Raw genomic sequence first — 72,089 nt, 5'->3', positions numbered from 1 at the left:
GAATCTTTGTCTACTGCTGCAGCAAGTCAACAACAAAAGTGAGAAGCACACTTCAAGTACGCATTGTAATTTTTAATTTGTATTTATTCATTATTATGCACTTACATGTGTTTACAGGAAGAGGTAAGTTGAAGGGTATTTGGTTTTGTTTTGGGGTTGGTTTCACCAGGCAATCTTTTCATGCAGGTAGAGGAAGATTCAAGTACAACTTCAGCCAACAATTCAAGAGAAGAAGTATCAAATCAAAGGAAGCATTGTAGCGAGACATCCTTTGAAGAGATGACAGCGATTTGTATATTGTGAAGAAGTGTCCAGGCCAAGAGTCATCACTGTAAAGTTGCAAAAGAGTCATTTGTAAAAGTGTCATCATTGGAAGAGTCATTATTGTAAAAGAGTCAATCTACCTAGAGTTGAAAAGATATTATTGGGAGGTATAGGAGTCTCTGTTGGGATGATGTCATGGTCGGTTTGTAGGTCATAGTGTGATTGGGTGTTTGGTAAAAAGCATTGTAAATCATATTGTATCGTGGATCATTGTCCCTGGTATGGGAATCCACAGTCTTCTCTCATTTCAGTCATTATAGGGTGGTAGGGAGGTGTTAGGCTAGTGCATGAAGTCGCCTACAGGCTGGAGCCTGTGAATACTTCAGGGTGGTAGGTTTGTCTAGGAGTTGGGGCATCCATTTAGTTGACTAGTGAAGAAACCAGGACATTGGGGTGTCCTTCAAGTGAGAGCTAGAGAAGAATGCTTTTCTATAATTCTAGGAAGTCGTTCCTTTCATCTCAATTGGAGCTGAAGATTAAACACTTTATTAGAAAAGCATTCGGTGGTTTTTGACCCAAAGGGGGTTTTCCACCTAAACTTTTTGTGTCTATTATGTTCTTTTATTTACAATTGTTACTGCATAAACATTAATAATAATTGAATATTAACTAATTCTCTGAAAAGATTTAAAAATTCTATTTGCTAAGGAATACTGATTCACCCCACCTCTCAGTATTTCCAACAGACACTTGTGTGTGAATTACTCCAAGGTGCCAAAATTCTTTACACCAGCCTGAACCCATCATTGTTTGGCCACTAGTGGAGCAAGAAAATTTCAATGTGAGGTTATTTGCTAGAAGAGAGTGAATCCCCTTATGATTTTGAGACTACCACCTATTGTGCCCGACAGATGGAAGGATATAGAAGATCCTGGGTGATAGACAAACCAGTCGGTTGAGGTTTCCCTATGTAACAACCCTGGGTCAAAGATTCATGTAATAATGTTAATAAAGGAAAAATGTGACCAGGTTCAAGGGGCACGTATTCTAAGTTGAATGTTGGGTGAAGTATCCTAGTGGGCATCACTTATTGTGTATTATGGCTAAGGGGAAATTGGAAAAGGCATTGGAAAAGACTTTGAAAAGACAACAAGTCATTATTGGTATTTTATTTATGAAAATAAAGGAAAATAGGAGAAAAGGGAGGTGAAAGGTCATATGTTCCATGTGAGGAGGAAAATTGAAGGAAAATGAAGAAATTAGAGGCATCAATAATAAAAAGGCATCAGAGCATCAGTTTAGGGCCTTTAGTCAGTTTTTTTTTTTTTTTGGAATTAGTCTCAGAGAGGAGAAGAGAACCAAGAGGAGAAGGAAAGGAGGAAAGCGAAGGATGTATAAGTAAAACAAAGGAAAACAAGGATCAAGCAGTGAAAGGTTGGATCAAGCATCTTCTACGGGAATGCCTGCAGGTAACAGGTTGCGTGTTTGATTTCCTAGCTGGTTTTGGTCTAGTTAATGAATGCATGACCTAATTGGCATTATGAAAAATATTGTGAGAAGGCATTAGTCCTTCTTGTTAAGCCTCAGATAAGTTTCAGATCCCTATGTTCATTTATGCATTCATGACCTGTAGGTTGCTTGTTTATCATGTGTTTGACGAAATTCCTATCTTGGATGGGAGGGGTCAGATCAAGTCCTTGTTCAAGTTTTTTGTTCAAATGATTTGTTTCTATGTTTATTATCATTTCTAAATGTTTCATTAAGTTCTAAGCAAAGGCCTGAGTCATAGCCCTGAGAAAGTGGCCCAAAATTCAGGGTCAATGGCACATAACTGATTCTAAAAGTCCATGGTCATTGGGAAGTAGGCTTATGGGAGAGATTGTAGGCTTACATTCACATGGAGGCCTTTTCAAGGGAGCGACTGAGGCTCTAGGTTAGTGAAAAAGATAGTTATCTCAGAGGTTAGAGACCTAGAGGGGTTGGGCAGCTCCTAGAGGTCTTACAACACCTAAGGGAAATCAGTAAGGTCTTAAGTTGTCGACTCCATTTCCTTAAGGTCATATAGGAGGCTTAATATTATCATAATGACCCTCAACTCATGTTTACCCTGAGAAAACTGGTGAAAGTGGGTAAATGTGGGAGGAGGTGGCTGCAAGGTTGTATTAGAGTGGGTTGTGCTCTCTTCGGGTAAAATCTAATGTTACCAAGGTTATGGTTTTCATGTATGGGATCATGGTATACAGTTGGTATGGTCATGAATGATGTTGTTATATTGATAGGATTATGATTATATATGTATCATGCTAATGTGCACTGATTTTACAGATCAGATAAGCCTCCCTTGAATGTCATGAGGTATGGTTTTGATTTTGGTATCTATTTGTTTTATCTGGCATGGCCTACTTGTAGGAAGAAGAGAATCAAAGATGATGAGAAAAATGGTAGACTAAATTTCCCGTGAATCTCCCTACAAATCGGTTGGGCAACAAGGATATGAGTATTCTCCTAGTATAACAAACACAATGAGGAGTTTGAGGGCAGAGATCAAAAGTTTCAATGTAGAAAACTACAGATTGGTTAAGGCTCGAGAAATACTTGGAAGGGCTCAGGAAAATCAAGTAGAATTCAATGCAGTGATTCTTCAAAACTTTTCAGATTTGCAGAGACAAGCACAATTGAGTATGAGTCAAGAGCTAGAAGTGAAAACAAATGGAGCCTATGGTAGCAGGTATCATTCTGGATGCAAGTTGGATAGAGGGGATATAGTCAAAGGCTTAGATCATTAGATTGGTATGTATGGGAATCATTCTAGTTCCTCATCCAAGAGACATTATCACCATAATCACCGTCATCATCCTTATAGGAGGAGTGAGTACTTTCCTAAGGATTTCAGGAAAGTCGTGCCTCATACATTTGATGGAGAGATGAAGAAATTAGAAGATGTAGAGGCATGGTTTCTTGGGATGAAGAAATTATTCAAATCACATAACTATTCAAAGAACATGAAAGCCAAAATATCCACCTTTAGTCTTAAAGGGAAATCACACATTTTGTGGGAAGATGTAAATAATGTCAAGGGAATTCAAGAAGAAGAGTTGACTTGGGATGAGTTCGAGATTGTCTTCAAGAATAAGTACCTATCAGAGAGATACTATGATGACATAGCTAATGAATTATATGAGTTGCAGATGGGTTATATGATAGATGATGAGTATATTAGCGGGTTCCTGGAGTTCTTGAGGTATGTGCCTTAACTCAATGATGAGAAGGCTAAGATTCAGAGATACATCAGTGGGTTTCCAGTGGCATATAGAGTCTGGATTGAGTTTGATCAGCCTAGATCATTGGAGGAGGCCATCTAGAAGTTGAAGCATTGTTATGAGTAGTCAAAGAGAAAATCTGATCCTAAGAGTGATTTCAAGGGGAATGATAAAGTTAAAGGTAAGTGGCCACCGAAGTGGGGAAGACGTAAGCATGTAGGTGAGCAAGAAAATGTTTCTCCTTACAAGAATTTCAATGCAGTTGAGAAGGAATATGGGTCACAACCTGGAGAGCAGTAGAATAGAGGTGATGGTATGGGACCATTACAGTGTTGGATATGTGGCAAAGATCATTTCAAGAAGGATTGTCCATTGTACCATGGTGATAGGTGTCATATCTATGGCGATCAGGAGGTGCATACAATGGGGGATGTTGGTCATAGCATTCCTCAGATTTATGCAGTTGTGGACAACAAGAAGGCAGATCATTAGGAATCTACTATTGAGATGAAAGGTAATCTTTGTAGTCGAGTTGTATGTATTTTGATTGATCATGGATCTAATTATAGTTATGTTAATCCTAACCTGGTGGATAAGTGTGGCTTGAGAAAGGAAGTGCATGCAGATTCTTGATTGGTGCAATTGTCTACAATTACTAAGAAGAGATTTCACCGCTAGTTTAGAGCTTGTGCATTTGAACTGAATGGTATGCCTACAACAACACATCTAAATGTACTTCCATTTGGATCATATAACATGCTTTTGGGTATGTATTTGTTGTACCTTCACAGGACCAAAGTAGATTGTTATGACAAGGCCATTGAGTGTCTAGATGATAATGGGGAAAATAAAATCTTGCAGGGAAAGAAGAAGCCTACACCAATTAGAATGATTATAGCTATGCAGACTAAGTGTAGTTGCAAGGAAGGGTGGATGATGTTTACAGTTCATATTTCGAGTGACAACGGTAAGGATGTTGAGGATGCAGAAATATCAAGAGGTACCCTATATTACAACAGTTTCAAGATGTTTTTCTAGCAAATATTCGAGAGTTTCCTCCCCATAGGGAAGTGGAATTCTCTATTGAGTTGATACCAGGAGCAGTGTCAACATCAAAGGCACCTTACAAGTTGAGCACTACATAGTTGGTGGAATTGAAGTTTCAACTGAAGGAGATGCTTGAGGAGGGATACATTAGGCCAAGTGTGTCTCCTTGGGGTGCGCAAGTGTTATTCATGAAGAAGAAGGATGGTACTCTTAGATTGTGGATTTATTGCAGGAAGTTGAACAAGGTGACAATCAAGAACATGTAAAAAATTTCAAGGATTGACGACTTGTTTGGGGGGAGTAGCAGTATTCTTAAAGATCGATCTGAGACCAGGATACCATTAGGTATGCATCAAAGAAGAATACATCTACAAGAATGCTTTTAGAATTAGGTATGCGCATTATGAGTTTGTTGTGGCTCCTTTTGGTTTGACTAATGCCCCAACTAATTTTATTTGCTTGATGAATAATGTATTGTTTCCTTATCTTGACAATTTTGTTATTATATTCATTAATGATATATTGGTATATTGTAAGAATGAGGAAGAGCATGCTGAACATTTAGCAATAGTACTGAGATTGCTAAGCGAGCATCAATTTTATGTCAATATTAGAAAGTGTAGCTTCTTTTAGACAAAGGTACATTACTTGGGACATGTTATTTCCAAGGAAGGCATAACAGTGGATCCAGAAAAGATAAGAGCTACCATGGAGTGGGCATCTCCTAAGAATGTGGTTGAGGTCAAATCATTCATGGGGTTAGTAGCTTAATATATGAGGTTCATCAAGAACTTCCCCAACATTGAATATCCTATTACATCATTGCAAAGAAAAGGTAAGAAAATTGAATGGACATAGGAATGCACATCCAGTTTTGAGCAGTTGAAGTAGTTGTTGACAAATGCTCCAGTTCTTAAGATTACAGATTCAGATAGAGAGTTCTTGGTGTGTATAGATGCTTGAAAAATAGGACTTGGTGGAGTCTTGATGCAGCAGGGACAAGTGGTTTGCTACGAACCCAAGAAACTGAATGAGCATGAGGAGAACTATGTGACTCATGACCTTGAGTTGAAAAATAATATTCATGCCTTGAATACGTGGAGGAATTATCTTCTTGGCATGATGTTTTTATTGATAAGAAATCACAGTGGGTTGATATATTTGTTTGACTAACGGAATTTGAATGTCAGGTAGGCTAGGTGGCTCACCACACTCATTGAGTTTTACTTCGAGATCAGATACATTAAGGATAAGGAGAACATGGTTGCATATGCTCTCAATAGGCAAGTGTAGATGAACAACGTTGCAGTGGTGAGATCGTATGGGAAAAATTTACAAGATTATATCTTACAAGAAGGACACTGGGATTACAGTTACAATGAGCTTAGGCACAAGTTACAGTAGGGTACAGGTGATCAGGATGTGGACTATCATCTCACAAAAGATGGTTTCATGAGATTTTGGGATAGGATTTATGTGCTAGATGGTAATGGGATCAAGAATTTTATCTTGAGGGAGTTTTATGCCAAGCCATATTCATGTCACCCATGATATCAAAAGAAATTGATAGAAGTGAAGAAGTTCTATTATTGGCCTAATTTGAAGAAGGAAGTGGCAGATTTTGTGGCTAGATGTTTGGAATGTCAGTAGGTGAAAGAATAGTGTAATCATCCAGGTGGGTTGCTTGACCCTATTTAGATTACTAAATAGAAATGGGAGGTCATTTCCATGGATTTCATTATAGGTATTTCGAGGAAATCAAGGTAGCATGATTTTATCATGGTTGTGGTTGATAAGTTCAGCAAGGTAGCTCACTTCATTCCAATGAAGACTACATATTTAGCTAGTGAGGTGGCATAGGTCTTCTTTGAGGAGATAGTGAGGTTTCATGGTGTTTTGAAGAAGATTGTGTCGAACATGGATGCTAAGTTCACTTCCAAGTTTTGGAAGGAGACATTTGTAGGTTTTGGGATAGAGTTGGACTTTAGTATAGCCTATTATCTACAAACAAATGGAGAAACAGAAAGGGTCATCAAGATTCTGGAGGATATGTTGAGGATGTATGTCATGTACCAACAAAGGATATCGGAGGAGTACCTTCCATTGGTTTAGATTACTTACAACAATGGTTATTAGGAGTGATTGTGGATGAGTCTGTTTGAGGCACTTTATGGCAAAGGTGTAATACTCCCATCAGTTGGAGTGATCCAGTGAACAAGGTACTTATCAAACCACATATGTTGGTAGAAATGGAACAGGAAATGTAGGTTATAAAGAAGAATCTAAGGGCATCACAGGATTGACAAAATAGTTATGCAAACCAGTACAAGGAATTTAAGGAGTTTTAGTTTGCGGAGCATATTTATTTGTGAATCAAGCCTAAGAAGAGCTGCGTGAGAATTGGATCATGTGTAAAGTTGGCACCACAGTAGTGTGGGCCTTTTTGAGAACCTTGAGAGGATTGGACAATTGACCAGCAAACTTGCACCACCTCCGACAGTGAAAGTCCACAATGTTTTCCATGTTTCATTTCTTAAGATATATGTAAAGGATGTTGATCATGTTATTGATTGGTATGTGTTACAGGTGGAAACAGAAGGATAATTCCAAATGGAACCTCAGTGCATATTGCAGCAGAAACAACTCGTTCTCCAGAATAGAGAAATCGAGCAGGTTAAAGTGCACTCAAACCACTTTGGGCCCGATGAAGTTACATGGGAGATGGCTGATCAAATGAAAGCTATGTATCCTTCATTATTTTCTAATGGAGGAAAATGAGTTTTTTCTATTTGTACATATTTATGCAAGGTTTCTATTATAAATATCATAATGAGTTATGTTATAAATATCCAATAAGCAGTATGGTTGTCAGGTTGTCATGTTTGTCACGATGGTTTTTATTTTCAGCAGGTTGTTCATCGTAAATATTGTAACAAGCTAGGTTATAAATCTCGATGGGCATTATGTTTTGGTTTCCAGATTTTTGTTGCTTGTAGGTGTCATAGAACACTAAGGATGGTGTTCACCTAAAGAGGAGAGGTTTGTAATAGCACCAATTTAAAATTTCATGTAATAAATCTAATAAAGGAAAAATAAGACTAAGGTCATGGGACACGTATTCCAAGTTGAATCTTGGGTGGAGTACCCTAGTGGGCATCACTTATTGTGTATTATGGCAAAGGGGAAATTTGCAAAGGCACTAACAAAGGCTTTGAAAAGGAAAAAAAGCATTATTGGTATTTTATTTATGAAAAGAAAGGGAAATAAGAGAAAAGGGAGGTTAAAGGTCATAGATTGAAAGTGAGGAGGAAATTGAAGGAAAATTAAGCAAAATGAAGAAATTAGAAGCATCAATAATAATAAGACATCAGAGCATTGGTTTGGGGCCTTTATTCAGTTTTTTTTGGAATTAGTCTCAGAGAGGAGAAGAGCACCAAGAGGAGAAGGAAATAAATAAACCAAAGGAAGGACAAGGAAAGAAAAGGAAAGAAAATAAGAGAAAAGGAAAGCAAGATCAAGAAGTGAAAGGTTGGATCAAGAAGCTTTAGCGAGAATACTTGCAAGTAATAGGTTGCATTTATGATTTTCTAGCTGGCTTTGGCATTCATGGTATATGCATGTGTGTATTTGGTTTCTTTGTTGTCACTCTCATAGGTTTTGTTGGGTTTCAACAATGGTTTGAGACTTTCCTTTCCATTTCCAGATAGCCATGGTGTGATGGGATTCTTTCTTTGTTGAGTTTTGGATTGTTAGAAGGTTTTGGATCAGGGTGACGTGGTCTCAAGAAAATCCCAAGGGTTGTGGGTGGAGATTGTTTTCTCCGGGAAGCCCTCAATAGGTGGGTGGAGTCAGGAAAATTCCTCAAGGGATGGTGAAGGAATTATGAGGCATCCAAGCTCGGTTTGGTTTTGTGATCTCGGGACCGAATTAGGTGAGATCACAGTATGGTGAGGGTGGAGGTGGTTTAACATATGGATTCCCTTGGTTTTTTATGGATTGTTTTATCCCATGAGATCCCACATTCATGCTTGGAATATGCCATAGGGGTGATTCGCTGAAAGAAAGATTTGGTTTAGCCAATATATGGTCGGGTGCTACGTGGAAGTCCCTGATTTGGTTGAATTTGCATATGGTTAATAAGAGCTAAGTTTCCATTGCCTTTGATGAGTAATTATACTTGTTATTATGTGGATTTAATGGTTTTTCTATCATTGTTATCTATATGATTATATGTTGGTTATAAGCATTATTATATGATAGATCTAAGTATGGCTCTTACCACATTTTAATTAATGATGTTTGGTTAATGAATGCATGACCTAATTCTTGTTATGAAAACTATTGTGACAAGGCATTGGTACTTCTTGTTAAACCTTAGATTATTTTTAGATCCCTATGTTTAGATATGCATTCATGACCTGTAGATTGCATGTTTACCATGTGTTTGAAAAAATTCTCATCCTGGTTGGGAGGGATCAGGTCAAGTCCTTGTTCAATTTTTTTGGTTTAGTGGATTTGTTTCTATGTTTATTATAATTTATGGAAGTTTCATTGAATTCTAGGAAGAGGCCTGAGTCCTATCCCTAAAAAGGTGGCCCATAATTTGGGACCGTTGGCACATAACTGACTGTAAAAGTCCACAGTCGCTGGGGAGTAGGCTTATAGGAGTGGCTGAAGGCTTACATTTACTTGGAGGCCTGATCAAGGGAGAAAAGGAGGATCTAGGTTAGTGGGAAAGAGAGTTAGGTCAGGGGTTGGAGACTTGGAGGGGTTGGGTAGCTCTTGAAGGTATTGCAACACCTAAGGGAAGTCAATAAGATCTTAAGTTTTCGAATCTATTTCCTTAAAGTCATATAGGAGGTTGAGTCTTATCATTGTGACCATCATCTTATGTTACCCTAGGCAAACCAGTGAAAGTGGGTAAATGTGGGAGGAGGTGATTACAACTGCCAATCCTCATCCCCAAAATGCCCATGTAGATGTAAAAGTATGCTAGAGGAAAAATAAGAGGTGTTGTGAGATGCATACACACCAACCTCAAGAAACCCATATAATGACCAAGGAGGGGCTAACGGATGTAAACATAGCTACAATAAAAATTGACTAGATGATAATTAAGGGTCGACATATCCTGCAAAGGAGAGGGATAAACAATACTAATTTGGTGTAACCATTGTTGATCTAAATATGGAAGTTGTCCTGCTCTATGGTAGCCTCTTTCTCTCAACTCAAGGGTCCAATCCATGCGATTATAGTTGGCCATCACTTCCTTGTGATCAAGAGCTGAGTGAGTGTACCTAACCACTGAATCTGTTAATGCCCATAACATGTAAGGATCTATCATATTGTACTTGTGCATTGAGGTGTACATGCGACCGGATAGGTAGGTAAAATCACCATTCAAGTTTATCATTTCCATGACATTTTACATGTACTCGCACTAGCTATGGGGGTGAAATTTTATGAAAATTGTTGATTCATAGATTGTGAAGTATTTTGTAAATTAAAAGGTCCCAGTTTGAAATCCCCTAGAGTAATCTAGTCTATGTAGAGGAGGACTACTGAAATTAATTTTGTGTCATACAAGTATTAGAGTGATCTTAATTACCAATTTATATAGTTTTCTTGTATATATATGCATGGCATATATGCATATACATATGCATTAAATAGTATTAAGAGATTTGTAAATTAAACTAAGTTTAAATTTATAAATTAATTTTAAATCTCTTTTTTCTTCACTTCAAATATATGGCATTCTATTTGAAATAGCCTAGGTTGATGCAAGTGGGAGTTAAATTTATATATAAATTTATAAATTCGAATAATCACACAGATTTAAACCTAATTGTAAAATTGACTTAGCTAAAGAGAAAATGGCTATACATCATTGTGAAAGTGAACATATAAAAACATGTAAGAGTTAAAAACAAAAAAGGTAAACCATTTTATAATATCTCTCTTTTTTTTTCTTTTTTACTTTTTTTAATTAATAATGATACTAAGAATCTGCCTTTCATAATTTAATTTTTAATTTCATAAATAATCCAAATAACTTCCTAAAACAATTACATGTTATTAATCATCATACCTACTACTCAAATGAAAAATGAATGGTAGATTATATCACATATATTTGGATGATACTTGAAACTTCACAAACTATTAAGATTTCCTATGTAGTTAAAGATTTGCTCTGGACCAAGATTTTCATTTCAAATACTTCTAATAAACATTTCTTGGGTATATACGATGCTATAGTGTCACTGGAAAATGGTTAGCCTTTCTTAAATAGATTGCATGATTAAGATTGGAGGCATCGATGGTTACTAGAATGAGGATCATGACATAAAATTTTAAATGCCATTATCCCTAGTAGTCTACCACCTCAAAGCTATGTATCATGATTATTCACATTTGTCTAGCAGCTAGAAAGGTATTTATTAAAAAAACTTTAGAGGGAAAAAAACTATCTGGTATATTATTATTCAAACCAAACTAGTTACATATTATAGGTAACATATGCTTTAAAAACCCATAATCCATTGTATAGGGATCAACCAAATATTTAAAACTTAAATACTGTATGTAGAGTAGACTTTCAAAATAGTGAGAATGTTCCTAGAAGAATGCTACAAAGTTTAAAACATTGAGAATATCTAGATAAAAAGTATGATGGAGAATAGTATAAACCAAAAAATGCTACTATAGAATGGCAATCTTGTCATCTTATGAGATGTTTCCTGTAGCAAAAAAAGAGAAGTACATGAATCCATCTGGATTCTTAATGCCCAACTTGGAGAGAGAATCCATAACATAGTTGGACTCCCTATAGATGTGGGTGATCGTGAAGCTCTGAAAATGATGCAGCAGGTTCCTTATCTTCTCTCGCCACCTCCGAAGGACTGGTGGATCAAATGCCGATGAGCCCAGGAAGCTACAAATGATGGTCTTAGAATCCACATATATGTTTATGTTCAAGATATTATTTGATAGTGCGAACCAAATTAGTCCCCAAAAGGAAATTATCTCAGATCTAGTATTTGATCCCATCCCACCCTTCCAGTGCAACTTGTAATATGAGAGTGCATCAATATAGAGCCAAGCCCCGCATCCACACAAACCCCACTAGGAAGAAGCATCAAAATATTCAGTCGGTAAAGCGATGTGTGGCAAAATGAATATTATAGACATGTCCTAGATGTCCACACACCGTAGAGGCATATAGTCCAACCATGAGAGGACCTTTGAAACAATGGAGTGAGTGTTGATTAGCACTCAAAAAATGTAGTGGTTGCAGGATTTCCAAATTTGCCAGAAAGTGAAGAATGTGATGTAGGCATGAAGACCCACCTGGTATGCTCCCCATCTTAGACAGTGTTCGATAGATAGAAATGTGGTGGAGGGTAACCTGCAAAAACACAATATAATAGACCAAATATGTAAAGTAGTTTTACAGTGAATGAGAAGATGGATTACTAATTCCACCCCGTCATGACACATAATGCAGAAACCCAGTCCATAGAATCCCCATTTACATAATTTGTCCCAAGGAAGGATACGATTTCTCCAAACCAACCAACTGAAAAGTATAATTTTGAGAGGAGCATGGGATTTCTAGATAGGGAGAACCCAGGACCAAGGAGAGTAAGAACTATTAATGTGTGAGAAAAAAATAATAACATTCATATACTACCACTGAGTGTTTTTTGACCTTTGCCCCCAAAATGAGGGAGTCACCAACAAGATAGTGACAAAGACCAACATTTCTCAAACATTAGACAAAGTGAGACCATTATTGGTCCAAATTCCCCATCAATCGAATCTTTGAAGAATCTCGCCAAACTGGAAATGGTCCTTGTCATTCTGATATAATCTATGCCAATAAAAGAAAATGCATTGATGAATTGTCTTGAGTAAATATCCCTTGGGACAAGAATCTGCATCCACACCGAATATATCATCCCTTCCAATCATGATCCTGTTTCCACCCCCAAAGGTCCACTTAATACGTTGAAGGAACAAATTTTTGGATTTCTAGAAATTGCGCCATATATATGATCCACCTCTAATACCTATTTTACCCCTACAGATCTAGTCAGAGATAGGTTTTCAATTTAAGTATTGGAAATGGAAGATTGATATAATATGCCAGTGTCGAAGAGGGATTTCCATGCAGAATTTATAATAAGATATTTTCGAAAAATATTTGTGTTGAGAGTGCCCCACCCATCAAGGTCACAGGGCTTGGCTATGTCACCCCATTTAACCAGGTGAAACTTACCATCTACCACAGAACTAGACCATAAGAAGTGAGCCATTATCGACTGAATTTCATTAATAGCACAGGTAGGAAAAATAAATAAGTGCATCCAATAGATGGCCAATTGTTAGAGTATAGATTGGACCAAGGTGAAGCGACCACCCAGAGATAGAGCCCGATGAGTCTAGTTTGCCAGCTTGTTATGAAATTTCTGAAGCAGCCAAGACCAGTCCTGGAAACGGTAGTTATTAGGCCCCAGTATGTAGTCCAAGTATGTAAAACCATCCTGAAGGGGTTTGGAGTTGACCTCAAATGTAGCAGCAATAATACATATCTCATTTGTGTCTGCAAATGAATATAACAACACAAATATTTTTCCATATGCATTCAAACCATATGCAAGACCATAATGTTGAAATAAGTGAAAAATAGTTTCCCATTATGACAATGGTAACATGCCAAAATTCAAAATATCATCAACAAAAAATAACCGAGTGACGCAAACCTCATGACATATTTTAATGCCCCTGAAATTTCCACTTGATTTAGCCAACTGGATCTTCTGACTAATCCCATCCATGATAAGAATGAACAACCTTGACACAATCCCTGACCCTCCCTAAAGAACGCGGTAGGAAAACCATTAATGAGCACTACCAACCAACTATTTGATACACATTCCATTATCCACTCGATAATCTAGATTGGTAGCCCAATCTTTTGTAATAAAAGACGAAGAAATGTCTAATCGATGCAGTCATAAGACCGTTGTAAATTAATCTTCATCACCCAAGCTTCAAGCTTTTTTGTCTAAATTGAGTGTATGCTTATGAGAGATAGTAATCGCATCATGGATGGACTGTTTAGGCAGAAAACCAAATTTATCTGCAGATATATGACAAGATAAATATACCTTGATCGACTCTGCTATCACCTTAGATTTAATTTTGTAAGTCATGTTGTAGAGGAATATTGGATGGAATTTTAAAAATGTGGATGGAGAAGTTACCTTTGGGATAAGAATAGTAAGCATGGACTTGATAGAGCCCAGTATGTGTCGCTGAGTGCAAGATTCCTCCACCATTGGCAGAATCTCAATTTTCATAAGATCGAAGAAATGTGTGAGGATCTCGATTGTCTAGTTGTTATGTCCCGGAAATATATCATTGGAGAAGGAAATTAACATAGCATGTATTTATTCTAGAGTGATGGGGTGGTATATTGACTCGTTTGCACAAGTATCGAACATCGTGGGGTAATTCTCGACACCCCATAGGAGGTCTTCCATCTGGGTCTCCTCATTGGCTTTGAAAATATCCTAGAAATAAAGCACAACCTCCCGACGTATATCCTCGTCCTTGAATACAATTGAGCCATCAGATCCCTTAATGTTCCATATGGAATTTTAGTTTCATTGTTGGTTAGTGAAATTGTGAAAAAAAATTGTGTTGTGATCCCCCTTCTAGATCGATTTCGCCCGACTCTTAAGTCACCCCATGGATTCTTGTATATAAAAAATAATTTTTTTCCCACCCTCCAAGTGTTTTAGCTAGCCCATGATGTGAGATGGTGGTGATCTAGTTGCAAGGTGTTCCCCAAGAAAACGAATTTCGGCTTGGATATATCAGAGCTTCGTTAGTAAAGACGCCTTTGTTTCACTCTCCCACACCCTAACCTAACTTTTTAGAAGGGATAGTTTATGAGAGAAGTTTCCAATGGCTAACCCACAACTTGGATGATCAACTGAGTGCCAAAAATTTGAGACCGTGTTGTTGAAAGATGAATCCTATAGCCATGTCCGATTGAATTTCAATGGAATCCCTTTTTTGGCTGGCTTCATCCTCCATTGTATAAAAATGGGGCATTGATCTGAGAGTAGTGTTTGTTCTACCTGAGATCGAAGATTTTCCATAATTTTGAAAAGGTTGTGGTGTACTATAAATCTATCAAGAAGCTTCCTAATGTAGTTATCACCGCTTCTACCATTTCACCATGTCGGCATCACATGATCGATAGAGATATCATATAGGTTTTTCTCTTCAAAAATAAGATGGAGTTAGGAAGAGATAGGATATGTACAACTACTTGCACCCCACACCTTTGAGCGGTTTAAAGTGGCATTGAAATCACCTCCGATAATTGTTGAGTTGAACTTCAAAATATTAGAAGCCTGCATCTGGTCCCAAAACAACTGTAAATTCTCGTATGGCGCATAAATATTACATATGTGGATCCTCTCTTCCATGCCACTAAAATGTCCCAAAAGTAATATCCGAGCAAATAATTTGTGTGCTTTAAAGTCAGCCCAGAAAGGATCTATTAGGTCCCTATAATACTAGTGATTACCCCATTACTATTGTAGTTGTATCCCTTATTAATATTTTTGTGCCCCTATTGTCCCCATATTGTTAGTATTGTGCCCCATAAAATCCCTCTATTGTTATTTTTGTGCCTTTATATTATTATTGTTAGGTCGGCTTCGTTATATTGTGATCCCTTAGACTCCTATATATATAAAGGAGGTTTTGTCATTTGTATCATCAAAGAATTGTTCATTTATGTAATGTAAAGGAGGTTTCCCCCTCAAAGAGGCTAAATTCTAAGGTGTTCATCTATCTTTTCTATCTTTTTGTGAGTTGGTTTCATAACATTTGGTATCAGAGCTTTGGATTCTAGGGTTTCGCTGCTCCAAACAGGTCATCGTGGCATTTTCGCTATAACTTTTTTCTGCAATGTTTCAGATGATAAAAAATAAACCCATTTGGGTTGAAATCATTTTGAACATCAGGTCCGAATTTCAGATCTTTTCGTACTATATTTTTGGATATATGATCTGCGGAAGTTGGCCTTTTTCAAGACTCGTGAATTACATTCCAAACAAGTGACCTGGGGAAAATAGTCATAACTTTTGTTTTCAGCATCAAATTGAAATTTCGTAAGAAGTTACAGAAAGAGGACAGACTTTAGTTTCCTGTGTATATTTTTCAGATGCTAAGGTCAAAACAGTGACATGTGGAACTTTATACAAGTTCGCTCTTCTTAAAAGGTATATAATCAGGTCATCTTGGGAGATTGTCCATAACTCTTTCTTGGAGAATCTAAATTCGATCACACTGGTGGCATTGGAAAGAGGACACAGAGGAATACTGCAGGTCACAATTTTAGAACTGGAAGATTCGAAATTACAAAGATACATTAGATGCAATATTGAGCTCCTACAAAGTGAAAAAAGGTGTGTAGATTTTTTAACTTTTTACATAAGCTTAGTTTGAAAAATTAGTTTGAAGAAATTAAAAGGGCATAGTGAAGCATTATTATCGATAACTGATGCCTCGAGGAAAGAAAATGCAAGAAGAGGAAGAAATGCAACATGATATATCAAAATTACAATACCAAGTGCAACGAATTTCACTTGCACAAAAAGTAACAGAAGCTAAGATGGATGGTTTAAAGAAAGACGTAGAAGCTAAGACGAATGACGTGGAAGCTAAGATGGATGGCATGGAAGCTAAGATGAATGGCATGGGCTAAAATGAATGGCACGGACATTAAGATGGATGAATTGAAGATAAATTTGAATAAGTTGCTATAAGAAATGGTCACTAATGGTGAAAGGGTAGCAAAGGAAACTCATGATGAGAACAAAAGAAATGTTAATCATGATTTCATAGACTCTAATGTTGGATTGAAGGCCCACCATATTCCAAAAAATGATATGAGGAAGTTTGATGGCAAGGATCCCGCAACATGGATATTACAGATGGAGCAATTTTTCGATCTCCATAATGTGCAAAACACACAAAAGGTACGTATTACAACTTTATATTTGGAACCAAATCAGTTTGTATGGTATCAATGGCTTTGCTCTCATAAACAAATTGTCACTTGGGCGATTTTTATGGAAGAAATGACAGCACGCTATGAAGATACAAAAAGCAACACCTTTTTTAGCCAATTGATAAGTCTCAAACAAAAGGGTTCAATGATGGAGCACATTGACGAATTCCAAAAATTGAACATAAAAGTAAAAAATATTTCGGAGGAGCATAGGATTGATGTGTTCATAGGGACTTTAAAGGATAATATCCAACATGAGGTTCACCTTTGGGAACCTGATTCATTGGAGAAGGCATTCAGGTTAGCAATAAAAATGGAAAGCAAAATTATGGCAACTAGGAAACCTACCACTCACAACTACAAAGATGGAAGTGTTGTTGCCCCTAGCCTTCCATAACCTATGAGGTTGACACCACAAAAATTGGAAGAAAAAAGAGCAAAAGGGCTTTGTTACAGTTGTGATAGCAAATACACTAAAGGTCATAAGTGTGCTGAGAAGAAATTATTCTACATAGATTGTGAAGAGGAGGAAGAAAAGGAATAAGAAATGTCAAAAGAAGAGGATATACTCCAGGAACAAACCCTAGATAAAGAAGAAATGAATCTGACCATATCTTGTAATGCATTGGCTGGAATTACCACTCCTCAAACTATCAAGATAGAAGGACATGTCAAGAAGAATAGGGTAATAGTGTTGATTGATTCAAGAAGTACCCACAATTTTATTCATTGTAAGATAGAAAAATAATAAAATTGCTTCTTATATCCAGCACGAGAGTGTCAAGTGATGGTTGCAAGTGGAGGAACCATAAATTTCTCTGGAAAGTGCCATAATATCAAGCTATCCATGGGAGAATATGTATTAAATATCCCAATGCTTTCCATTCCAATGGGAGGTGATGATATTGTACTTGGAGTCTAATGGTTACAATCCTTGGGTACAACAATGTTTAATTTTCAATAACTTTTCATGAAATGTTTTGCGGAAGGAAAGGAAGTTGAATTAAGGGGTATTGTAGGGAACCCAGGAAAGATAATCATCTCTAATGGTATGACAAAGCTTCTAAAAAAGGAACAACGAGGTGTAATTACATAATTATGTTCGCTAGATGTTTCCACATCAAAATCATATATTTCTCCAGATCTCCAAAAAGTCTTGGACAATCATTTTAAGGTATTTGAGACTCCCAAAGGTCTCCCACCTATTCGTGATCATGATCATGCTATTCATTTGATTCCAGGAAGTGTTCCTCCAAACATCAGGCCGTATAGATATCCCTATTCCCAAAAGAGTGAAAACAATGTAAACTTTGAAACGGGAACTGATACTGTTACCCGTTTTGTAGAGGTGGCAAAAAAATGACCCGATTTTCAAAAGTGTTGATGCAGAATACACATGTTTTTTTAAGAACATGCTTTTTGGAACTTTAATTTTTTTCATGTGCATTAAGTGGGTGAGGCTCGGTGAATGGTAGTGATTTTCATCCTGATTTTAAAAAGTGTGTATTCTGCATCACACCCTTTTTTTAAAAGACCTATTTTTTGACTTTAAATTTTCTAGTGTGTGAAATGTAAAAAATTATTTTCTAAATTTGATAGTTTTTGAAGTCGTCATTGTATTCATATTTTCTTGTTCTCTATCTTAATTTTTTTTTTTTTTAGTGGGCTTTTTATTGTTTTGCGTTTTTAAATTATAAAGTCGATAGTTTGAATTTTAGATAATCTACATATTTAGACATCTTTTCAACCCCCTTAATTAATTTTTCAATCGACATGAAATAATTGTTTCTAAAAAACAACATTTTTTAACAATGGACATAAAAAATAACCATTTTTAACATAAATATAACAAAAAAACTAAACGTTTTGATAATTTTTTGCTAGAATTAACATGTCAAAATCACAATTTTTATACAAAAATATTAACTAAAAATGGTCAAATAATAGTTTTTTTTATGAATTTCATGTCAAAAGGATAATAATAACTACTTTTTTTTCAAAAAAAAATGATTAACTTAAAAATCAATGCAAAAATCACATATTACCAATATTGAACGTATAACAACCCTAATTGAGTGTTTATTCTTCTCATAAAATGTCAAAGTCAAAACATTGCAAAGCTTGAGTTACAAGCATAACTTAAATTTAATCAAGAATGTCACATAATCCAAACTCTTCGTCCTCTAGAGTTTCATCATTGTCCTCTTCCACAATATTTTCTGTTTCATTTTGCTCATTTTCCTCTTCTAATGGGTCTTTCATGTCTGCAAATCCCCCAATATGTGTCTTTCCATACATTCCATGTAATGGTGGTTGGGGTTCCTTTGCCTTTTTTGCCACACGTGATTCACTAAAGTCCCCTTTCTTCAACCCAATTTCTTGCATTGCATCTGGAAGAAATTGAAGAGCATTAATTCTTTGCTGAATGAAATTTCATTGTAATGGATCTTTCTCAATTGCAATGCAATTTCTTCCTTTTTGAAGGCAGCATGCTAGTGTTGTACCTAATTATCAAGCACAAAAAAATAATGAAGTAAATTAGTACAATGACATATTAATTAAAAAAAAGAACATATTGAAATTCAATTCCATGTGGCAAAACGTACCTGAGCCAGAAAATAAATCCAGAACCCAATCTCCTTCATTTGAACATATGTCTATAAGATAGTTAATCAATAATTGTGGTTTCTGATAAATGTTAATTATCTCTCCTTTCATTTCTTTGTCTTCATATGTTAGTTTTCTCACAACAACATCATAAGTCAGTATTTGGCTATGACTCTTTTTGTCCACCCGATTAAAAATCATAGACATATGGCTATCATCTTTTGCCCAACTATCAATATGAATGAACTCACAGTCATTTATAAATTGTTGATCTTCATTGTCAAGAAGATTTGACTTTTGCCTGTAACATAAAATAGTAAAATTTCAATTAACTTGTACATAAATTAATTTTTCAACATTAATCAAATATACCTTTAAACATCTTACCATGTAAGCTGCATCCTTGAATTTGTTTTCCCCTTGAAGCTTGACAATAACATTGCCAACTGTGTGTCTGAATGAAATGTCACAAATCTCCATAATGGTGATGACGTCACTTCCTTAAATCCCGCCACCACTTTATTAAAAGCTTGATAAGTATAAGGGTCATTATCATAGCAAATGTTTGGAATATTGAAACCATGGGGAATATCTGCAATAACGAGGGCATAATCCCTTTTTGGTATGAGTTTCGCAATGTCTTCACAGTCGCCTTGTATTACTTGATATTGAATAGTGTCTAGCCCATTCCAAATGAAATGATTAAGAGTTGGATCAAGTTCAACATTCTTAATACGTTGCTTTCTCAGTCTTTCAATCTTTATTTTTTCAATAAAAGTCTTGAAACTGTCTGGTGCTCCATTATCTTCTTTCTTCATCTTTTACCAAACAAACAAATGTATGTGTAAGTTTTAATTTAAATTAAAAATAGTACACAGATGATTAAAACTGAATGTATAAATCAAGTTACCTTTTTAAATGCAAGATAAAAAGCTTTCAATGTTGATGTAGAACTTGAATCTGGATAGTTGCGTACAACATCATCCCAACTATCTTCATTCAACAATTTAACCATTTGTTCCTGAATTTTCATGTAAACTTTGTGACTGCATAGATAAAGTAAGAAAAAGTTAATATACTGATATGTATAACAAATACTACCAATAACAACATGTTTTAGTTAAAAGATAACTATAATCCTGGAAATAAGTAAAAATAATTCAGCGAACTTACTTTTGAAATTCTTCAGACATTTCTTCCAATGATAATTCCCCCGACTTCACACGAGATAATATTGTTTTGACAATTTTTTCATCTTTCACTCCTTGCATCGCCCTCCAAGGCGTGATGGTCATATCGTCTGGAAGTTGCTTCAGTTCAGGCGCTGATTTATTGTTGCTACATATCAATGGCTTAGACTTTCTGACCTTCTGGTTTTTAATGCCAATGTCTTCCCACATGCTAAAAATGTCATCAATCAAATTCCAAATATCTCCAGTTCTAAATGCCAATTGGAAAATGTTATCAACACCTCTGAATAAATCGCTAGATCTGTTGTCTTTTCCATTTTTTGAATTGCCTTTATCTTCAATTTGATAGCCTATTTCCATACAACATTCCTTTCGGAAATCTGTAGTAATATTGATCTTATCCCCACCACATTTTTCTAGGAATTCACTATGAATAAATCTAACCTTTTGGACCAAAGTCATAGACATCCTATATTCATTATCTGAATTATGATCCCATGCCACTAGCTTTGCTTCTGTTTCATTTAAACCAGCATAAATGATACATTTCATCGTTTCAAAACATGGGTTATTAGGATATTCCTCCATCAATTGTCTTTGAGCTTCAACAGAATGGTTCCCCCCAAGCACATAATAATTGTATTCAAAACATTTTGACTTATCAAATGCTTCTTTGTTGGGAACTTGAAGTGGATCAACAAGAAGCACATAACTAACCACATGAGCATATGGATTGTACCTCATCAATGTCTTCAAGTTGTGAACATGCAGATGGTGCGGCTTTCTGACTTGATATTGGCATTGTCCTTCACTTGCCTTATAGGTTTGTGTCACATTTAACTGAAATGTACGACCACCATCAACTAGGTTTCTCTTTGTCAAATTCTGTCGAATGGCATTTTGTTTTGTTTTGATAATGCCATCACCTAAATCAGCTCCTGGTGTAATGATTTCTCTGCTTTCTTTTGAAGTTTCACTAGGTTCTTGACTGCTGGTAATGACTACTTCAAGATCTTCAACTCTACTTTTTTTCGTCTTAACATTCTGAAGAGATCTATTCTTGGCCATTGTTACTTTTGGTCTTTTACGACCTTCCACAATTTCAATGTCATCTTCAGTAATGGCAACATATGCTTCATTGTCAACTTCATCGTCATCAAAAGTAACTTGTTTACCCTTGCTAGATTTATCCACCAGAGGCCTTTTTTTCTGATTCTTTGGATGTAGTTTTGTAGCATCATCAATTACTACATTTTCCATGTTTTGCATATCTTCCTCTGACACTGAGTAAAAATGGCTGACAACGTTCATGATATCATTCTCTATGTAATGAATGCCTCCCACCATAATTGAACAGCTTTCAACAAAATTCTGCCAAACAAAATATCATATGTTAATATAATCAAAGTTAAAAAATATAGCGAGACATTTTCAAAACGCAAAATAAAAATACAAATAACAATACTTACCGTGTTTTGTGTCATATCATTTACGATTTGTTTACACAACTTTGTAGATACCTCTCTCCTATCATATAATGAATATGATAGTCGGTATTTAATCCTTTCATGTGACTTGGCAGTTTTTGTAAGTACGTAAACAACTTCAGTGTTTGGTACCGAACACATATCTATGACTTTTCCCATCACCTCCAAATTTTCAGTATTATTGCGTGTATCAATGTATAGATATATATTCACAGTTGTGCTCTCTCTTTCTTTCACATACCAGGCTCTTGATGGAAATTTCACCTCTTTTGAACTTTTCCAATCTGAGATTAGCTTCTTATCACTTAAAACAGTTGACATATTTGTAGGTATGAGCTCAGGTGGAGTTCGTTCACCAACGTTTTTTGTAGGTATGAGCTCAGGTGGAGTTCGTTCACCAACGCTTTTTGAAGATACACCTTTAAGACTCCTTGCTCCAGAAAGATTCACAGAAATTTTTCTTGATGCCATTTTCCTAAAAAAAAAACACATAAATTAGTAAATAAAAAAATTGTTGGGCGGGGCTGGGCGGGGTGGGCTGGGCGGGGCGGGGCGGGGTGGGCGGGCGGGCCGGGTGGGGTGGGCGGGGCGGGCGTGCCTGGGCGGGGCGGGCCGGGCGGGCGAGGTGGCTGGGCGGGTTGGCTGGGCGGGGTGGGCTGGGAGGGGCGGGCGGGCGGGGTGGGCCGGGTGGGCTGGGCGGGGCGGGCCGGCCGGGTGGGGTGGGCGGGGCGGGCCGGGTGGGCGGGCCGGGTGGGCTGGGCGGGGCGGGCGGGCGGGGTGGGCCGGGTGGGCTGGGCGGGGCGGGCGGGCCGGGTGGGCTGGGCGGGCCGGGCCGGGTGGGGCTGGCGGGGTGGGATGGGCGAACCGGGCGGGGCGGGCGGGCGGGTGGGATGGGCGGGGTGGGATGGGCGGGGCGGGCGGGCGGGTGGGGTGGGATGGGCGGGTGGGATGGGCGGGGCGGGCGGGCGGGGTGGGCGGGGCGGGCAAGTGGGATGGGCGGGGCGAGCGGGCGGGTGGGCGGGGTGGGCGGGCCGGGTGGGATGGGCGGGGCGGGCGGGGCGGGTGGGCCGGTGGGATGGGCGGGGCGGGTGGGGCGGGTGGGATGGGATGGCGGTCGGGGTGGGCGGGGTGGGATGGGCGGGGCGGGCGGGGTGGGATGGGCGGGTGGGATGGGCGGGGCGGGTGGGCGGGGTGGGCGGGCAGGATGGGCGGGGCGGGCGGGGTGGGGTGGGCGGGTGGGATGGGAGGGGCGGGGCGGCGGGCTGGGCGGGTGGGATGGGCGGGGCGGGCGGGCGGGGCGGGCGGGCGGGGTGGGCGGGCTGGGCGGGGTGGGCGGGTGGGATGGGCGGGGCGGGCGGGTGGGTGGGCTGGGCGGGGTGGGCGGGTGGGATGGGCGGGGCGGGCGGGGTGGTCTGGACCACCCCGCCCGCCCCGCCCATCCCACCCACCCGCCCCGCCCATCCCGCCCGCCCATCCCACCCGCCCACCCCGCCCGCCCGCCCCGCCCATCCCACCCGCCCACCCCACCCCGCCCGCCCCGCCCATCCCACCCGCCCGCCCCGCCCATCCCGCCCGCCCATCCCGCCCCGCCCACCCCGCCCATCCCACCCGCCCGCCCCCACCCCGCCCGCCCCGCCCATCCCACCCGCCCGCCCCGCCCATCCCGCCCGCCCATCCCGCCCCGCCCACCCCGCCCATCCCACCCGCCCGCCCCCACCCCCCCGCCCCGCCCATCCCACCCAGCCCACCCGCCCGCCCGCCCCGCCCATCCCACCCGCCCATCCCACCCGCCCGCCCGCCCCGCCCACCCGCCCGCCCGCCCACCCCGCCCCGCCCATCCCACCCGCCCCGCCCATCCCACCCCACCCGGCCCGCCCGCCCCGCCTGGCCCACCCCGCCCCGCCCAGCCCACCCCGCCCGCCCTCGGGCGGGGCGGGGCGGCCCGGGGGTAGCGCTGCGCCGGCGGCGCTGCCCGCGCAGCGCCACCCCGGGCCGCCCGCGCCGCCGCGCAGCGCCACCCCCGGGCCGCCCCGCTCCGCCCTCGGGCGGGGCAGGGCGGCCCGGGGGTGGCCCTGTGCGGGCGGGTGGGCGGGTGGGCTGGGCGGGCGGGTGGGGCGGGCGGGCGGGCGGGATGGGCGGGTGGGCGGGCGGGTGGGATGGCGGGGGCGGGTGGGCGGGCGGGTGGGATGGGCGGGGTGGGCGGGCGGGATGGGCGGGTGGGCGGGCGGGCGGGATGGGGGGGTGGGCAGGCGGGTGGGATGGGCGGGGTGGGCGGGGTGGGCGGGCCGGGTGGGATGGGCGGGTGGGCGGGCGGGTGGGATGGGCTGGGTGGGCGGGCGGGCGGGATGGGCGGGGTGGGCGGGGGGTGGGATGGGCGGGGGTGGGCGGGCGGGGCGGGGGGGTGGGCGGGCGGGGTGGGCGGGCGGGGCGGGCGGGCCGGGTGGGATGGGCGGGGTGGGCGGCCGGGCGGGATGGGGTGGGATGGGCGGGGTGGGAGGGCGGGTGGGATGGGCGGGGTGGGCGGGCGGGGCGGGGGCGGGCCGGGTGGGGTGGGCTGGGTGGGCGGGCGGGTGGGATGGGCGGGGTGGGCGGGCGGGGCGGGCGAGCGAGATGGGCGGGGTGGGCGGGCGGGTGGGATGGGTGGGGTGGGCGGGCGGGTGGGATGGGCGGGGTGGGCGGGCCAGGTGGGCGGGGGGCGGGTGGGATGGGCGGGGTGGGCGGGTGGGCTGGGCGGGGTGGGCGGGGTGGTCCAGACCACCCCGCCCGCCCCGCCCATCCCACCCGCCCGCCCCGCCCAGCCCACCCGCCCACCCCGCCCATTCCACCCGCCCGCCCCGCCCCGCTCACCCGCCCACCCCGGGGTGGGCTGGGCGGGGCGGGCGGGTGGGCTGGGCGGGGCGGGCGGGGTGGCCCGCCCGCCCCGCCCAGCCCACCTGCCCGCCCCGCCCCCCCGCCCAGCCCCGCCCATCCCACCCGGCCCGCCCGCCCGCCCCCGCCCAGCCCACCCGCCCCGCCCACCCGCCCCGCCCAGCCCACCTGGCCCGCCCGCCCAGCCCAGCCCACCCGGCCCGCCCGCCCGACCCGCCCAGCCCACCCGGCCCGCCCGCCCGCTCCGCCCAGCCCACCCGGCCCGCCCGCCCGCCTCGCCCAGCCCACCCGACCCGCCTGCCCGGCCCGCCCAGCCCACCCGACCCGCCCAGCCCAGCCCACCCGGCCCGCCCGCCCGCCCCGCCCAGCCCACCCGGCCCGCCCGCCCGCCCCGCCCAGCCCACCCGGCCCGCCCGCCCCGCCCAGCCCGATTCACAGTTACCGATTCACCATGTGGTATAAAAAAAAAAATTGGCTGGAAAATTTATATATTTTTCATTAACGTAATTTAATATGAAAATTTTGAAAAAATAATTGTACTTGCCTTTCAATTGCGACAATTCTTCGTTGTATATATTGTTGATAGCAATATCGCTGCTCCACAAATTCACGAGTCTTTCAAGGAATTTCAGAAAACCTAGATGTGAGGCGAGTAATAGTGATAGCGAAATTTATTATATAAGTGAAATTACGAAGATGTTTTTCCATACGATTAATGTGGGATAATTTGTTTTATATTAGTATAGAGAGAATATTGTAGAGTTGTTTTACAATGGATTGAATGTGGGATTAATATGTTTGAGAATATATTATAAAAAATAGAAAAAAAAGAAATTGTTAAGTAAATATGATATACTTTAACTATTAGAATAATTAATGTACAAATTGTGATTTACAATTTGAATTTTAGTGATTTATTTCATAAAAATAAATTAGTTTATGTTTTTCAATCAATTGTAGAATAAAATAATAAAGGTAAATAAATCTAACAAACTTTTGGAGGGAAATATTTTCGCGAAAATTTTTGGAGGGAAATATTTTCGTGAAAATTTTTGGAGGGAATAACTTTGGAGGGAATATTTCATTCTTTAAGCTATATAATACTCTCAGGAGACTCCATTTGTGTCATTCAACATTTTCTATTTGAAAGTGATGGATTGCTCTGATGGTGAAGTTTCGGTTTATACACCATCAACATCTTCATCGCGTAACAACTCTATTCATATTGATGAATATAGTGGGAATCCTTCCACTATGAATAGAAAGTCAATTCTTCCACTTAGTCCCGATTCTAAGGACTACGAGAGCAACACTGATGAAAGAGGGGATGGAGAATTTAAAGAGTCACAGATTCCACTTAGTCCAAATTCTAAGGACTATGAAAGCAGCGGTGATGAGGAGCATGATGGTGAAGTTCAAAAGAATGGGGTGTCACAATGTCCACTTAGTCCTAATTCTGAGGACTATGAGAGTAGCAGTTTTGAAGAATGTGATGGTGAAGTTCAAAAGAATGGAGGGTCACGATGTCCACTTAGTCCTAATTCTGAAGACTATGAGAGCAGTAGTTTTGAGGTGCATGATGGAAAATTTCAAAATAATGGAGTGTCAAAGTGTCCACTTAGTCCTAATTCTAAGGACTATGAGAGCAGCAGTGATGATGAGCATGATGATGAATTTCAAAAGTATGGATTGTCACAGTGTCCAGTTAGTCCTGATTCTAAGGACTATGAGAGCAGCGGTGATGAAGCGCGGGATGATAATTTTCAAAAGATTGGAGTATCACAATGTCCTCTTAGTCCTAATTCTATGGACTATGAGAGCAGCGGTGATGAAGCGCGGGATGATGATTTTCAAAAGATTGGAGTATCACAATGTCCTCTTACTCCTAATTCTAAGGACTATGAGAGCAGCGGTGATGAAGCGCGGGATGATAATTTTCAAAAGATTGGAGTATCACAATGTCCTCTTAGTCCTAATTCTATGGACTATGAGAGCAGCGGTGATGAAGCGCGGGATGATGATTTTCAAAAGATTGGAGTATCACAATGTCCTCTTACTCCTAATTCTAAGGACTATGAGAGCAGCGGTGATGAAGCGCGGGATGATGATTTTCAAAAGATTGGAGTATCACAATGTCCTCTTATTCCTAATTCTAAGGACTATGAGAGCAGCGGTGATGAAGCACGGGATGATGATTTTCAAAAGATTGGAGTATCACAATGTCCTCTTAGTCCTGATTCTAAGGACTATGAGAGCAGCGGTGATGAAGCGCAGGATGATGATTCTCAAAACATTGGAGTATCACAATGTCCTCTTAGTCCTGATTCTAAGGACTATGAGAGCAACAGTGATGAAGAACAGGATGATGCAGTTTGTCCTAATTCTAATCAGTATAAAGGTAGCAGTGACAAAGGACAGGATGTAGCATCTTCAATAAGTAAACAGCCACATTTTCAACATAGTCCTAATTCTATGGACTATGAGAGCAGCACTGACAATGTACATGAGGAAGAATATCCATTAAACATCGAGTCAGATTTTCCATTTAGTCTGAATTCTAAGGACTATGATAGTAGCACTGAAGAAGGGGAAGATGAAGGGTATCTTCTCAGTCAAAATTTGAAAATCAGAGCAGATCATAGTGTGGATAACGTTCCTCTTAATGATGAAAGTCCTTATAAAAATGAAGATCCAATGATGGAGATGTTGCCAAGAAATATTGTATCAAGGAGTAGGAGTAGACCTTTTCGTATCAATGCAAGCTATTCTAGTTATACAAGGGGTAGAGCAGAATATCTGACGAGAAGAAGTTCTATCAGCGCTCTCATTTCAAGTGAATGTTGCCAAAAAAATTGCTTGAAACGTATGGATTTCACATTTGCATTAGAAAGCAGGAAGAGATATTTGTCAATGAATAAAAGCATGCAAAACTCATATTTAGTTGGCTGCATGCAATCTACATTGTCAGGTTATGATTATCATATTAGGAATTTTTTATTGTGTAGAAAAGCTTTCAAAATGTTTCATTCACTTGGGAATTTTCGTCTCTCGAGAATTCAAGAAAATTTGGAAAAGGATCCCACATTTTATTCAGAAGTACGTTATAAAAGACAGTTTGGGCCATTATCAAATACTGCAATGTCATGGATGAAAGATTTCTTTTCAAAGCATGGAGAGTGTATGCCAAATAGAGAGACAATACATATTCCAGATAATTTTTCAAGACGAGAAATCTACAACTTATACAAAGAATATGCAGAAAGTGCTGAGGGACAGGGCCACTTTATTACATATCAATATTTTGTGAAGCTATGGAAGAAAGAATTCAATAATGTTCGTATTCCTAAGAAGACAAGGATGGGGATTTGCAGTACATGTGCTTCTCTTAAATCAAAAAGGGACAAATGTGAAGGCTCAGAAAGAGGTAAGTGTTCATAACTTTTACTTTTAAAATTGTATAGTCATCAACTATGAAAACATATTTCTTAATGAATTTCTTTTATGTTGTGTAGATTTAATTGTCAAAGAACTTCAGGAGCATCGCGAACAACAAACAAATGAAAGGAAGAAGTTGTACAAGCATCGAAAGAAGTGTTATGATAATCCAAATAAATATTTGGGTTTGATAATTGATGGTATGGACCAGAAGAAAACACTTTTACCACATTTTGTTCGCACACCCAAAAATCTACAAGAGGAAAATTTTATTCAGTTTCACTTGGTCGGTTGTATGGTCTTCAATGGGAAAATGTTGCCAAGGGTGTACTTCATAGCTCCAAATATTCATAATGATGCAAATCTGACCATAACCATAATTCATGATGTCATTTCTCATTGGTCTGGTAATCTTCCTGAAGTTTTGTATCTACAATTGGACAACACTTGCCGTGAAAACAAAAATCAGATTGTTTTTGGGTATCTGAACATGCTTGTTGAATTGAGAATTTTTCAAAAGGTAAAGGTTGGTTTCCTTCTTGTTGGGCACACTCATGACCATATTGATCAGATGTTCAGTCGTTTTTCAGTCACATTGAGGAGGAAGGAAGTTGGGAGCTTGCCATCACTAATTGAATGTATTAAGAAATCATACATGCCAGAGCCTGCTTTTAAAGTGTTGGAAGAAACTATTGACATGCGAAGGTTTATTCTGGGATCATATGGTGAGGGGAAATGCATTGAACAACTTAATGACATTAGCTACCAACATCAATTTCGTATCAAAAAAATTGATGGGAAAACACTAATATGGGGCAAGAAGTATTCAACTACTACAGAGTGGGCACCGTCATCAGGATTGCAATTTTTGAAGTTCATTCCAGATCATCCAATATTTGCATCAAAAATATTGTCATTACAATCAGTTGGTGAAGTTCAGAATGCACGTAGACAGAACAGGGCTATAAATTATTCTGATTGCCTGGAAGAAATTAAAAAATGTATTAGATATACATATGAGTACTTTGACATTGCTGATTCAGTTTGGTGGGAGTCGTTTTTCAATAATCAAAGTGATCTCATTTCGACAACAATAAATGAAGATATACCTTTGAAAAATCCATTTATTTGGCCACAAAATGTGTCGAATGAACATGAGGAAGTAAACATTGTTGAACAACAACAATCTCAGGGTATTATTAATTCTTCACAGGCAGAGGAAAGAGAGATGTATATAGGTTCCAGAAGATCTCGTGCACAACGTGAAGCCATGGAAGACCTTTATAGGGGTTCAGTACAGGATATTAAGGAGGGTTGCATGATTGCAGTGCTAGCAGATGGAGATCCTAATGGCTATCCATTTTGGGTTGCTAAAGTTTTAAAGGTCTTTACAGAAAATGAGGATGTTACAGGTGTTGAAGTACATTGGTATGCCACAAATACACACCCATTTAATGGTGTGTATAAGCCAGAGATGGTAGTTGACAAAAAAAATGGTGGAAAAAGAAAAAGAAAGGGTACAAATATAAATCGCCGCCGCACAGACATATTACAATTGAAGGATGTTGACATACTTGTTTATGACTTCAATTTAACAAAGAGAGGAACTCTTCGCTTCAAGACGACAGAGATTCTGAAAAGGTTGTTACCAGAAGGAACAGTGTTGACATGGGACTCTGCTGAAACCAGTCGTAGATCTAGAAGACTTTTGAAACCTGGAATCTTGGGCATGCATGTGGACTCAGATGGGGCACTAGTTGATGACAGAGAAGAATATGGAACATCTTCGTCAGCATCCAGTCACTCATCTGAAGATGTGAATTCTGATGGTGTGCAAGAAAATATGAGTGATTTTGAATAATTGTTTAAGACAGTTTATATAACTGATGTATGCATCGTATCTTCAAATAAAATGGATGTTTTCCATATTTTGTTAAATGAGAAGTTATGAAGCATTTTTATGTTGTTGGATTATGTCTTAAGTATGATAAATCTTATTGTTTAAATATCTACAATGCAATATCAAATTAGAGATATAATGTCTCTTTTATTCAGTGTACAAATAAAGACTTTTGAATTCATTCAGTGAAATAATTTGTTCATAATGTCATGTTTTTTTAGTTTTGTGGTTGAAAACATGTTAAATTTATACTTAAGAAAGAAAAATGATATTCTACCAGAAACATTAATGTGTTTTTCCTTAAAAGTTAACTTTGTTTGAGACATAAAAAATTGGTTTTATTAGCATTGTTTAAAAAGTATGAAAATTGACCCCTAAAAAAAAAATCATTATTCCAGTATCAACACTTTTTTTCTGAAGCTATATTTTGCAGGAAAATTTCGTAGAAAATTTCGTAGTCGCTGCCATTTTTAAAACAACCGCAAAATTGACACCTAAAAAAAAAAAACATCGTTCCAGTATACACACTTTTCATTTTGAGCACTGTTTTTGTGGTTTTTTTGGGGTTTTTGGGCCAGAGTTCTCGTTTTGAGTTTATAGTTCCCGTTTCAAAGTTTACATTGTTTGAAATTGAGCATATGGTTGCAGAAATGCTTAAGGCCGGTATAATTCAACCTAGTCAAAGCTTTTTCTCTGCTCTAGTATTATTGGTGCACAAGAAGGATGGATCATGGCGCATGTGTCCGGATTATAGGGAGCTCAACAAGCTCACTATTAAAGGTAAGTTTTCCATTCCTGTCATTGATGAATTATTGGATCAATTACATGGATCAATTTACTTCACCAAGTTGGATATTTGTTCAAGATATCATCAAATCATAATGAAGACAGAAGACATTCTGAAAATAGCATTTAGAACTCATGAGGGTCATTATGAATTTTTGGTCATGCCTTTTGGCTTTACCAATGCACCTTCTACATTTCAAGGTTTGATGAATTCCATTTTCAAACCCTTCTTTAGAAAAATTGTGTTAGCATTTTTTGAAGATATACTAATCTACAGCGAGTCTTGGAAAGATCATGTTGAACATGTTGACAAGGTGCTACAACTATTGGAGGAAAAACAATTATATGCAAAATGATCCAAATGTTTATTTGGAGTATAAGAGGTGAAATATATGGGTCATATTGTATCTCATGAAGGAGTTAAGGTAGACCCTAGAAAAATTAAAGCCATTAAGGAATGGAAAATCCCCACATCCATAAAGCATCTGCAAGGATTTCTCGGGTTGACAGGGTATTATCGCAAGTTTGTTAAGAATTATGGGAGAATAGCAGCACCTCTAACAACATTATTGAAGAAAGATGCATTTTCATGGACTCTAGAAGCAACAAAGGCCTTCAAACATCTTAAAGAGGCAATGTGCCAAGCACCAGTCTTAGTTACTCCGGACTTCACAAAAACCTTTATTGTGGAATGTGATGCTTAAAGAAATGGAATTGGAGTTGTTTTAATGTAAGATGAAACACCCATTGCTTTCGAAAGTCGTCCAATCAAGAGAAAGTTTTTACATAAAGCTATCTATGAGAAGGAAATGTTGGCAATACTACATGCACTTAAGAAATGACGACCCTATCTAATGGGAAGGCACTTCAAGGTAAAAATAGATCATGATAGCCTTAAATACTTTTTAGAACAAAGATTAACCTTTAAATAGCAACAAAAATGGGTTACAAAAATGTTGGGTTATGACTTTGAAATTATCTACAAAAAAGGGAAGCAAAATGTTGTGGTAGATGCAATCTCAAGAAAGGATGAGGATGTGGAAGCATTGTTGTGCGCCATTTCTATTATCCAACCATATTGGATAAACGAAGAAAGAGAGGAATGGAAGAATGACGAAGAAGTGTGGGCACTTATTCGAAAGTTACAACAAGATTCTAGTACATATGATACATTTAGCTAGAAAAATGATTTGTTATGGTACAGAGATTGCTTATACCTCTATAAGTATCCCCAACTCAAAAAAAAGATTCTAATGGAATTGCATACTTCTCCCTTAAGAGGGCACTTAGGATTTTTAAAAACATACCACATGGTTAAGAAGGACTTTTTTTGGGATGGCCTTAAAGTAGATATTCAAAAGTTTATGGTGGAAAGTTTGGTTTGCCAACAAAATAAAGTTGAAACAATTAAGACCCCAGGTCTATTATAACCTTTATCCATTCCAAGCCAATGTTGAGAGGAGGTTTCAATGGATTTTATCACAGGTTTACCCAAGTTTGAGGGAAAGAGTTTCATCATTGTGGTAGTTGACAGACTTACCATGTATGCACACTTTTATGCATTATCACATCCATTTAAAGCCAATACAGTTTCTACTGCATTTATGGAAATAATTAAAAAGCTACATGGAAACCCAAAGATTATTGTAGGTGACAAATATCCCATTTTCACAGCAAATTTTTGGACAAAATTGTTTTCTTGTCTTGGTACTCAGTTAGCTCATAGCTCATCTTATCATCCTCCATCTGATGGGCAAACTGAGATAGTAAATAAATGTTTGGAAGGATATCTTTGTTGCTTCGTATCTAATAAACAGACACAATGGGTCAAATGGTTGCCTCTGGCTAAATGGTGGTATAACACTTCCTACCATACTGCAACAAAAATGTCCTCATTTATGGCACTTTATGGATATCAGCCACCATCCGTTCCATCATATTTAAGAGAAAATTCTAATGTTCAAGCAGTGGAACATCACATTGAGCATCAACAACAAGTTCTCCAACTCTTAAAGGATAACCTCGTGCTGGCGCAAAATAGAATGAAGCAACAAGCAAATCAACATCGCAGCGAAAGAAGTTTTGATGTAGGTGACTGGGTATTTCTATAGCTACAACCATATATTAAATGTCCCTCAAGCAAACTAAGAAGAATAATAAATTATCACCAAAGTATTATGGTTCGTACAAGGTGTTGCAAAAGATTGGTACTATGGCATACAAATTGGAACTTCCTGCAGCTTCTCGAGTGCACCCAGTTTTCCATGTTTCATGTTTAAAGAAGGTTATAGGTGACAAACTCCCAGTTAAAACAATATTTCCAGAACTCGACAACTACGAAATCGATCAATTTCGGAGTATCTCATCAAATGGAAGAACTTATCCGCTGAAGATTCCACATGGGAGGATAAGAATTTTATACAGAAGCATCCAGAACTATTCAAGCATTGAGGACAACACTTTTTTGAAGGAGGTGCATGTTAGGTCCCTATAATACTAGTGATTATCCCATTACTATTGTAGTTGTATCCCTTATTAATATTTTTGTGCCCCTATTGTCCCCATATTGTTATTATTGTGCCCCATAGAATCCCTCTATTGTTATTTTTGTGCCTTTATATTATTATTGTTAGGTTGGCTTGGTTATATTGTGATCCCTCAGACTCCTATATATAGAAAGGAGGTTTTGTCATTTGTATCATCAAAGAATTGTTCATTTATGTAATTAAAGGAGGTTGCCCCCTCGAAGAGGCCGAATTCTAAGGCGTTCATCTATCTTTTCCATCTTTTTGTGAGCTGGTTTCATAACAAGATCCCATAGAGCAGTAATTCCCCCAGATAAACCACATGAATTCACTACCACTATAGACCAAGTAGGAACATTAGCATGAAAATAAGGGATGGCATGAGGAAAATCAGACATACTCTCCTGAATAAGAATCCTAATCAAGCGGTAAGTAGAAATTAGATGTCTAAGGGATAATTTTTGTGGCATCCCCTAACCCACACAATCTAAAAGAGATAATATTCATTTTTTAACCATGCCGAGGGTGCATTTTCTCTAAAGGCCCGAGATGCAGAAGAGTCGATAATTAGAACATCATGTAGCGTAGAGAAATTGCTAAGCAATATCTTTCTCGAGGTGTTTCCCCTATGGTGAAGGCCACGCTTACCACCCCCCCCTACGAGCCTTGATATTGCGGGCTGAATTTTGGTTGATAACAAGTGAGGAAACTAGGTCCTTCCCCTTATGTACTGTGGGGGATGAGAGATTCATGGTGGGGTTTAGTAGAAGGAATTCAACATTGCTATCAATAGAGTTGTGAGGGGAAGAAATAGATTGGGGATCCCCTTAGGGGGAGGAGGGTTGAGTTCAGATGTAGTGGGAGGAGGGTCATGGGACAAAGGCACCGCTCAAAAAGGGTCATAAGGTAGAGGGACCGCAGGGTCGAAAAGAAGGGATGGAATCGCTGAAATGGATTCAAAGTTCTCAGTGGTTAATGGTGGATGGGAACACTGAGAGGGAATAAGATGTGAGGATGTCGAAGGAGCACCGGGGAGAGTGGAACTTGAGGTAAAAGGATTTAGAGGATCCATGATATATTATGACAATGGATGTTGAGGGGACGATGGGGAGGATGAGAGATGTTTAGTGGATAAAGTATGATTTTGTAAATATGAGTTGTCATAGTAAATAGAGTTACCTATTGCCCACTCCGATTGCAGACCGGTGGAAGGCTTATGATTTGTACCCTTAAACGAGTGCCAATGGTGGAAACGGGGCAGGCATTGGTCCAACAAATGCCCCATGTGGTGGCAAAGTAAACACCGAAAGGGTATACCCAATAGTCAATCTGTGACAGATGCACCGAGAGTCCCATTTAAGTATGATATTTTCAAGGAGACCACCGAAGAAATTTACTTCAACCAAAATCCATGTGACACAGTTATCATGTGTCGCCCAAATGCGGGGGTCCATATAAGAGAAACACCCCACCGAATCCCCAATAGCCATCGGATCTTGTCGCGTCCAATATTTCAGGGGGATACGACCATTTAACCCAAACCAACTTATTCTTGGGTGTGTCCAACAAAGGGTTAAATCTAACGTATCATTTTTAGAGTTCAATAAAGCCCCATCCGCAAACTGACGGGTGCACCAAAATACGCTCAACATCTTCCCGCTGTAAGAAGTGAAAAGAGAAACAATGGTTAAGAAGTCCACTGACCTTGGGAGTATAACCCAGAAGGGGAGTCCATTGAGTAGCAACCCATCCCCCATGTCCATATCTCTAGTCCGTGAACAGTGTCATGGCCCCACAAGAGCTTTGTTTTGTAAACTAATGACCCTGTCCCATAAGACGTCGTGCCCGAAGCTTAAGAGTATTGGCTCTTCCATGCAACGAATTGGTTTATGCGGACGACTGTGGGTGTAAGGTCCTCGAGTTTGTATAACCCAGAAGGGGAGTCCATTGAGTAGCAACCCATCCCCCATGTCCATATCTCTGGTCCCTGAACAGTGTCATCGCCCCACAAGAGCTTTGTTTTGTAAACTAATGACCCTGTCCCATAAGACGTCGTGCCCGAAGCTTTGTTTATGCGGACGACTGTGGGAGTCCGATGAAGCCTTTGGAAATCCCAAGTGTAAATTTTAGCTTGCATGTGTGTCCTGTGTCCGGACAGGCTGGTCCATGTGGGGAGAATCGACAAGAGAGTCTGCCCCCTGTGCATCGGTTTGATAGGGGTATGACCATTTCTCCGAAATCGTGGCGCGAACAAATGCCTCTTGGAGGGAAACATTTACATCTAGTGAGTCGCCCAAGGCCGCTCCCACCTTGCCAGACCCCTCGATGGGCGACATAATCAAGCACCTGTGAATATAATAATAGGGAAAACCACCTTTCAAAGCGCTAGAAATGGAAAAAAGAACTGGACGTCAAATCCCACAAATGGAAAAAAGAACTGGACGTCAAATCATTTTTGCTAATCTCCTTGAGTCAATTCCTTATATTAGTACACTGTTCGAAACCTTAAACGGTTACTTTGCCCTTCTGTCTTTTTATCATTCACCATTGTTACGGAGACGCTATAAGTTATGAATATAATCCACAAAAATTATAAGTTCTCACTGTCAAAAATAATCACGCTGCGTGACGTTGCATCCAACATAGGATAAAAGTACAGAAAGATAATTGAGTGTGGTTTAGGGAGAGATGCAGATATTGGTGACCGCTAACTGCTATGTTTTTGTGGCAATAGTATTTCAGGCATTTCTCTTTTCTTTGTCTTAATGATGAGTTTAATTCTTAGGGTATGGAGGATAATTAAATCAGTGACGTTATGTTCACAAAAGAATATAGAAGAGAATTGGACCAAAGATTTTTAATTTGGGAGATGCTGTAAAAACTAGAGCTCAGGGAAATAAGATAAAATCAGAATAGATGACAACCAAGATGAAAATGATCGCAAACTTATAGATAAATATTCATTTTTATGAGTGAAATGTAGAGGACAATGAAAATAAAGATGACTTCAGATTTACAAATAGATACTCTGGTCCTGAAGCTTGAGTAACAAACAAAAACTTACATTTGTGCTGAAAAAAACAAACAAAAACTTACATATAGATATTCATGTCCTAAGTCTAAAATAAATCTAAATTTATATTTATTGTAAATTTAAAAGTATTTCCAAAATATTACTACTTCATGAGCCGAAGAGCCCACTTACTGCTCCACTGATGATTGACTGAACCAAAGTTCAAACCAGCATTTTTACCACCAGATGTGGTGGGTCCATAACAATAAACCAATAGTAACATTCTAATAATTACTCAAAAAGTACATGGGCTTAAATTCAATCTCAAATAAGGATGCACAGTGTAACGAGTGTAAAAAAACAGACAAAAAACACCGTTACGTTCAACTAGTGGAGTACTGTGTAATCTTAGAGGTGAAATTCAAATACATGTTTATAATTTTTTACAAATACCTAAACAATTGTATTCATTAAAGTGGCCATAGCTTGTGATTAAGAAAAAATCAATTCATTTTTGACCTACAAAAAGCACTCAACGCGGCTACTAACTGATGCATTTAGAGCCCAAAACCAAAATCTTGTAGCAACATACATCCCACATGGAATTAAAAATTAAATTATTGATCCAACATTAAAACCCTCGGCATTTAGCTGATAGAAATCAAGATGAAAAAAAGATTTTCAACATAGCCATCAATTGCTACTGCTACTCTTAACAATTAAGAAGTAAAATTGATCAGTACAATCTATACGTGTCGAAACAATATCTTGATAAACATTTTTCATTGGCCCTCTTCAATACTACTCTTAACCCAACTAAAGAAATAATGTTTCAGAGAGCCCATCAAAAATTACATCCAATAAAATCCTCCCAACATAGAAACATGCCTCCACAGATGACTAATGAGCATATGTTCAATTCCAAATGGCCTAAGTCCCTGTGGTTTGTTATCATTAGCCCTCGAATCCCTTATCTGCAACAAAAATTAAAAATACACACCCGATTTTGATGGAGTTGTCTATAATGTGATTTTTTGGAGATTCTGGTGATGGAATCCGGCGGAAGAAATTGAGGTTAAATCTTGATTTGTTCCAGTTAAAATGGTTTTTTCACTGCATATTTGGATTCAGCACCCTGAAAAACCCTTGGGACTCTTTGATTGTGCAGAAAATAGCTATCAAACTTGCGATTCCAATAAATTACTACCGGATTTTGAACCAAAAAACCCATCCACCGGAAAAACTTCCAAAAAATCTCATTATAGACAACTGCGATTTTGATCACGTCCTCTGAGCGTCCACCCAAAGTTCTCTCACATTGAAAACGTGGTCATATGGGTCCTTAAATATTGACGTGGCATGACTCCTCTAAACTCCTCGGTTTACATAGACCCCAGCCGGAATCATCCTCGTCGTGGCCACACTGGCACGGTTTCAGCTGAGGCTCGATCGGCCCAGCGAGCCCCTGCCATTAGCCAGCACAACGGACAATCCTGAGACCCCATGTTCCCGCAATTCCCACAATGTCCACAATTCCCTCCAATGATGCAGACTACCCACCTCTAGAATGTCCTTGCAGCGGAAGGAATCTTCACTGCTACTCGAGTTTTCAATTTGAAATCACGCACCAGTACATAGAATCGTTGCGCCTTCGAGAAAACTTCGGGGTTTGAGGTCTTTCAAATGTAGGAGATACAAAGTAAAATCATGGAACCACTAAACAGTTAATTTTGCATCATGGGAGCAGGGTTGGAATTTGGATTCTTTTGTACTCGTAAGACAAATTTTTTTTGACGTTTTGGGTCTTTATACTTCCCATCAAAAAACGTTATGTTTAAAATTTTACCTTCAAGAATGATGTTTTAATAATAAATTAACCCTTTACCAATAAAGTTTGATTAAAAAATTACCCTTCAATAACATAATGATGTTATTTTTTTTACATATTTATCATAATAATAAAATGACGCTAACATAGAAATGACTTATTGAAACTCACAGCAAAATCTTCATAACCCATAAATCAAATTGTTTGTATGTGTTTGTTAGTACAACAATAATATTAGTATTACTCTCATCCATGTGTTTATATTTTCATGCACATTTTTTTTCAACGGTTGTTTACCTAGAATTTCACCCAAAAAAAATCAATAGACCTCCCAACCATATTTTATTTACAAACCAACTCTAGCCATCACTATTGGGAAATATCAATCCATCAAAGGAATATCCTCATCATCTCCATGGAATGTAACTTATTTGTGGAAAATAAAGAGAGAGAGGTTCATTTCAAGTAGTGGCCCCTACAGAGGACAGTCAAGACCTGAGGAAAGGAGATTTAAAACTTGGTTAAGAGCAGGGGAGGCGACTTAAGATTTGGTTAAGTATGATATAACTATCTAATAGAAAGACCCTTCAAGGAGAAGATCAAATAAAGTAAAGTTGTTGGATTTCATTTTATTCAATTAGGTTCCATAATAAATATTCTACCTTCTAATACAACATAACTTATTTCACCGCTTGAACTTGAGGACTCTACATTAAGCCGAGTGTGAATCATAGGAAAGTAATTTTAATGACTCAATAGGTTTTTTCCTTATCACAATACAACGTCTTTAGAGGAGCTGCTACACAATTTTTCTACACCTACATATACATAAAATATTATTAAACAAATGAACTAAAATAAACACAAACATAATTATTTATTAAAATAAAACCCAAAAGTAACAATGCATACATCTTTTACCTACTGCACATAATGTGGAATGTACAAAAACCACCACTATAGTATTTAACTAGTGAAATTATCACCTCCCCTCTCATACAATACCTAATGTAAACAATAAAAAACTTTAAAAACACCAATATCAAAGTAAAACAAAAAAACCCAAATTCCACAAAAACATACAAGCAAGAACAAGAACAGAGAAATAACCATTGACATAGCAAAAGCATCAACAAAAGAAAGAAGCATAATAAGAAAAGGAAAGACAAATCAGTAATGTACAATGGAATTGAACTCAACTCAACAACCGAGGACCCTCTATGCCTTGCTCTATAGTAATGTTCCTTTCTACTCTGCTATGTTTAAATGGAGAAGGGATTAGCAGTATACAAAATGGAAGAAGATAAGAAAACGTGAATTTTCAAGAATAGATTTAAACATTGCATATAATGAACAAAGGTAATCAATATATATACCTATGATGAACAAAGGGTATTTACATAAATTAAATCTAGTAGCCTATTCTCAACAACTCCCATCCTGTGACCCCCATCACTTGAGGGACTAAGCCACTACATCCTCCTGCTCCCACTACCACCACAATTATTCTCTAATGTTTATTGAGAAATGCATGTCGCTGCCTATTGTAGATAAGAAGGTTAGTGATGGTTCCTTTGGCTTCTCTCCAAATGATTGGTCCTCTCTCTACGCTTGTCCCTTGAAGATATTCAGAGCTTGTCGAGCCCATTTCACATTTGGTGGTACCCATGAGGGTTAGAAGATTAAAGGGTCAAATTACCCAAAACCTTTTTGATGTGAAGGGTTCAAATTTCCCTTGCACTGTGCACGCACCTTCTATTAGTTGAGGTGTCGAGGAATCCTATACAATGTCTATTCACTTGGTCTTGTAGAGTATTGATGGCCTATTGCACTTCATGGTTGGGACCACCAGGTTCAGCTCTACAACGACAACTGGAGAACTACCATCTCGCCCTTGATCTCCTAGAGGAAATGAACTAGCATCACCATGCTCCCACCCCCACATAGTAAGTGTGGTGTTCCACAACATACGGTTTACAAAAATTTCCATGGGCTTATAGTTCACCTCTTGGAAAACATCTTCATTGACATTTTGTACCTTCGCATTTGGAAACTCGAGGATCTTCACTTTTGGTAGCTATGGTGTGCATGGCTTTGCATTCTCCTTCTCATTTAAGCCCCATCGCTTAGTTTGTGGTGCACCAATGAGCCTTTCTCTAGCTCATCTTGGTTTTGGTGGGTCACAGGGGGACAAATTAGGCAGCAAATTCAAAACAAATGAAGAAATTTCAACTTTCATCTATTAATATCCATGTCGTATTGCTAATTTGCTCCTAACTTCTATTTTAGTAATCTGCATTTAGTTTTGGTGTGATGTTAGTGACTTTTGAATTAATAGTGGGATAGATAGATCCATTTAATTCAAGATCTACCGAGAACCTAGAGGAATCAAATCTCTTTGAAGTGAAAATCTTTCCTCAAGTTTTACACTTGCATTTTGAGAGATTTGAACCACCTCAATGCTTGGTGATCAGGAGTTAAAATGGGTCTATGCTAGTTATAAGCCAATTTTGAACTATGAGTAAATCATAAATCTAGAATTGATTATTGGCAAAATTGAATAACAATAAAAAATTAGATAACAAAATTGATTGTTTAAACTATAAACAAATTTTCAATTTTTTAACTATAAAATAAATTAAAAAAAAATAAATATCACTTATTAAGTATTAACAAAATTGGATAAAACACAAACTTTGATTTTTTTAACTATAAATAAATTTCTAAAAAAATCATATATTTCAAATTAATTATTAATAAAATTAATAAAGTTTATAAGTAAATATCATATATTTCAAATTAATTATTAGTAAAATTGAATAAAGATTATAAGTAAATTTCTAATACAATCATATGTTTCACTTAATTATTACTAAAATTGAAAAAAGCTTAAGCATAAACCGTACTAATTATTCAACAGCTTAAGATAAAGTCTTAAGAACGTTTTGGGTAAAAAACAAACTGTCGAAACAACGTTTTATAAACTTACTTAATTATTACTAAAATTGAAAAAATCTTAAGCATAAACCGTACTAATTATTCAACAGCTTAAGATAAAGTCTTAAGAACGTTTTGGGTAAAAAACAAACCGTCGAAACAACGTTTTATAAACTTTAACGCAGGTCACAAAAGACGGTCACTTCAATTTTTCAAACGTTAAATACGGGTAAAATAGCTCGTGACGGGCAAATTGCCCGTCAAATTCCATCACTGCATGGGAGTGATTGGTGAGGGTAAAGAGTAAAATTCGGCTATAGATACCCTGTCGAAAGAGGAAATAAAAAATGAGCGGATAAATGAAACTTGAGGGAATAGACGCTGATGGGATCTTGAAAAAGGACAGATGTCAGACCATAGAAATAGAAAAAGTTTGACAAAGTTTGGCCTCAGCATTTTCAAGAAAAAACGCCTATCAACCTAAACATGAAGCATATGAAGCATAGAACTAACCACATGAAGCATGTGATAGTATGCAATTACATGAAATGTTTTTAGAAATCTCATCTAGTGGTTCCTACAACTCTCACATGTATATTGAGTATTTGGTGATAGTATTATGGCAACTATTAAGCAACTATCCTCCATGTATACTATTACGCATTTCCCCACCTTTTTGTCTAGATCTAGGAGATTTGTGACGGAGTCTACAGTAAATCTCGAAATCAAATCTGACCCCAAATTCTATAGCTCACAGTGAACGACCAACACTTGAATCTCTATTGCCAGTTCTATCAGATGGGGAAAATAATCAATGAGGGCATTCATTCAACAAGGATTTGTTGGTAATGGTGATCCTAGGATTCTCATCCCACAAAGGATTTGCATCACCCTCAAGATCGACCCTGGTCGAGGACTTGTAATGGGGATTGACCCATGGACTAGCTATCATTCTTAGCTCTAAGAGCATTTAGTGTTATTTTGCTAGATCTTTCAGGTGATTATGATCGTCATTTGACTCATTATTCCTGGAGCTAAAGTTCATGTAGTAGGCCTTACCATAGAGGGATGCAGTTCTCATGATTTGAAATTCTAGATCTATTTTAGTAGCCTTATGGTTTTCATCTTCCATTTTTCGTCGACAAACTTAGGACTTTGTGGAGCTTTGATATATTTAGGTGTGCTAATTACATAATCAGAGGTGCCAATATGAGATTTTGGGCTCCTAAATTCAAATTTTGGTATCCTCCTAGGGGTTTCATGTTGAGTTGTTTATTTCATCAAATTGGAAGGGATTGTTTGAATTCCAATTCATTTGTTTGAATGTTTCCTTATTCACTGATTATGTTGAATTTGTTCGTGAGAAACTTTTGATATATCATATCTAAAAAATCTATTTCCTTAAGAGAGTTTGGATTTTCTGTGATCTTGTGAGTTCTTCAATATCTCCCCAGCTAGAGAAACCCAGACCAAAATTTGCAAAAGATCAACTATTTAAAGCATAATTAATTAAGGAAGTTGAAGCCACAATGTTTAGCTAAGTTAATCTAGACTTAAAATATAATTTAGTTATTTTTTATGATTTTTTATTATTTCAGTAGTGTAAATTGCATAATAAAATATTCTTTTTTAAATATTTATTACATTTATCAAACATTTAATTTATGTAGATGCACTAACTTAAAACTAAATTTCTTAAAATTACTTCACTTTATATATATTAAATACCCCATTCTAAAAGTTTTCTTCTGCTTTTTCAACCTATAAAAATAAAATTTTAAAATAAAAAAACCAGTCATCTCATTTTTATCCAATGACCATGATAAATACCATCAATTCATAAAATTCGAACCCCTGGTAATTTTTGCTAATCTCCTTCAGTGAATTCTTTAATATTTTAAATATAATAGTAGATTGTTCGAAACCTTAAACGGTTACTTTGCCCCTCCTGCGTTTTATCATTCACCATTGTCACGGAGACGCTAGAAGTTTTGAATATAATCCACAAAAAAATATAAGTACTCACTGTCGAAAATAATCACGCTGCATGATATTGCATCAAACAGAGGATAAAAGTACAGAAAGATAATTGAAAACCATGTATCATTTATTTTTATTTTTTAAAGAGATGCAGATATTGGTGACCGCTAACTGCTATGTTTTTGTGGCAATAGTATTTGAGGCATTGCTCTTTTCTTTGTCTCAATGATGGGTTTAACTCCTAGGGTATGGAGGATAATTAAATCAGTGACAGTTATGTTTCCAAAAGAATATAGAGGAGAATTGAACCAAAGACTTTTAATTGGAAGATGCTGTAAAAACTAGAGCTCAAAAAAATAAGATAAAATGATAAAATCAGAATAGATGACAATCAATCATTTTTATGAGTGAAATTTACAAGACAATCACTATAAAGATGACTTCAGACTTACAAATAGATACTCTGGTCCTGAAGCTTAAGTAACTTACATATAGATATTCATGTCCTAAGTATAGAATAAATCTAAATTTATGTTTATTGTAAATTTAAAAATATTTCCAAAATATTACTACTTCATGAGCCGAAGAGCCCACTTACTGCTCCACTGATGATTGACTGAACCCAACCTGCTCTTTTATCGCCAGATGTGCTGCTCCACTGATGATTGACCGAACCAAACCAGCTCTTTTATCGCGAGATGTGGGTGTGGTGGGACCCATGGATGCAACTCGCTGAATACCATGCTCTGAGAGTCCAAAAATGTCATTTTTAGCGCAGCTCGGATCCACGTAAACCTTACACGCCACATCCTCGCACCGATATCTCCAACCACCGCAACGGATGTAACCATCGCAGGCGCTGCAAGTGTATGCTTTCCGCTTTAAATCACCCGTCACAATTTTGAGTTTGTGATTTGCGTGCCCACCGTAGTCGAGTATTTTAGGAAGCGCCATACACAAGGGATGGAGCCTTCTGTTACGCCTTTCAGTTTCGAACACAAAACCTTTAATCACCTCGCAGCAGGCACTGCAGTGGTGCCTCAGAAACGTCTTGGAACGAAACTTGATGATCACGTCTTTGCGAAACGGGTGTTGGATGGCATCTGGGAGAGCGGCGCAGACCTCGTGCAGAGTGAAATTCTTACACTTAGAACCAGAAGAAATATTACACTTGTAACCCCTGTTGGCTCCGTATTCTTTGCAGCCGCTGCATGTGTACGCGGGAAGACCCTCAAACAGCAAGAGCTCATGCTTATGGCGGGTGGCGTTAAACAATACTTGTTGTTCATCATCTCTGGCTGTTGGATTTGGATTCGGCTCCGCCATGAAGGAGGCGCAGTCTCAATTAACGACAGACCTATTCTCCCTCTCACTAAATGCGAAGGTGGACGATATTGGGATCGCTGGGCCAGAATTATGGCTGCATCGGCTTATTTATATAAATTGGGGGAAGAGCAGCTTTCAACGCTGGTGCTATATCGCCCATATCTCAGGACTTATAGCCAACGTAGGTTAGTGTTCATAACTGTGGAGAAATCAACAGAAACGAAATTTAAGAGATAGCACAGCTGAAGGACAATAATTGATAGAAAGTACTAAAGTTAGTAAGTGCGTATCAAAACAGGCCACTTAGGGTTGGTTAAAATCAACTAAACACCATGCAACATGCAACCTTTTAAACACCATGGTGCAAGCAACCTTTTAAACACGCAACCTCACGAGTACATCACAGGTGACGCAAATATCAAATATTTTAGGAGAGAGTTTCGAAACAGTTTCATATCATTTTGACTTTAAGAATGTGTCTCGTGTTTAATGATAAAGTCTTGAATATGGCCGTATTTATTCATCCCATCATTAACTTTAACTGACAGATATCAATCCTTGCACGCATGGTCCCCTGAAGTGAGTTGTTTATAATGTGATTTTTTGGAATCCGGTGGAAGAAATTGAGGTTAAATTTTGATTTGTTGCAGTTAAAATGGTTTTTTAACTGTATATTTGGATTCAGCACCGTGGAAAATCCCTGGCCCTGGGACGCTTTCATTGTGCAGAAACTCCCGCCGAAAAAACGTTCAAAAAATCGATTTCCCTTTACTTGAGCTCCAAGTATTTATTTTAATTTTAATTTATTTATTTTTTAAATTTGGATTTTTTTTTTATATTATTTGGAAACCTTGCAACTCGTTTTTTTAGAATAGGGATAGTCTTTGAAAAATTTTGATGAATTTTTTTTTTATATATTTTTAAAATGTGTGATTGTAAATTGGAATATCTATAATACATTTGAATTGTGTTAATAGCATTTGATATTGATTTTTTATTTTAATGAATTTATATAAATTTATAACACTTATTATATATTTAATTTTTTTGAATTGTGTTAATTTATAATTATAATAAGGTTAATGGAAAAAGGGAGAAACTGCTCAGTGATCTGGAAAGCCACTACAGAGGCTTTCAAGCTTATTGAACAAGGTCTGGCTTGGCGGGTTGGGAATGGAGAAAATGTGAGGATTGGCAGGGACCCATGGGTAGGGTGCAGTGACGCTTTTGCTCTCCCACCTGGTTTGCTAATTCATCTGGACGAATTAGGAATCAGAAGCTTATGGCAGATTGCTTGCTTGGAGCGAACCTCCATTTGGGGTCAAGCTTGGAAGACAGAAGAGGAGCTCGGGATAAATATCAGGTGGAGAGATGATTGGCAAAGATTTATTCAAGAATTGATAAGATCAAATGTTAGATTACTAGACAGGCCTGATACTTTGATGTGGGCTCACGCGGAATCGGGGAATTACTCTCCCAAGGCAGGATACAACTTTCTGATGAAAAACAAAGGTTGGAATCTCCCGGTTTGGTGGTCGAAACCTCTGTTCAAATTAAAGTGTCCTAAAAAAGCCAGAATTTTTTTCTGGTGTGCTTTAAACCATAAGATTCCTACCTGGGACGTCCTTCAATCCCGTTTCAAACAGGGGCCTGGCAGATGCCCGTTGTGTTGTGAGGAATCTGAAACCATTTCTCATCTTTTTCTCTCATGCCCTTTTACTAGACAAGTTTGGTTGGAAGCGGAAAGGCTCATAGCGGTTAAACTAAAATGGGAAGGAGATAATATATCTACAGCTTGGGATTTTTGGTGGAAGCACTTTCAAGAAAAGAACCTGAGGAACCTGCCACCAATCATTTGCTGGGGGATCTGGCTTGCCAGGAACCGAAGTATTTTCAGGGAATCAAAGAATTCTGAGGCAGCCATTGCCATCCAGAGCAAAGCCATTCTGGATAGTATCCCAATAAAGGAAGAACAATCTAGTGATAAGCGGAGAAAGGAATTCCGAATCAGAGAGGGGGTTCCCTGGGCCTTTTTTGACGGTGCAGCTCAAGACAATATCACGGGGGCTGGGATTAGTATACACTTAAATGCATCACATACATTAAAGGCCTCAGTAGGCATTGGTGTGGGCACAAACAACTTTGCGGAACTCTCTGCACTAAAGCTTCTCCTCTGTTGGCTAATTCATAAAAATATTCTCACAGTTCAGATTTTTGGAGACTCCATGAATGTGGTTAACTGGGTTTCTGGGAAGTTTAGATGCCAGCATTACATTTTGCTTCCATTATTAGAGGAGATACAATCTTTAATCCATCATTTTAATGTTTTTTATATTGATCATATATACAGGGAATTCAATGAAGAAGCAGACGAGCTTTCTAAAGCAGGTTTGCAACAAGCTGTGGGCATTTGGAGGATAACTGAACAGCAGGGGGATCAGATCCGTATGACGGATCTTCCCCCCTATGGTTGACTTGGTTCTCGTTTCTCTTTTTTGATCTCTTGGTATATGCTCTGTCTTACCCGGATTATGGTATCATGTGGCATATGTAGCTCTGGTTTTCGTTTCTGACTCTAAAACTATGTTTTGGTGCTCTTTCTGAAGAGCAGTATATGACAGTCTTTTAACTGTGTATATGGGCTGTTTTCCTTATGTAAGGAGGCCCATGAGACTTTTAGTTTCTATGGTTAGAACATCTCTGGATATGGCTGCCCGGGCAGCGTACAGTTTGCTTTTTGATCAGCACTTGAATGGGGTGTCAGTTGATCCTCCTCAGAGGAGTTCTTTGCCTTTCCCCAGGCGTTTATGTAGCTGAATGTTAACTCATGTGCTCTGTAACTTTTTTTATTACTTATAAAAAGAGTTCGCTTTTTTCCTTGGAAAAAAAAATAAGGTTAATGGATAGTGGTAAAGTAGAGTAGCTTTTTTTTTATTGCTAATTAAATGATTAAGGTAGTGTGGGGTCCGTGTTTTGTTGTTATTTAAGAATATTTTGATTTCACAATTGTTTATGTAATTTATCATTATTCGTATATTCGCACATACTTTATCTACACTTTTATACTTCGTACTCTGCGCAATGAAAGCCACCTCTGCACTCCGCACAATGAAAGCTTCCTCTGCACCTTTGAGGAAACATAATAGAACAACTAAGAAAAAACAGAATCATGACAAATTGAGACTTTTTACGGAAGGCATCAATGGGTGCTGGCAAACTTGCACATTAAGCTTTTAGCACAGTTGCAGTCATGCAGATGTATATTTGTTTAAAGATATTTTTAATTTATAGTTCCATTGGAGCTATCGATATGTTGGCACAATTAAGACCGTGTCAAGTTCGTGCTTTATCATTATTCGAGAACACTCTGCTTCCACAATTGTCGTTATTCTCGTCTCTGCACACTTCTTCCATACATCTCCGCCTTGCAGATGATTTCTTCTACACATGCACTACTTCGCACAATTGTTTCCCGCATTTGTTATCGGTATGTCAATGCCAATCGTAGAAATGAAAATATTTTAACTTTCTATGTAGTCATGTGCTCATGTATTTTGATTAATCCTTCCTGAGGTTAATTTATTAAATCATAATTGTATGCATTTGGTGTGATATCTTTTGTTATTTTTTTTACACGCAATTATGTGAGGAGTGTGGAGGAAAGTGAATGCAAAGGAGTTTGTGTTCCTTGCTATGGACGCGAATTCCCCGCACACACTTTATCCTGCACTCCCTTTCTCCGCACACCAAAATAGAGCTTTTGTGAAGAATCAAATACAATCCCAATGTAACCGCCTCCTCCCACATTCACCCACTTTCACCAGTTTCCCCGGGGTAAACATGAGCTGACGCTCACTATGATAAGACTCAACCTCCTATATGACCTTAAGGAAATGGAGTCAACAACTTAAGACCTTACTAACTTCCCTCAAGTGTTACATGCCCTCCAGGAGCTACCCAATCCCTTCAAGTGTCCAACCCCTAAGCTAACTCTCTGTTTCATTGACTTAGAGCCTCAATCGCTCCTTGACAAGACTTCCAAGCGATTGTAAGCCTCTAGTCGCTCCAATAGGCCTACTACCTAGCGACTGTGGACTTTTCTAGTCAATTCTATGCCATCGACCCCAAATTCTAAGCCACCTTTTCAGGGCTAGGACTCAGGCCTTTGCCCACAACTCAGTGAAACTTCCAGGACAAGCATTCCATCAAACACATGGTGAACATACAACCTACATGTCCTGAATGCAAATCTGAACATAGTGATCTAAAACTTATCTGAGGTTTAACAAGAAGGACTAATGCCTTTTCACAATAGCTGTCATAACACCATTTAAGCCACACATTCATTAATTAAAATGTGATAATATCCAAGGTTAAATATGTCATATTATAACCATGCTTATAACTAGCATATAACTAGATAGATAACAATGATAGAACAACCATTAAAGCCACATAATAACAAGTATAATTACTCATCAAATACAAGAGGGACTTATCTCTTATGGATTCGTCTACGGAGGCGAAGGAATTGCCCAGACGATCAAAAGTGGCTGGAATCCGGGCAAAACAATTTCAAAAAAACTTGTAGATGTACTGTTTGAATCATTTTTTTGATGTTGGAAATGGATTCAGCACCATTAAAAATCTCTAAGGCACCTAAAATTACGGAATTTGACAACTTTTACTTGGATTTACAAAAATCCCTGCCGATTTTTTCAAAATATGTCCAGAATTTCCATAACTTTAAGGGAAAAAAGCATAATCGTTAGATTATGACATCTCTTATTAACCATATGAAAAATTCAACCAAGTCAGGGACTTCCTGCATGTACCACCCGACCATAGATTGGGTTGAACCAAATCTTTCTTTCAACCAATCACCCTTGTGCCATATTCCAAGCATGAATGTCAAATCTCATGGGATAAACCAATCCATAAACAACCAAGGGAATATAGAGGTTTAACCACCTCCACCCTCACCATACCATGATCTCACCTAAACCGATATTGAGGTCACAAAACCAAACTAAGCTTGGATCCCTCAAAATTCCTTCACCATCCCTTGAAGAATTTTCATGTCTCCACCCACGTATTGAGGGATTCCCAAAGAAAACCATCTCTACCCAAACCCTTGGGATTTTATTGATACCACCTCACCTGGATCCAAAACCTTCCGACAATCCAAAGCTCAACTAAGAAATAATCCCATCATACCATGGTTATCTGGAAATGGAAAGGAAATTAGGCTAAAACCATTATCGAAACCCCCGGAAAAACCCATGTCAATGACAACAAATAAACCAAATACACACATGCATATACCATGCATGCCAAAACCAACTAGGAAAGCATACATGCAACCTATTACATGCAAGTGTTCCCATTGAAGCTGCTTGATTGAACCTTTCCTTGCTTGACCCTTGCTTTCCTTTGTTTTCCTTGTCCTTCCTTTAATTTCCTTTTCCTTCCTTTGCTTTCCATGTCCTTCCTTTGCTTTCTTGATTTCTTTCTCCTCTTGGTGCTCTTCTCCTCTCTGAGACTAATTCCAAAACTGAAGTGACAAAAGGCCCCAAACTAATGCTCTGATGTCTTTTTATTATTGATGCCTCTAATTTATTCATTTTACTTAATTTTCCTTCAATTTCCTCCTCACATGCAACCTTTTGCCTTTCACCTCCCTTTTCTCCTATTTTCCTTTATTTTCATAAATAAAATACCAATAATGCCTTTTTCCCGCTTTAAATTCTTTGTCGTTTCCTTTTCCATCAAAATGAATAAATTAAATTAATTTTATATTAATATTCATTAATCCTCTCTAAACATATAACTCACCAATATATCATATACAATAATATTTTACCCAAGATTAAAAAATGTTAAAAAAAACACATTCTAAATAAACAAATGAAATTAACTTTATATTAATATTCATTAATCCTCGCTAGACATATACATTCATTTGCATAATGGCCATACTTCTTACAGTAATGACATTTGACTTGAGATTTATCATACCTTTGACTTTGTGCTTTATTTTGGCTCGGGGCTTGACTTGGATTTTATTTGCTGCCCCTTCCACTTGAGCTTGAAGGGTTGCTTCTTCCACCTCTGTGTGGGCTTCTTCCTCCTCTGTGTGGGCTTCTTCCTCTTCCTCTAGCATAATATCTTCCTCTGCCTCTACCTTGACCAAATGAAACTTGTGTCTTGAAGGAATGCTCCAATTAGGAGCTTGTTTCTCTATTCAGACTATGTACATGAGAAATCAGCGATGCATGAAGCGCATCCACTGAGAACTGTGAGAGATCCTTTGTCTCTTCTATGGCCACAACAATGGGATCAAACCTTGATGGAAAACTTCTCAAAACTTTCTCGACTATTCTCCTTTCTTCAAGTGTCTCACCATGAGACATGATTTGAGTAACCAACCCAATTACATGTGTAAAAAATGAGTCCACATCCTCAGACTCTTTCATACAAAGTGTTTCAAGGTCTCTTCTCAACATTTGTAGTTTTGCTGTCTTGACTTTTGCCATGCCTTGGTAGGTTGTCTGGAGGGTGTTCCATGCTTGCTTGGACTTCGTTACTGCTGCAACCCTTGGGAAAACACTTTCATGAACTACTTGATAAATGTAGAAGAGGGATTTTTCATCCTTCTTCATGTTGTCCCTCAACAAATCCCTTTCTTCTTGAGACAAGGCATTGTACGTTGTTGCATCTGCCGGTTCTTGAAAACCATTCTCCCCCAAATCCCAAATGTCTTTAGAAGAAAACATGGCCTTCATTGTAATGGCCCAATAATCATAATTTTTGCCATTAAATTGAGGTATATGACTATTATTCAAGCTTGTGCTTGATGTTTCCATTTCTGAGTGTAAAAAAACTTTCTACCTACTGGTAAATACGCTCCAAAGCAAAAACAATTTTCCCTCAAAACAAATTTTTTGACTCCTATTATTATCTAATTTTAAACTCGCAGTTAAGCAAGACACCAAATTATATAATAATAATTTTTTTAAAAATATTTTCCAAATTAATATATATTAACATAATTATATTAATAAATATGGTTGATATATAATGAAAATTATCATTTTTTTTAAATTTATAATATAAATATTTATTATATTCTATATAATATCATTTTTTTAATTGAAGAATTTACATTAATTACGTTACATAAATGTAAAACCATAAACAAAAATTTAAAAATTTAATATTTAAAATTCCATATATTGATATAAAAAAGATAATAAAAGTATTTATAATCCTAAAATAAAATCTTTAGATTAAAAAATAATTTACCCAAAAAAATACTTATTTAAATACAATTTTTTCAACTCATTTAAGTAAAATTTTCATTTATTAATTACGTATTTTAAATTAATATAAAAATATAAGAGAAACATTATATTAATAACTATATATAATTTATGCCAACTTATTTTGTATAATATTAGGAAGACTTTGCACTTCTGCAAGTAGATGAATTGAACCGTATATCCACGCAAGGTGCAGCGTTTAGTGCTGGGCGTGGGTCGCAAAATTTATTGGGAGGTGTATTGACATAGCTGTGCCCGTGCGTAACAATTCATGAAATTACAATGACGTAAGATGAACGTGGTTCAATGGAATCTAGAGGGGTAAGAGCTAACGAGCTTGTTATAGGGTATTAAATGTCTGTTTATATGGTTTTTGATAGCCCGATAACACACGCGCGCTGTGATTAGATAAATAAAAAATAATGGCGGTGTGTTATCGAGCTATCAAAGGCGCATGTAAGCGGGCATTTAATGCCCTATGGCAGGTTCGTTAGCTCTTGCCATCTAGAGGTTGTGTCTCACATGTCGTAGCTTAGGAATTAAATTAAAAGGGTCCCACCCTGTGCGCAATGAGCATCTTTTGAAAAATTCTAAGACCAATTCCATGCCATGGCTGCTCCTTTTTCTATATTTTGGTTTTTGAAGTTGAAATTTGGCAAATAATTTTTTTTATTAAAATTATGGGTTTTAATTATCTTCTAATAATAATAATATAATCTTATTAATATAATTGTTTATAAGAATCTTATTTTATAAAATATCTACATAGTTAAACAGAATTTTAATTTTTTTTTTTGTTATTTATGATGATGATGGTGGTTAACATCCACTACCACCAAAATTTGGCCTGTCATACCTAAAGAAAAGAATTATTTAGTTTGATTTAAGATATTATTCTTATGCTCAAAAAGCTTGGAGAGAAGCCTCCCGAACTCACTGTAATTTTGACAATGTAAAAGGCTAGGAAGTTCAGTATTGCAACAAAGATTTTGAAACTGAGACCTTATGTAGTTGTACGTAGGGCACTCTAAGAGGAAGTGATTTTCATCCTCGATGTTCATATTTTCACAGAGATGGCAGAACCTTTCCATCCATGATGTTACAATGTAAAAGGCTAGGAAGTTCAGTATTGCAACAAAGATTTTGAAACTGAGACCTTATGTGGTTGTACGTAGGGCACTCTAAGAGGAAGTGATTTTCATCCTCGATGTTCGTATTTTCACAGAGATGGCAGAACCTTTCCATCCATGGTGTTTTAGGAACTGCCCAACGACCCGTTTCACTATGGAGCTCATGAGAGTTTGTTCTAATCTTGGCTATATTAATTTTCTTCTTTTAGCTAAGTTAAAATAGAGATAATTTTGATCTTCTAGGGTGGGGTTGATGACCTCCTTATAATATCTTGATTTTCTTTTAGTTGCTAAATCTTTCTCACACAACATTTTTTCTTTGAACTTAGAAGTAACAATATTTTTAATGTTATTAATGTTTTTCAATGCAATATTCTCGTCGATCTCCCAATGGTTTAACTAGGCCCTGGTGTCTTTATACCAACCTCGTTTGAGCCTTAGGTGGTTTTGCCTGGAATTTAAAGCTAGCTTAGGAAGTCTATGGTCTCCTATGTTATTGAGTTTGTCCTTGTACAACAGAAGCCTAGTCATAGCTAGGTTCTCGATAGGGGAAAGACCCACTTCTATAAGGAGAATAGGATAGGGTATGTTGCTTTTAATTTTTAGGTTATACATTATGAAACGCTTCTGGATTTGCTCAATCTTTCTCCAAGATTCTATAGAGATGCTACAACTCCAAACCTCACATCCATATAAGATAACCAGAGTGACTAAAGTTTCAAAGAGCAACTTCTTTCTATCCCACATTACGAGGTTTTCGTTTTACAATTATTTTCAAGACCAAAATATTCTTTCCATCCCCCATTAATAATTTTCTCAATGCTATAGTTCAAGTTGAGCTTGTGATGAATATCAATTCTTAAGTACTTGTAGGAAGACACTTCCTCCAAATTACTATTGTCATACATAAATATGAAGAGAATTTTCAACTACCAATTTAATATTTAATTAAATAACTTTAAATAATATCTTTATCAACTAATTTGAATAAGCATATATCAAATCACAATTTTTTTTAATGAATATATTCCTCAACTCATATAAAATAATCTCTTATATAAAAAAAACATATGTATGTTATTTTATATATTATTTTGCTTAAAAAAAAAGTGAGAAACAAATATATATTATTTTAAAAAATTACGCTATATAATAATTTTTCAATAAAATTTAATATATATATAATTATATCAATATACCTTTCATAAATGTATTAATTTTTTTTATTATTATAAAGAATAATATTATGTATTTGATTATATCTTATTTTCATTTTATTATATATAGTTATATTTTTAAAATTGGCATATGTAAGTGATGATATTTCTATTTTTTTAATATTTTTTATATTTAATATTTAAATAATTTTTAGATTAATATATTTTAATATTAAAATATGTTTAATAAATTACTATTGGTTTTGATTTTTTAATATTTGAATAAGTCTAATAATTAAACACATAGTTTTTTTAAACACACTCACCAATATATCATATACAATAATATTTTACCTAAAATTAAAATATGTTTAAAAAAAAAACACATTCAAAATGAAAAAATTAAATTAACTTTATATTAATATTCATTAATCCTCACTAAACATATAACTCACCAATATATCATACACAATGATATCTTACCCAAAATTAAAATATGTTTAAAAAGAAAACACATTCAAAATGAATAAATTAAATTAACTTTATATTAATATTCATTACTCCCCCTAAATATATAACTCACCAATATATCATATACAATAATATTTTATCCAAAATTAAAACATGTTTAAAAAAACACATTCAAAATAGATAAATTAAATTAACTTTATATTAATATTCATTAATCCTCTCTAAATATATAACTCACCATATATCATATACAATACTATTTTACTCAAGATTAAATTAAATTAACTTTATATTAATATTCATTAATCCTCCCCGGATGCGGATGATTGAAGGGATGGGACGCGTGATCAACCGCGGTCACCAACGAACTATGCGTAGAGGAGCAGTTCACACATGGGGGCAGGGACACTATCAGTTGCGCGGGATTGGGATTAAGGACATTCAGCAGGGGAGCATAAATGCTCCGTTCACCTCCACACGCAAGGCAGGGTCCAGCTCCTCGGCTCCCATAAATGCGACAGTAATGGTGGGAGGGCCTCGAGGCATAGGCATGTGTGTTATATATGGCTGCGGGATGGGATTCACAGTGCAAATTCAGGGTCTGTTCCATTTGTTTATGCAGCCTCTGGAGCTGCTGGCCGCTCCAAGCGTTTGCCTTTCTGTTTGGGCTACTCCCCCGCCTGCATATGGTCTTCCCGTGACTGTTCTGGAATTCAATTTGGCGTTGAGCTCTATCCCAGCCTCAGGCGCAGAATCTCTGTTTGGCCCTGCAATCATGGTTCGGCCTCGACAGCGAATGCTCAGTCGTCGAGGCACCTCCCGAGGAGGATCTTCGTGCCCCCCTGTCGACGAAGACTCTCCCCATTGCTGCCATTGCCATTGCCATCGCACTCATGGTGCAAACCCCCTTCGGTCCAGTCAATTCCTGGATACCAGCGCTCCTGAATCCTCTTCCTCGCCCGCCTTTGGCTCTGCAATTTTCAACTTCAACAGTTCTTTGAACCGTCCCCGGATCAACGCCCATGTCTCGGTGCTCTTCATTGAGGAGACCCATGATGAAAGCGATTCCAGAGACAATCGGGGGACGATGCCAACTGATGGCTCCGCGAGAGCCATGGAGACTCCCTCTGCAGATCCTGTGAATGTTTTGGAAAGCCCTCTTGCTGGTCCCTCGGGAGCTCAGGAGGCGATGATCAGCCAGAACGAAGATGTCAAGATGGAGCCCGTTCCGACAGCTACGGAGGAGGCTCATGACATGGCAGAATTCGGGTGGTGCAGGGTAGTGGAGGAGGATCCTGAAGACTAGACGCGACTTCTTACCAGGTCTCTACGGCCCGTTAGTGAGGGCATTCGGCCACCCTTGTTCTTTTCGGATATGCTCTTTTATCAAAGCTGTAGTGTTACTGTCTCTGCGTCAATGCTGATGAGAACTAGTCTATGTTTGGGTTCTGGAATTTTTTCTCTGTGGCTGGGAAAGATTTTGGCTCCCCTGCGCGGGATTAGTTTGTTGTTCCACTAGCGCCCCTGCGTAGATTGGTTTTTTGATCTTGTTAGTCCTCTGAGACTGCGGTCTCTGCTGTTCCATGCTGCCATTATGTCCAAGCACAATAGTTTTAACGAAAAAAAATATATTTATTAATCATCCCTAAAGGGATAACTCACCATATATCATATACAATACTATTTTACCAACAATACTATTTTACGCAAGATTATGGATAAGAGTACGTTGATCTCAAACCACCACGTAAGATCTGATGGTATCGTTTTCTTTACCTCAGCGATAAAAAAAACGTAAATTTAGGTTAAAAGACAACCTCCAAACCATTATATCAAAATACGTCGTGACAACAAATGATAAGGGTATTAGAGTTTCATATAACTTTTTATTTATTTATTCTTTAAATAATTTTAGGATTTTATTGATAATTCACCCATATATAATTTAAATTATATCACTGATATAACAATAAAATATTAATTAAATAGATTTTAATGTTAGAACATATTAAATTATAGAGTTTTTGAGCTATATAGTGCGGGAAGAACTTCTTTGTGACCAAAACTTATCCATAAAGGAATTTTAAATTTCACACAAAAAAATTCGTAAGGTCCTTCGATTACTAATAAGGTCTTTAACTCAAGTTACAAAAAAAAAGGTGTGTATTTTTTAATTAATTTGTATATATATTTATATGTACATAATAAGTTTTTTCGTAACGTAAAATTTATTCATATTTCATATAAATAATAAAAATAGATCTATATTATTTCTATATGTTAACAATATTTTACATAGAATTTGTATCATATTTTTGCCTTTCATAATACATGAAAACAAAACACATTAATCATTACATAAATGATAAGTCTTCCAAAAATGAAGAAGAAATCATCGTATCTTAAACATTCATAGTATTATGAAATTATTAAATGATCACAACAGCATGAGTATTCATTTCTATTTCCTCTTTTCTATAACTTATTTATTGACGCGAGAGATTCTTACTAATGATGAAAAGCAATCTGCCTTTTTTTTTACTTATATATTGTTGACCCAACTATAATGCTTTCTTTTTAAATCTCCAATTCTATAACTTGAATAATCTTGCTAATTTTGAATCTTTTATCTTAGTTCCAAATTAGTTATCTTAATTACCCCAAACAACTAAAATTAATCTCTTTATGTACTTTGAGAATATTTCATCAATACCATAGTTTACGTGCAAAATATAGGGAATTTATATATATCCTAAAAGGAAAAACCCAACATAATTTCTATTTGAGTTTTTAAAAAATACGATGCAATTTCCAATACTTAATAAATTACATACAATTTCAATTACTTAATAATACTATTTGTATTACTTTAAAAGCATGAAAAAAGAAGGTGATGCCATTGGTCTCAAACTTAGTCAAATAAATTCAAAAAGCATGAAAAAGAAGGCGATGCCATTGACTCTCAAACTTAGTCAAATAAATTCGATTTAATATTCAAATAACATCCCTATCAAGGAAAGATACCAGAGTATGGTGTCCATAAGTGATTGGCCATAATTACCAAAATTCCTACTATTTGAACTAAGGATTCCATAAGTGATTGGCCATAATTACCAAAATTCCTACTATTTGAACTAAGGATTCCATAAGTGATTAGCCATAATTACCAAAATTCCTACTATTTGAACTAAGGATTCTTATTGTTGCCATTGCATATTGCATGAAAGAAATCAAACTATGCATATTTCATGAAACAAATCAAACTATCCATATTTCATGAAACAAATCAAATAATATCTTTTCAACCTACAAAAAGACTTAAAATATTCTTTTCAACCAAAAGACTTAAAATAATTTTTTCAACCATAGTCCAAACAAACAAAACAAAGTGTTCTTTGACATTACTACAAAACAGAGTGTTCTTTCACACTATCCAAACAAAATTACTTCGTGCAAAACAGAGTGTTCTTTCATACTTTCCAAACAAAATTATTACAAAACAGAGTGTTCTTTGACACTATCCAAACATAATTACTTCCCGCAAAATAGGTTGGTGTATTGTAGAGTGAACATTAAAATAATAATAAATGATTTAAACTCATTTCAAAATCAAGTATTGGCAAAATCACCAAAAATCCCAGTGTATAAAATGTTTAATAATATCTTCCTTAAAAAATTATTTCATAATAATATTTTTTTACAAAAATAATAACTTTAAACTACATAATACAAATGGATAAACCATAAAATCTCATTTGGCAAGAATGCATATAAAAAATTACCAACATTATAAAAGATTACCAAGATTAACAATACTTTTGGCAATAATGAAAACTTCAAACTACATATTGAAAAGGGAGGAATCATAAACTCATATTTTTCAAGAATGTATATATAGTAAAAGTTACAGAGGATTACCACACTAATTTATCTTGTAAAGTTTTATAGTAAAAGTTGCAAAACATTACCATGCTAATTTATCTCAAGCATTAACTAAAGTAAATGTAACAAACCAATATATACACCCATCAAGCTAAAATCATTATCCACCTTTGTATTTAATGATAAGACTTTCTAAATTAGCACACTCAGGTTAGTAAATTATCCACCTTTGAATTTGATAAGACTCTCTAAATTAGCACACTGACATTAGTAAACAAAAAAATAAGGACAGATATATGCTTTTGTTTTCTGCAAAATTCTAAATTAGCACACTGACATTAGTAAACAAAAAATAAGGGATATATCTTTTTCTTTTCTGCAAAATGAATAAGCATTACATTTCAAAGAATACCTTCTTTTCAGCAAAAAGAATAAATGCCAAAAGAATAAGTGTTATATATATAGAGCAGGAACAATGTACCTAGGGCCTCCAAAAGAATGATTGCTAACTCTGAAACAAGACTTTTGCATAAAACTATTATTAAATGAAAGATAAATATATAACCATAAAGAAAACCGACTAGGTGTAAGGAGTACGTCAGAGAATATGAATATGAACATCATCTCTTCCAGTTATAGTTTACATGACGTGGTTTGTTTTCTTTTTACTCACTTGAATTACAAGATTAAATTGTAATTTTTTTTTCTTCTCCAACAAAAATTAACAGAATATTAACTCTTCTTCAATATAGGATTTCATGAACATAAATGTATTAACAGAATAAGAACTCTTCTTCAACATATGCTTTCATAAACATAGATGTCTAATAAAGCATTAATCCGAAAATTGAAAATAAGAACAGTAAACTTATAATAGATAGAAGATATATAGATTACAATTAACATTACCTCGTTATCCACTCACGACCCATTTAAATGAAAAATTACTAATTAGAGCCGCTATTCACCCATCAGTTAAAACAAAAACATATTCTTGTAGTTCTATAATTTCAACATATGTATAACCAAAAGAAATGAGTGGTAAACCATTGACTATGATCAGATCTTTTATAACAACCAGAACTATTTTAAAGGTAAACTAGCTACATGTTCATCCAAGAAAGGTTAATTAAAGGAAAATATAACAAACTGAAAATTTTACCTGAAACTCAATCATTCTACTTTGTTGAGTAGCTCTGCTCGCCAAATCCAACAGACAAGTGAGATTTACCATCGAACCATACCCAATGGAAACTTTTTTCCTTAGAACCCCCGAGCTTTATGGGTTCACAAACAGTACCAACTTCAACAATAGTGAGAAATTTTGGGCAAACTAAGGAAGATATCCTATGTTCGTCTCACACCACTTAGTCTCAATCAACAAGGATAAATTACTAGAATTTTAATTTAGGAATTGGGTAGTCCTTTTGGCACCATTTCCCTACTCTTTCTAATCTTGCCCTTATGGGGAAAAATCCTTCAATATTTATAAGCATGGAGTGGAGTGACACTTCACCCCCTTCATGCAAAAATTAACCAATTTTTTATCTATTAAAAATTGTAATATTCACCACTCCCTATGGTGGCACCTCTCCAAATTTTCCCCTTTTATCTTATTTTATTTAAGTACCTAAATTATGTAATATTCACCGCCCATGTGTCTACTTAAGGATTTTTCTTACTATTTATTTTTAAAAAGTAGATAACTAATATTTTGCATTAAAATAATATTTATTTTGAATAATCCTCTAAAGTGGGTAAATTTGATTTAATTTAACTTAACGTTTAACTTAGATTAATTCACCTAGTTGATGTAAGCCCTTAAGTGGTGCTTTTTAGTCAGAGAATAGGGATTTCACACCCCTATTGTGCACCTCTCCTCACTTTTCAAGACACCACATCTTGGTAGAATCAAGACTCCATGCCTTGTTCTATTCCAAATATCCAAGTCTCCACGCCTTGATCTTTCGAAAGTTAGGACTCTGCGCTCTAATATTTCCCATAGATTCTCATTTATTCCTCTTTCAAGAGACATGGTTTTGCCCAAGGTATTGGTTGTGAGCTCATATGCATATGATGATCTGTTGGCAAGGCCTTGTTTTCCCAGACCTGCACATCATAACCTCATAGATTAAAAGCATCAAAAAAATTCATAATGGATTTAATTCAATCACATTTTACCTTAATGTATACATGACCTCCATAGTCATTTGAGCATCATTCTCGACAATAACTAAGTTCCTTGCCAAATCCTAATATATACAAGGCCAAGGATGTACAATCATATACATCATAAATCATCAACAAAATTATGGTCCGTTAACTAATCCACATAGTAGCTTCCAAAAGTATGTCATAATCTTGATATAAAACAAAAGGAGATGTAAATCAACATAGATATGATACACATAATCAATCATAGCCACAAATAAGAGGAAATATAACTATGTATATAAAATATATAACAGTATTGCCAAATCAAGTGATCGATCCAAGTCCATAACATATAAGGCTGTCATATATAATCCGTCAAAACATCACCCTCAATAGGGGTCATAAAACTGTACTAGGCTAAATGGGATGCTACATACTCCCCTTCTTGGAGAAAACTTGGCCCGAAGTTTGATCAAACAAAAAGGGAAACTAAAGATGCATAGAAGATGCATCGTCCCAAGTGGCAAGGACTATACAGGTCCCATTGGACCTTTACATGGTCCACCATGCAAGGACTGAGCTGTTGAGTTCGATGGCCCAAAATGTAAATTGGTTCTGCCTTCAGAGCCCCCTCATCTATGTAACAACCCTGGTTAAAAAATCACGTAAAATATATAAATACCATAGATGATGGGACACTTATTCCAAGTTGAATGGTGGGGAAAACATCCTCGTGGGTGTTGATTCGGTTTAGTATGGATAAGGAAATTAGCAAAGGAAATGGCTAGGGCTTTGGAAAGGAAAAAAGTAATTTTGGCACATTTATTTATAAAAATAATGGAAATTAGGAGAAAAGGAAGGTGAAAGGTCACAAGTTGAAAGTGAGGAGGAAATTGAAGGAAAATAATGGAAAATGAAAAACATAGAGGCCTCATTGATAAAATGGCTTATGAGGATCAGTTGGTAAGCTCTTGGCTCAGGCTTAGTCAATGTAACCATTTGTTAGTTCAGTTTTGGAGCTCTCTCATTATTCTCTCTCTCTCTCTCTCATACTTGTGGAGACTTAGATTTTTCTTGAATCACTCTTGGAGCCACTAGGACATTTTTACCAACGTTCAGCTTGGAATACATGTCCCATGACCTTGGTATTTTTTTTCCTTTATTAACTTCATTACATGAACTTTTAACTCGAGGTTCTTACAGACCCCTCCCCCTTAGGGGAACACCGTCCCTGGGGTTGTTACAGACCCCTCCCCCTTAGGGGAACACCATCCTCGGTGTTCTATGACACCTACAACCAACAAAACCATTGAAAACCAAAAGCATAATGCCTATGGAGATTTATAACTTAGCTCGTTGCAGTATTTGCAATGACAACCTACTCAAAAGAAAAAACCATCATGACAACCATATCACTTATTGGAGCTTTATAAACAACTCATTATGGTATTTATAATAGCAACCATACATAAATATGTACAAATACCAAAAATTCATTTGCCTCCACCGATAAACAATGAAGGATACATAGCCTACATCTGATCAACCATATTCCATGTAGCTTCATCCGGCCCAAAGTACTTCCTGTGCACTTTAACCTGCTCGATTGGTTTGTTCCAGAGCATGAGTTGTTTCCGCTGCAATTTGCACTGAGGTTCCAGCTGGAATGCTTCTTCTAGTTCCACCTGCAATACAAACCGATCAATAACATGATCAACATCCTTTACATATCTTTTAAGAAATGAAACATGGAAAACATCATGGACTTTCATTGTCAGAGGTAGTGCAAGTCTGAAGGCCACTGGTCCAATTCTCTCAAGGACCTCGAAAGGCTTGCAGTATTTTGGTGCCAACTTGGCACTACCCAATCCTTAAGGAGCTCCTCTTGAGCTTGATGTGCAAATACACATGCTCCCAAACCTAAAACTCCAAAAATTCCCTGTGTTGGTTTGTATAACTCTTCTGTTGGTCTTGTGTTTCCTTTAGATTTTTCTTTATAACCCGCATTTCCTATTCCATTTCTGCCAGCATATCTAGTTCAACAAATACCTTGTTCACTGGATCGCTCCAGCTAATGGGAGTATTACAACTCTACCCATATAGTGCCTCAAACGGACTCATCCTCAATGATTCCTAATAATCATTTTTGTAAGCAAACACAACCAATGGAAGGTACTCCTCCCATATCCCTTGCTGGTGCATGACATACATCCTCAGTATATTCTCCAGAATCCTGTTGACCCTCTTTGTCTATCCATTTGTCTATGGATGATAATGTTGTAGATCTGATCCGAAAATATATGAGAATAGAAAATAACCCAAGAATAACAAGATCAAAATAGATAGAAATGCTTCTTTATTATCAAACCCTTAAGGTAGGGCAACACCATACATTCACTCCTTAAGGAAGGAGAACACTCCACAAGCCATATGCCTGTTCATACAATATTCCTTCACTATTTCCCAAGTGGAGTCTCTAGCCTCTATATAGGCCTCATACATACAATACCATGGGTCATTACCATGGTTCCCTCATACCATCAACTAATACCATGGGCCCATTACATTATTATTAACTACTTGTGGTCCCTTACATGACATGGGTTAACCACCTTATTTATTACTATGGCCCATCCCATTATTACATTATTACCTTGGGTACCTCCCTTGGTACCCCATATTATCCCCCTTAGGTATATAACATTCCACCCCCCTAAGCATGTTTCGTCCCCGAAACATGGGAAGAACATAAACAATAAGATCTACTCAAAAGAGTAGTCCACTGATACCATGCACGTGCATCTAGCCATCCAAGAGAAAGATGAACCCTCGATCTCGCTGGTGCCTCGCTCGCTTGAGATGGAAGTTGACCATGGCAGCTCTTCTATGTTGATGTGTAGTGGGTGGATCTTCTCTCCTCGCTATCCGTCATGTGGCTACTTGGTTTCCATCTTGATGGTTGTCTTGCGGGGTGATGTGGGTGATGATATGTTGAAGTTTTAACTCACAATGGCTTTTTCTTTACTTCACCCTGCTGTGGTGCCTGTTGTGGTGTCTTATTTTTCAATATGACTTCAACCACTGAGCCCTCCTCTGATGTATCATCACCTGTAACCTTTTCTTCTTCAGCCTCTGTTTGTGTTTGATTGTTGATCATCAAAGGCTCATCATCTGATATGTCAGTCCCTAGAACATCTTCCGCTTCAGCCTCCATGTGCTCTACCCGCTTATTGATGGAAATATCTTGTAATGTAATTTTCTTCTTTTTATACTAGAGCTTCAGGAATTTCTTCTGCACATTAATATTGATAGTACCCACAGATTCCATCCAAGGATATCTCAAAACAACATCCATATTATCCATCTCTGAAGCATAAAAATCACCATGCAACACATATTTATCCATAGAAATCTTCAAATCCTTGTACACTTGAACATCCTCATTATCAACTTGTTCAGTTTCAATGTGTTTTGCTGGAACTTGCAATCTTTTTGCCAAATTAACACTTATAAGATTTTGCTTGCAACTAGGATTTATAGTCACAACGATTTTCTCCTTCTGAATCAATCCATGAACCTGCAATAAGGATATACCAGTAGGAAATAACCCCACATGTTTCCCCTTATCTTGTTTTCTAGTCTGAGACCATTTGTCCATAAGGAGTTTTTCCATTTCTTCATCCGAGAATTTGGACAAGGCTATATGGCCTAGTGAGTTCCACCATATGGTGGCCTCTTCTTGCAAAAAAAGTGGTACCATAAACTTCCATCTCTCCTGAAATATTTTCTTTAGGTTTTGTATGAATTCTTCAATAGTAGGGCTATCATCTTTTCCAGTAAAAGTTTCCATGAAGAGAGTTTGAAAAAAATTCACTTACTTGGCGAAAATTTGAAATGGTCACAATTCCTTCAATATTGCTCAGAATCTCTATTATAACTTGTTTTTAGAAATGGAACAATCATTCTGCATCTGCCCATGTGGTAGAAATTTTGATCCCGACACTTGAGATTTCAGATCTGTGCTGTAACTTTCCCGCCGTCACCAAAATTTCTGCAAAAAAGAGCTGATTTTAAATCAGCGATATCTCCCTCATCCGGACTCCGATTCGACTGATTTTTTTTTTGAAATTGGGTATTTTTTCCCAAAGAATCCAGATATGCAATTAGAGTTTGCAGATCTTGTACTAGGATGTCTAGATCTGCGTCGCAAAATCGCTGCCCTGAAAATTGTCTGAAACCCCACTAATTGTTAGATCAATGATATCTCCTTCATCCGGACTCCGATTTAACTGATTTTTTTTTTTTGAATTCGACTATTTTTGCACAAAGAATCCAGATCTGTAATTATATTTTACAGATCTTGCACCAAAATGTACAGATCTAACCTGCAAAAAATAAAAAAAAAATCTCAACTGTTTGCCCAAGAAAGTGCTCTGATACCAATTGTTGTAGATCTGATCCGAAAATATATGAGAATAGAAAATAACCCAATAATAACAAGATCAAAATAGATAGAAATGCTTCTTTATTATCAAACCCTTAAGGTAGGGCAACACCATACATTCACTCCTTAAGGAAGGAGAACACTCCACAAGCCATATGCCTGTTCATACAATATTCCTTCACTATTTCCCAAGTGGAGTCTCTAGCCTCTATATAGGCCTCATACATACAATACCATGGGTCATTACCATGGTTCCCTCATACCATCAACTAATACCATGGGCCCATTACATTATTATTAACTACTTGTGGTCCCTTACATGACATGGGTTAACCACCTTATTTATTACTATGGCCCATCCCATTATTACATTATTACCTTGGGTACCTCCCTTGGTACCCCATATTATCCCCCCTAGGTATATAAAAGATAAGTTTTACTGAAGACCAACTCCATCCCCAAACCTACAAACAACTCCTTCCAAAACTTGGAAGTGAACTTAGCATCCCTGTCTGACATAATATTCTTCGAAACACCATGCAACCTCACGATCTCCCTGATAAAGACCTATGCCACGTCACTAGCTAAATAAGTAGGCTTCAATGGAATGAAGTGAGCTACCTTTCTCAACCTATCGACCATAACGATGATAGAATCATGTTGCCTCGATGTCCTTGGAAGACCTGTAATGAAATCTATGGAAATGACCTCCCATTTCCATTCTGGAATCAAAATAGGCTAAAGCAACCCACTTAGATGCTTACACTCTACTTTCACCCATTGACAGTCAAAAAATCTAGCCATAAACTCTGCCACTTCCTTCTTCAAATTCAGCTAATAGTAGAACTTCTTCATTGTTGTCAATGTCTTCTGATCTCCTGGGTGACTTGAACATGGCTTGACATAAAACTCACTCATGATAAGCTTCTTGAGTTCATTTTTGTCTGACACATAGATCTTGTCTCTGAATCTCACCAAACCATCTACCATGAGATGATAGTCCACATCTTGATCACATGTACCCTGTTGTAACATGTTCATAAGCTCCCTGTACCAGTCATCCTGTTGTCTGGACTTTAAGGTCCGACTTGTAAATCTATCCCGTATGAGTTCACAGCTGCAACATGGTTCATCTGCACTCTCTTGATGACAGCATCTGAAATCATGTTCTCCTAACCCTTAATGTATATGATCTTGAAGTCAAACTCACTGAGCATGGCCAACCACCCAGCCTTCCTGAAATTCAAATTCGGTTAGTCAAACAGATATCTCAACCTACTGTGATCGCTCATCAATACAAACCTCCTACAAAGAAGATAATGCCTCCACATCTTCAAGGCATGAATAATAGTTGTCAACTCAAGATCACGAGTCACATAGTTCTGCTCATGCTCATTCAGTTTCTTGGACTCATAATACACCACCTATCCCTCCTACATCAAGACTCCACCAAGTCCTCTTTTGCAAGCATCTGTACACACTACGAACTCTTTATCTAGATCTGTAATATTAAGAACTACGGAATTTGTCAACAACTACTTCAACTGCTCAAAACTGTCTACACATTCCTCCGTCCATTCAAATTTCTTACCTTTTCGTTGTAATGATGTGATAGGATATACGATTTGTGATAATTTCCTGATGAACCTCCTGTAGTAACCTGCTAACCCCATGAATGACCTTACTTCATCCACATTCCTAGGAGCTTCCCACTCCATGATAGCCCTTATCCTTTCTGGATCCATTGTTATGTCTTCCTTGGAGACAACATGTCCCAAGTAATGTACCTCTTTCTGAAAGAAGACGCGCTTGCTAAGCTTGGAATACAATTGAAGCTCTCTTACCAATCTCAATAATGTTGCTAAATGTTCAACATGATTTTCCTCATTCTTAGAATATATCAATATATCATCAATGAATACAATCACAAACATGTCCAGATAAGGACACAATACACTATTCATTAAGCATATAAAAGTAGTTGGGGAATTAGTTAAACCAAAAGGAACCACAACAAACTCATAATGCCCATACCTGGTCATGTAAGTAGTCATGTAGATGTCCTCCTCTTTGATGCGTACCTGATGGTATCCTAATCTCATATCAATCTTTGAGAACACTGTTGCTCCTTTCAACCGATCAAACAAGTCATCAATCCTCATCAATGGGTACATTTTCTTGATCGTGACCTTGTTTAGTGACCCGGGAAATTTTTTTTTGGACCCTATATTAGGTTGGGAGAACCTACCTATGGTTTTCGGTCCATGGTTTTGGACGTGATGGTTTTCGGTCCATGGTATTGGATGCTTCGGCATGTATAAATATGTATTGTAACATTGAAAGAAATATAATGAAAAATCAAGTTAGTAGTCCCGGTTTTGGGATCCAGGGGAAAATATTTGTGTATATGTGTTTTATGTGTTATGCTCTCACATTGTTTATTTTCTGTGTTTTAGAATTCGTATGCAGGTAATTTCTGTACAGGGTTAAAACCTACATTTGGTATCAGAGCTATTTTGGCTTCAAGGGGACACCTTTGTTGCTGAGGGGTTTCGCTCGGGCCTGTGGTAGACCCTGTTCAGTGGGAGATTTGTGAGATCGATTCTGGTGGTGAAAGAAGATGGCGAGCAACGGAAAGATAGAGATCGAGAAGTTCAATGGTCAGAGTTTTGAGTTGTGGAAACTCAAGATGGAGGATCTGTTGGTGGATAAAGATCAGTGGATCATGGTAGATCTAGGTACTAAACCAACGGGAGTGACCGATGAAGAATGGAAGAAGTTGGATCAGAAGGCAAAGAGCACAATACGATTGTGTGTCTCAAATTCAGTATTGTTGAATGTATCAGGGGAAGCTACGGCGAAGGCTTTGTCGGACAAGTTAGGGACTTTGTACCAATCTAAGTCTCTGGTGAATAAACTGTTCCTGCGGAAAAAGCTGTATAACCTGAGGATGAAAGATGGAGACTCAGTGACAGAGCATCTGAACGCATTTAATACTATGGTAAGTCAATTAGCATTTGTTGATATTAAAATTTCAGATGAAGATAAGTGCATCAGTTTGTTGTGTTCTCTACCAGATTCATGGGATAGTCTGGTTATTGCAATAGGTAGCAATGCAACTGATTTGTAGTTTGATGAAATAGTCTCAGCCTTGCTGAGGAAGGAGATGAGACGGAAAAATATGGAGAGCCAAAATGGTGATGCCTTGTCTATACGAGGATGGTCCCATAATAGAAACAAAAATAAGTCATCGAGTGGGAGATCTAAATCTAGAGGGAGATCTAAATCTCCAGGAAAACCTGTAAAGGTGGTGTGTTGGAAATGTGGAAAGGAAGGGCAATTCAAAAGGAACTATAAATCTAAAGCTCCTGATAAAGGAAAGGGATCTGATGATGCTCCTTCTACAGAGGCAAAAACCACCTCAGATGAAGGTGGGGATGTGTACTTGGCTTCTTCAAGTACACATGTAGATCATGAGGCATGGTTGATTGACTCAGGTGCATCCTTTCACTTCACTCCCCATAGAGAGTGGTTCTGCGAGTATGAGAAATACGATGGTGGTGATGTCTTCTTAGGAGATGATAGGAAGGCTAGAATCATTGGTCGCGGAAAAGTAATGTTGAAGTTGCAAGGTGGAAGGGTAAGAACACTTCCGGGTGTATTCCTGCATTGGCCAGAAATATGATTTATGTAAGCAAGTTGGATGATGCAGGTGTAAAAACAGTGTTCGAGAAGGATACCTGCAAGATGGTTCGGGGAGAACTGGTATTGATGCGGGGAGTTCGGACTGGAACTCTGTACAAGCTGCAAGATAGCATTATTGTTAATGGATGCAACAGTTCTGTGGTTCTTGAAAGTGGAGCTGAAAATCTAGTGGTCTCTGGAGAGAAGACCATGTTGTGGCATCAAAGGCTTGGACATATTGGAGAGAAGGGCCTTCGAATACTTCATGGTAAAGGTATGGTAGAAGCTATGAGCAATAGCTCTCTGGGTTTTGATTTCTGTGAAAATTGTGTATATGGGAAGCAGAATCGGGTGAGTTTCCCCTCTAGTGCTAAGAGGGCGAAACATATATTAGATCTTGTGCACAGTGATGTGTTTGGACCTGTGAAAGTTCCATCACTGGGTAAGTCTGTGTACTATGTATCATTTATAGATGACTTCTCAAGGAATACATGGATATATTTCCTTAAGAAGAAATCTAAAGTCTTTGACAGGTTTAAAGAATTTAAGGCTCTAGTGGAAAATCAGACATAGAAGAAGATAAAGGTACTGAGGACAGATAATGGTGGAGAGTTTTGCAGCAAGGAATTTGAAGAATTCTGTAAGAAGTGTGGTATAGCACGACATAAGACTACTCCATATACACCTCAGCAAAATGGAGTCGTAGAAAGAATGAACAAGATGTTGATGGAAAGGGCAAGAAGCATGCTCAGTGGTGTTGGGTTAGGACAGGAATTCTGGGCAGAGGCGGTGGATACTACATGTTACTTGGTCAACAGGTCACCTTCTTCAGCGTTGGAGGATAAGACTCCACAAGAAGTATGGACTGGTAAGAAACCCTCTCTTTCACATCTCAGGGTATTTGGATGTGATGCATATGTACATGTTCCAAAGGAGAAATGAACCAAGTTGGATAGTAAATCTGAAAAGTGCATCTTTATTGGGTATAAGGATGGTTTAAAGGGTTATAAGCTTTGGAACCCAGTAACAAGGAAGGTTGTGTACAACCGAGATGTGGTGTTCAGAGAGGTGAAAGATGTTATTAAACATGAAGTCCAACCAAAGGAACTTGAGAAGATAGAGTTTGAGCTAAAGGAGGAAGAATCAGACTCTACAACAGAGGAGGAATCAGAAGATGAAGAGCCACAAACTCCAGCTCTGAGAAGATCAATTCGAGAAAGAAGGCAGCTAGAAAGGTATAGTCCATCTGCTTTCTGTTCAAATTTTGGTTTGTCTATTATTGATGATGATCCCAGAACTGTGAAGGAAGCAGTGGATTCAGAGGATGGAAAACTTTGGAAAGAGGCCATGGTTGATGAAATGGCATCTTTGCACAAAAATGAGGCTTGGGATCTGGTGGAGTTGCCGGCTGGAAGGAAACCCATTGGCAGCAAATGGGTGTTCAAAAAGAAGACAAATGTAGAAGGGAAGGTGGAGAAATACAAAGCTCAGTTGGTAGCAAAAGGTTATTCCCAGGTGCCGGGAATTGATTTTGGTGATATTTTTTCTCCTGTTGCCAAGGTAACTTCTATTAGGTTACTTTTATTTGTTGCTGCTGCTTTTGATTTTGAGGTAGAACAGATGGATGTGAAGACAACGTTTCTTCATGGGGATTTGGAAGAGGAAATCTACATGAAGCAACCTGAAGTCTTTGCGGTGAAGGGTAAGAAAGAACTGGTATGCAAGTTAAAGAAGTCTCTGTATGGGTTAAAACAGTCACCAAGGATGTGGTATCAGAAATTTGATACATTTATACGGGGACTTGGCTTCACCAGAAGCAAAGCAGATCACTGTGTGTATTTTAAATTAATTGGTGACCGTGTTATTTATCTGGTCTTGTATGTGGATGATATGTTGCTGGTTGGAAATGACAAAGAAATTATCCAGGATTTGGAGACCCAATTGTCCTCCAAATTCAACATGAAAGATCTTGGTGCTGCAAACTATATTTTTGGCATGGAAATTAAAAGAGATCGGGAAAAGAGGAAGCTCTGGTTAAACCAGAGGAAGTATGTCGAGAAAATACTGCAGAGGTTTAATATGCATGATAGTAAACCGGTGAAGGTTCCTATTCCTGTAGGTGTGAGGTTATCTGCTGAACAGTGTCCCAAGACACAAGAAGAGGAAGAGGACATGTCCTCTGTTCCATATGCCAGTGCAATCGGTAGCCTGATGTATGCAATGGTCTGTACTAGACCAGACATTGCACATGCAATGGGAGTATTGAGCAGGTTTATGTCAAAACCAGGGAAGAAGCACTGGACAACAGTTAAGCGGGTTTTCAGGTATTTGCATGGCATTAGTAATTATGGTTTTTTCTACCAAGGAAGACCAGGATTGGACAGAGTGTTGGATATTCATGGCTTTGTTGATGCAGACTGGGTTAGAGATCTAGATCAGAGAAGATCTACAAGTGGGTATGTGTTTAACCTATTTGGAGGTTCAGTTAGTTGGATGAGTAAGAAACAATCTGTAGTGGCACTATCAACTACAGAGGCAGAATACATGGCAGCCACTCATGCAAGCAAGGAAGCAGTTTGGTTGCAGAGATTGTGTTAAAGTATGGGGTTAGTACAGGGAGCTATAAGAATAGACTGTGGCAGCCAAAGTGCAATTTTCTTGGCAAAGAACCCTGCTTATCATCCAAAGACAAATCACATTGATGTTCAGTATCACTTTGTGAGGGATATGATAGAAGACAAAAAGGTGTTGCTGGTAAAGGTGGACACTTTGAAGAATACTGTAGATGCATTGAAAAAATCTGTGCGCTCTAAGAAGTTCTCTTGGTGTAGAGAAACAATGGGCATTTCAGGGCTGGAAAAATGACTAAGCTCTCCTGTGGCCCCGTGTGGAAAGAAAACAAAAAGTGGGAGATTGTTGGGTTGTGTTATATTCTTTCCATGACTAACCCACGTAGTGAACCGGGGGGTTATAGGGGGGGCGGAAGCCCCCCCTGTCTGGTGGGTTTGAGGGGGGCGGGTAGTCCCCCTCTACGGGGTCCAGGGCAGTGCCCCGGGAAATTTTTTTTTGGACCCTATATTAGGTTGGGAGAACCTACCTATGGTTTTCGGTCCATGGTTTTGGACGCGATGGTTTTCGGTCCATGGTATTGGATGCTTCGGCATGTATAAATATGTATTGTAACATTGAAAGGAATATAATGAAATAAAGCTGGTAGTCCCAGTTTTGGGATCTAGGGGAAAATCTTTGTGTATATGTGTTTTATGTGTTATGCTCTTGCATTGTTTATTTT

General features: G+C 38.2%; 1 protein-coding gene across 1 annotated transcript; it reads right to left on the bottom strand.

Moving 5' to 3' along the window:
• Positions 1-43,708: 43,708 nt before the first annotated feature.
• LOC149200596 (uncharacterized) lies at positions 43,709-44,822 on the bottom strand. Its single transcript, XM_089399601.1, has one exon. It carries the CDS (start codon positions 44,551-44,553, stop codon positions 43,822-43,824), a length of 732 nt encoding a protein of 243 aa, XP_089255727.1. The 5' UTR covers positions 44,554-44,822; the 3' UTR covers positions 43,709-43,821.
• Between the last annotated feature and the right edge of the window lie 27,267 nt (positions 44,823-72,089).

The sequence above is a fragment of the Pinus tabuliformis genome, chromosome 2_1 (genome assembly GCF_031772625.1).
Source record: "Pinus tabuliformis cultivar Carrire ecotype Pingquan chromosome 2_1, CPIR1, whole genome shotgun sequence".
Taxonomy (NCBI): Eukaryota; Viridiplantae; Streptophyta; class Pinopsida; order Pinales; family Pinaceae; genus Pinus; species Pinus tabuliformis.
This window is presented reverse-complemented; position numbering and strand designations above follow the sequence as displayed.

Coding starts and splice junctions, on each gene's coding strand:
- LOC149200596 (XM_089399601.1), bottom strand. CDS start 44,553: ATGGCGGAGCCGAATCCAAATCCAACAGCCAGAGATGATGAACAACAA.